This window comes from Eulemur rufifrons, chromosome 2 (assembly GCF_041146395.1).
Source record: "Eulemur rufifrons isolate Redbay chromosome 2, OSU_ERuf_1, whole genome shotgun sequence".
NCBI classification, from domain to species: domain Eukaryota; kingdom Metazoa; phylum Chordata; class Mammalia; order Primates; family Lemuridae; genus Eulemur; species Eulemur rufifrons.
In genome coordinates, this window is record NC_090984.1 from 101,447,401 (window position 1) to 101,508,348 (window position 60,948).

The following is a 60,948-nucleotide window of genomic DNA, read 5'->3' on the forward strand; positions in this document are numbered from 1 at the left end:
AGCCTTCATACTGTGGCCTGCCTTTTTAGTCATCTCGTAACAAGGGCACGCATCCAGGACTGTTTCTTGCTTTTCAGGTCTTAACAGAGCAGCAGGCCTTAACCTATTGATTTTGGAGCCTCTTAGTGGCTGGGTTGCGTCTGTTTCAGGAACTTAAACTTTATGGTTCAGTGGTGTGTTAAACATAACACTGAATACCTTGCTGGGATACAGATGTGTGCTCAGAAATGGCTACCACACCTCTTCCTAGGCTGTGCCAATAAAAGCTACTTGAAGGTTCCTGAGTTGGTTTATTTATTGTCCTGCTCTGATTGAACTGCTTGAAACAGCAGCAGCAGAGCCCTTTTCATGTTTTCACAGAGGGCTGTAATTAGAGAGAGAAGTCTAAAACATAGAAGTACAAGTGAAAGTATTTACAGTTTCCTTTATACTTCACTGGGAACGGCCCCAAACAACTTGTTAGTCTGAGAGAGTGGTTCCAGAACCTCTGCGAGCATCAGAATCACCTGAGAGCTTAAAAAAATACAAAATCATGGGCTTCATTTCAGACTTACTGCATCTGATCTCTGGGGTAGCACTTGGGAATCTATTTAAAGCTGCCTGGAAAAAGATCCTCTCATGTGCCGTCTATAGGACCACAAATTGGTACAACCTATTATATTAGAAGGTTTGGAACCTGCAACTTCTAGAATTATTTGTACAAGCACACAAAGATTTATACAACAATGTTCAATGTAGCAGTTGTAATGTCACTGCCTAAGTGTCCAGCAATAGGAGAAAGGTTAAATAAGTATGACATTTACACTGTGGAACAACATGCAGACAAGGCAACAGAAGTTTTGGGTAGCTTGAGGGCAGTGTCTGGATTGAAGATTTTGGCTGGTTCACCCTGCATTTAATATGAATTATTTCCCAATATTTAAAAATCTATACATTAAAAAAAAATCAGATTTCTTGCTTTTCTTAAAAACCCAGATTTGGCAATTCTGGGCCCACATTCCCAAGTGGCAGTAGTTGGCTGTAGTTGGGTAGTATCTGATTCCATCAGATGGAAAAAGTCCAGTTTTCTGCAGTTCCTACCAGATCTATTTAACATGTTTAATCTCCCTAAGCCCTGTAGGCATTTGAATTGTGACCCTTGTTAAAGGAATGGGATAGATTTGTAAAGAGGTCCATTTTATATTCTGTTGGTTAAAAACAGGCTGGGAAAAAAGCTGTAGAGCAATATGTGTGATATGACTCTTATTTCATTAAATGTACATGCACGGGGGGTGGGGGGAGAGTTTAGGGGTATAACACCAAACAGGGGCAAGCAGGAGACATCTAGTTTTGCTACATTTATATATTGTTTCTTTTCTTAATACATATTACTTCAGTAATTTATAGTTTTTACCTAAAAAGTGTGCCCAGCTGGGCCAGCCGATCTGCCATGTTCAGGAACTAGTGGTCCAACGCACAGGAACCCCGGGCATCTGTCACAGGGCTGGCCTCCTCCCTCTTGCAGCAGTGTCTGTGGGGCAGAGGGGGCGCGAGGGGTCTGCACGTGTAACACAAGCACCTGAGCAGTTTAACAGGTGATTTGATAACCACTCTGGTAAACACTGGTCAGAGGCAGGTTTTAAGGGAAAGGCCTCTACTCTTTGCTACCTATTTTAGATCATTTTGCCTTAGGCCTCTTGTCTTCCTGAGGGAAAAAACAAGACTGAAGAGAGTCAGAATTTTAGACTGCCCTAAAAGCTGTATGACTCAGAAGAGCCTGACTCACGCAGGCCTCAGTCTGTCGAGTATTTCTGAAAGCTTCTAAAGACCCCATGCTTTCTCAGTGAAGTGGCTTGTAGCTACCAATTACGAGCAATTGTCTCCTCTGAAGGCACCAATTCTAACAGCAATTCGCTTGGGTACAATTGTGTGGTTTCGAGGAAGAGCAACAGCGAAGCAAGGAACTTAGATCTGTTCTTGGTTCCAAAAATGCTTTATGATACTTGTCCTTTGTGCATCTTAGTCTCTGCGTCTAAAATTAGCACCAGCACCTTCCCAGGCATAACTGTGATAGCTGAAGGTTAGAAGGGTAGAAGCTCCGTCTCTGGTCTACTCTTACCATGCCTAGAACAGAACTGCAGGAATGCATATTCTTCAGAATCTTTAGGACCTCAACTAAGAAAAACCCACAAAAGCTCATCTTCCTATTTCCCTCTCTCTTTTTCCCTATTTGAAGAGGGCTGAATATTGGGAAGAGAACGTGAACTAAACAGGGCGAGACTGAGTTCCCTGCCGACTCACTACCTATCAGCCTGTCTGTGCCCCCCTCCCACATGCAGCTTGGAGAAGAATGAGGATTCCAGGGATGTGAAAGTCTTCCTAAATATGCTAAATAAACCCAGTTAGATAATGCAGTTTGTAAGGACACTTTTTCCCACGGTTTCTATCTTCCAGTTTGGGCAAAGGGCAGGAAAGGCATAGTTCTTGGAACTCAAATCAGGAACAGGAATGCCTAATTTAGCCTCAGAAGAGAAGTCTTTGAAAAATACTCCTACCAAGAAAAACGGAAGTGTAAAGTGATGCCTCAAAGAAATCAATGCGGGTACCCATAGGATCCTGTTTCACAGATGTGCTTCAAAACTATTCTGCAAAGCAATCTGTTGCATCTGTCTTTGGGTCAACAAAGGCTGCTAGTCTACCAGTTCCATCGTGGAGCTACGTGACTAATACTATATGTGTGGAACTCAGTACATCAGAACTGCTTTGCTGTTAACGATAGTACCAGATGGTGGTGTGATTATTATAAAGGCCCCATACTACCCACCTATCCTCACAAAAACTCCCTCTGCAGACGTGCACCTAGTTGACACAAAAGAGTTATTTTGAAATGTGGTTTGGAAGTGTTTTATGTCTGGCCTTACTTTGCTCTGAATTATTCTTTCATTCACCAAACAACTGTTCCAGGATATGGCGCAACGGCAAGGCAATTATTATTAATAAAGAGCTATAGTGTAAGCTTCCGATCTCTTTGCGTCACCCACACAATGGAGGGCAGCCATTGAGTCTAACTGCTCCTGAGCCAGTGATTGTTTGATGTTTGTATTAAATACTATGCTGGAGAGAAGGATCCCTCCAATAGTGTTTTTCGGGCATGTTACATTTAGAATGAAGACCTGCCTAGAGAAGAAAGAAGCTATTTAGTGGTGAAAAAACAAAAATGTGACGAGATTCTTAAAATTCATAATTTGTTTTTTTGGTTTTTTTTTTTTTTTTTTGAGACGGAGTCTCACTCTGTTGCCCGGGCTAGAGTGCCATGGCGTCAGCCTAGCTCACAGCAACCTCAAACTCCTGGGCTCAAGCAATCCTACTGCCTCAGCCTCCCGAGTAGCTGGGACTACAGGCATGCACCACCATGCTCGGCTAATTTTTTCTATATATATATATTTTTTTAGCTGTCCATGTAATTTCTTTCTATTTTTAGTAGAGATGGGGTCTCGCTCTTGCTCAGGCTGGTCTCGAACTCCTGACCTCGAGCGATCCTCCTTCCTCGGCCTCCCAGAGTGCTAGGATTACAGGCGTGAAGCAAGAAAACTTGGATACCACTCTCAGGTTTATCACTTACTAGCTGTGTGATCTTAGACAAATCACTTAATATTTTTCAGCCTTAGTTTCTCCTTTGTAAAAATGGGGAAAAAATACCATCATATCTTATGGGTTGTCAAGAAATTCAAATAAGATAGGGTATGTGAAAAATTATTTTGTGAACCTTAAAATACCATATAGGTATTAATGATTCGTATCGTGTATTAGAAAATTAAATGTAAATTAAAAGACATTAAAATATCTTTGTTCTTCCAGACCCTGAGTGAAAAACAAAACAGAGCAAAATAAAACCCTAACAGGTGATAAAAGTAATCTATTAGATAATTTTGGCTAATAGGTTGTTTTTATGCTGATGCATGCTACGGAGCTTATAAATTATTAAAATAGGATAATTATCTCTTACATTGCTTAAGTCAGTCTAGGCAGGAAGACCAGTTACATAATTCATGGAGAACTTTTTCTAATCCCCTCCACTCTCTAGAAAACAGCAGTTTGGGATTATATAGAGCCAGACCTTCTGAAATCGTACCCCATCATCCTAATAAGAGTTATTGAAACACTTTTTTAAATCCCACAAATTGGTCTGACCTAAAAAGATTTCTAAAACTCCCAGGACAGTGGACCTCCATGCAGCTCTGGAGCGTGGAGGCGGGGGCCCGAGGCCATGCCGCCCACTGGGCCTGTAGGCAGCGCCCGAGAACACTCCCCTTCCTAAGGTCATGTCTCCCAGTCTATGAAACCCCACCTGTATGTATTTAGTAGAATAAAGGCCTTTTTTTTTTTTTTTTTTTTGAGACAGAGTCTCACTCTGTTGCCCAGGCTAGAGTGAGTGCCGTGGCGTCAGCCTAGCTCAGAGCAACCTCAAACTCCTGAGCTCAAGCGATCCTCCTGTCTCAGCCTCCCGAGTAGCTGGGACTACAGGCATGAGCCACCATGCCCGGCTAATTTTTTCTATATATATTTTTAGCTGTCCATATAATTTCTTTCTATTTTTAGTAGAGATGGGGTCTCGCTCTTGCTCAGGCTGGTCTCGAACTCCTGAGCTCAAACGATCCGCCCACCTCGGCCTCCCAGAGTGCTAGGATTACAGGCGTGAGCCACCACGCCCGGCCAATAAAGGCCATTTTTAGATAGTAGTGCCTGTTCTTCAGGGTTCCAATTCTGGAACTATACAGGATCCCCTCGAAAATGAGTGAAGGCTTCCCTGAGCCTCCTCTGGGGCACACGATAATGAACGCAATGCTTTCACCGCCAGGGCCGCTGGCAATGAACTTTTCTTCCATGAGCACAAATTTGTTTCCGGTATTAAAACATGAGGAAAATAATTCCATTGATATAAAGGCCATTTGGAACAGGCTGGCCAGGAAATAAAAAAGTGGAAATTCTCATTGCATCATCTTACCAACTGTATAGCACCCCAGTCACAGCAAACATTACCAGCTGGGTTTTGCTGGGTTTTTTTTCCTTCTGTACGACTTAAGTCTACTTAGTCCTATTAATGACAAATCAAGTCATCTGAAAAGGTGGGGGAAGTACAGACTGAAAGAAAGTAGCATAACAAGCATTTGCAGAAAGGTCTGCCCTAGTCTCAAGTGAAATTATAAGGCCATTAGATTGGCATAATGTAATAAAACCAAGATACCATTTGAAAGGGACCAAAAGAACCCTTGTCTCCTGAAAGAAAATAAAATGTGTAGAACATATCTGGTTAGGTTGAAAGAATAATGCTGAGCTTTGGTATGACAATTGCTTTCACATTAAGAGATACTTTATAATGTACAAAAAAAATCATATTTTAAAGAACACGCTCATAGTACTTTTATCATTTCACTGGTTTGGGATATGAACAGCAGTCTCTGAGTGTTTAAAGAGGCAATAAAACAAAACAAAAAACCAGGAACAGGGCTTTAAATTTTCTCCATTCTATCCTTGTCTTTGTTTCTCTTTATCAATAGTTTTTATCCGTAAAATAATTTAACTACAGCCTGATGGAAGACCTCAGGGAATATTTTCCTTGAGAGCAGAGAAACTCTTTAAGCCTGAGACTTAGCAAGTGAAGGAGCAGCAGAGGGAAGTGAGGACGACACAGGGAAAGGAGGGAGCAGTGGAGAAGCCCTAGGGGCAGTCTGGGAACGCAGACTAGCCCAAATTACATATATGCAAAGTTGGAAAACACTGCACAAAAAGAAAAGCCACAGTCCTCAAATACAAACCAACCAACCACTCAGACAATTAATAATTTAATTTTATCGCTAAATATGTTGCAAAAGGTAGATACTATACGGCAGCCTCCTGTGTCCACGGATGCAAAGGAATGAACAGTCTTTAAGCTTAAGTTCCATCTGCTACTCGACTATAGTGGGATCATCTATCTGCTCAAGAAAGACTGACAGGAAGGGCCCTGCCGACTTGAAGCTGCTGAGTGTACTGGGCTGATTCAGTCAAGGCCGTACTAGTACCTGCTGCTCCTCCTCGCTGCTCTGGGGCATACAGTTAGCATCCCTTTCGTTCCTCACGGTGGCTCACAGGGAGGCAGGGACTGCTGCAGGCTCTGCCTTGTATCACATCCTGCTTTTCCAAAGAGATGCCAAGCTTGGACCATCTTGCGAAGTTTAGCAAGATTGGGTTTAATCTATGGGAAGAAAAAGAACAACTTCAATTAGCAATATGAAAAGCCAGGTAGCATACAAATCTTTCCAAAGTATAGCTATTTAGATCTGTTTAGATTTCTAATTTCTAGATTCAGAAAAGATTATAGATTTTTTTCAGAATCAGTGGGACTGAGAACTTTCTGTGTAGGTTCCCAACTCTTCAGTAATGGGGACAAGTTTTCTCATTTTTTTGTTTGTCATGTGAAACAAAAAGTTTTTAATGGAGTAAAATGAACTAAATGAGTCATAAAACATTAGTACCTGAAAACTCCATGACAGAAGAGACTTTCTATCCCTTAGCAGGAAAGGTGAGCAAAAGCATGGACTTTGGAAAGGAGCAACTTGGACATTCCTATTACACTCTTCATGTTCTCTCTCATTTAAGATTGTAACATGGCCCAGGCGCGGTGGCTCACGTCTGTAATCCTCTGGGAGGCCAAGGCAGGAGGATCACTTGAGCTCAGGTGTTCAAGACCAGCCTGAGCAAGAGTGAGACCCCCATCTCTACTGAAAATAGAAAAATTAGTCAGGCGACGTGGCTCAAGCCTGTAAGTCCCAGCTACTCGGGAGGCTGACGTAGGAGGATCGCTTGAGTCCAGGAGTTTGAGGTTGCTGTGAGCTAGGCTGATGCCACTGCACTCTACTCAGGGTGACAGAGTGAGACTGTCTTAGGAAAAAAAAAAAAAAAAGGAACCCCCCTCCTTACTTCTCCCCCTGCAAAAAAAAAAAAAAAAGATTATAACATGGACAGAAAATGCTCTTAATTTAAACCACTCTGTGCTGTTATTGCATTATCCCCTCATTGTCTGTGGGCTGTTGAGTAATGAGGGCCAGAGCATGATGTGCAGATCTCCTAAGTTTGGTTCCCTGCCTGGTGACCCTAAAACCACAACTCAAGAGATCCTTGGAGATGGCTAGCTCCGGTCACAGGTCACCATTTCCAGCAGTGCTGTCAAGAAACCAGGTGTTTGAGCTATGCTTTGACAACAGTGAATCTGCTGTGCTTCTACCAACTTTTAGTAGCCCCAGGAATAACCACGTCTCACCACACCTAGAGCTAGCAGGCAACAGACGTTTAGGATACATAAGTCTGTACATGTGTTAAGCTTAAAAATACAAAGCCATTATGTGGATAATCTGATGGTTCAGTCTAAGCTCTGTTTTGAATTTGAGCTGAAGATGAAATGGGCGAGGCTTTATATGAAACTTCCAGTGTGTATTTTTCAAAATTCATACTTTGGAAAGGATTAAGACACATTACATTTGGATAGTAGAAGCTGGAAAAGAAAGAGAAGATAAACTTTGTCCCCCTTTGCTCCTGTTAGTCACTAATGTACCTGTTTTTCCTGCTCCAAGTGGTCTATATCCGCTAACGGCAGCATGGAAGGTCTCCCGTGAGCACACTGGAACGGCAGCTGGCACCAGGACAGAGCTTCAATGAGGCGACAGCTCTCCTCCAGGCTCAGGCCATCATTAAACTTAATGGCCCCTCAACAAAAGAGAGAAACAAGAAGGTTATGGTGTATATGGTGGAAAACCGATGCTGACCCTGGTTCAGAGCCAAATATCTGGAAAAAGGAACATGTTTCTTAGGCTTCTCTAACGTGGCTTTAATACTGCTGGAAATTGGTGCTTATGGCCATGGATGAAACTAAGGCTTCAGGACTGACTTTTTGTCTCTCAGCTTTTCCTTATGGAGTGTTTGCCTTTCTAATGCCTGTAGGAGGCATTACTTAGCTTGTTAGGGTCTTGCTTTCAGGGTTTTTCTCAAAGAGACAAGAGGAATGTTTTTACCTATTCCTTATGGGTTTGTGAAGTTGAGGTTATCTTTTGTCCATGGATTGTCCAATAGCAATCTCTGATTGTTTCCTTACAATGTCCATATGATTTGCTTCCTTTTTTCTAGTTCCCATAATGATCTTCATAATCTAAATTCTGACATTGTTAGAACCTGCCTCTATGCATATATTAATTCACCCAGTCAACAAATATTTATTAAGTATAGACTTTGTGTTAGAGGCTTTGCCAGGCAGTGAATGAGACAGATGCTCTCTCCCCCATGGTGCCTGTGGTCTAATAGGTGAGACAAACAAGAAACAAATAATTATACAATAATTTAAATTATAAATATAAATAATATAAAATATAAGACATGACTATATAATAGAAATACAAAACCCATTTTAGGAGATCAAGGAAGGCTTTCCTGGCAAAATGATATTTAAGCTGAGACCTTAGGTTAAGAAAGGCACAGCTATTAATAATTAAAGAAGCAGAAAGGAATTTCAGGCAGAGGAAAAGGCAGGTGCAAAGGCCCTGAGGCTGGCAGAAGTGTAGCACACAGGAAGAACAAGACCAAAGAGGTGGGCTGGAATGGAAAGAGTGAGGCAGAGTGTGATGTGAGATGACACTGGCCAGGCAGGCAGGGGCCAAATTGTGAGGACTCTTGCGGGCCTAAAAGTAATGGGTCATCATTGACACATTTTGGTAGAAGAACGACATGCTCAGAGGGATGTTTCAAAAAGATTGCTCTGGGCGCTGAGGGAGCACAGCTTGAAGGGGAGCCAGAATGAACATGGGGAACCAAGTGCCCCCAAGCGCTCGACCACGGCAAGAACAAGGGAGGTGGCAGTGGAGTCAGACGGATGCAGACGGACTTAAGATACGTTTTGAAGGTAGGAAGATGAAATTTGGTGATGGGGCAGGTATGAGGGGTAAAGACAGCATAAAGTGGCAAAGGGCTTAGGGTATCTGCAGGAGACAGACTAAGGATGGACGGTGGTACTTAAGCTAGAAAAGACAGGAAGTGAAGTGAGGAGAAGGCTGATGTGAGGGATAAAACGGGGGGCGGGGCTCAGTGCGTTGGAGACCCCATTGTGGTCAAATGATAGCTGCAAGGGATTCTGTAGCTGTCATGATCCCTAGAGCCAGTTCCTCTAATACCATTTTCTATATTGTATCATATTACCTTAATCAAGAACCCTTGATGACTCTTTCTCACTAGCCTAATTTCTTGATGCTCTTTGCTGCTTCTCATGTAACTGATTTGTTTCTACCTCTGCATCTCTGCATAGGCTATTTCTTCTCCCTGTAGTGAACTCCCCCTTCCATGCTATGAATCCATGTCCCTCGGCTCATTCCAAACTCACTCAAAATGCATCTCCTCTGGGAGTTACCCCTCCATTCATATCAGTCAGTCGCGTTATAGTCTAATTTATATGTTGGTATTTTGCTTTGTATTAATAAAAGTATTTTTTTAGGCTTCATTTTTCTGTGTATTCAGTTTCTTGATCTAAATTGTACCCTCCAAGAGGCGAGCAGTAAATGTGTCTTCTGCCCTTTCACAATCACCGTACCCCTGCCGGTGCTTGGCACGCAGACACACTCAATAGCCACTGTGTCGAGGGTCTTACCATGGCAGGCTTGGGACGCCAGCACTTTTTGGACAGTCAGTGGTAACGTCCCTTGGATGCCTCCTGTGGTCTGGAGTAGCTAATGCATAAACACATTATTAACAGGAAAAAGAAATGGGACAATGAAATCTTTTATGTGAGGTACTTCTGTGTAAAACCCCAAAATAAGAGAAAAGTTTACCTCCACTTGTTCTCGAATAAATTCCTACAAAGCAAAAAGGAAGACAGGCATTAATCTATGGTAAGTTGTGTTTTCCCTTTGACAGTTTACAAAATATCCCAATTTTCATTAAAATATGCCTCCTGGAGGAGGAAGTTCCAGCAATACAGCACTTGCGTACAAATTTATCTATTGTAAGGCACTTTGAATAAGAAATACCAAGACATGGCCGGCGCGGTGGCTCACGCCTGTAATCCTAGCACTCTGGGAGGCCGAGGCGGGTGGATCGCTCGAGGTCAGGAGTTCGAGACCAGCCTGAGCAAGAGCAAGACCCCGTCTCTACTAAAAATAGAAAGACATTATATGGACAACTAAAAATCTATATAGAAAAAATTAGCTGGGCATAGTCCCAGCTACTCGGGAGGCTGAGGCAGTAGGATCGCTTAAGCCGAGGAGTCTGAGGTTGCTGTGAGCTAGGCTGACGCCACGGCACTCACTCTAGCCTGGGCAACAAAGTGAGACTCTGTCTCAACAAAAAAAAAAAAAAAAAAAAAAAAAAAAAGAAATACCAACACAACGGAAAAGAATTCTTATGAAATATTGAATATATTTAGCTCCTGAGACTTCCATCAGAGATAGCTCATGCTCTAATGAGGTTATATAACCGGTGAGAGTAGCCCTGATGATTCAACGGGTTCAAAACATCAGGAAGGGCTCTGGTCTGTTTGTATGTAAAATCTTAGCCAGAACAAGTATGATATTACATACAAACTGAGAATAAATACACAACAATCATCAACACAACTGTGCGCTCAGTATAACACTTGCTTAAATATTATAAACATAAGTAGTCACTTCAGTTCCCACAGGCTTTTTTGGGACAATTCTTTTCAGCTCAAAAAGCTTATTTTCCGAGGCATTTTGTGAGTAGTTTCTCCTCCCTTGCATGTCTCTGTCCCTGGGGTAATCTTTTCAATAGTTATATTCCTGTAGATATTAATATTTATAAAAGAACTTTAAATAAATTTAAAGCAGACACTATTTTATGCTACCAATTTGTTTAATCTCTGGAGGTAAAAAACTGTTTTGAGATACAGCACAATTTAATGATTTCTTTTAAGAAAACACAGGATATCTTTATTCCTGGAAATGGCTATGTATAAATCAGCTTCCCAAGAATACAACACAGAAGATTTTCTTTTTAAACCAGAGTCAGAAAATTCTCTCCCCTCCCTCATATACACTCTAGTCTGCTATGCTTATAAATGAGCAGTTACCACCACCAAGAGCTAAGTAGTAGATACTATATTGTATATATTTTAAAAGCCACATATTTTCCTAAACAAAAAGATGTCTCATAATACCCAACCCACTAACAAAGCTTAATGTGGCTGGAGATCAAACCTAACTCTTCTGGTATTCTCTCTTGTGCTTGTTTATCTGGGATGATAAAACCTCAGTTTGTAAGCCTGGTAAGTGGGAGATGGTCTCGTTCTGAGGTCATTTCATATTTCGATGGTTCAATTAAGGCTGAATAATTTAAATAATATTAAAAAGGCTCATGCATCAGGCCAGAAGACAGAACTTTAGAGAAGGATGTATTAATAATCTTTCAACTGCTAGGTTCACGTGGCTACCTCCTCAAAACACCAAAACTGTTCCAACTTCTTCCAGAATCAAACAAAATCTCTCCTGATCAGCCTGGCTTAATGTAATCAAGATTTTCTGAAACCATAAGCTTTGTTTCAACTTGAAGTAAACTCCTTAACAGTAGTCTTTGAAGTTCCTTCAGGAAAAGTTTTTCTTATAATTTTCTGGTTAAATATTTAGGGATTGAGTTACAATAAAAGACCCTAACAGATCCTATCATTTGGATTGAGGACAATTTGGAGCAGGGGTCTTTGAGAAAATCAGTCTGTGCGGAAGAAAGAGTTCTGCTGGAAACAGAGCAAAGGCTGTCAGACCCAAAGGCGGTTCTGGAAAATGCCAAACCAAGGTGAGCCAAGAGCTGGCACTGCCGGCTGCCTCTCCGTCTCGAATGTCTTCTCACCCTTGGCCTACAAACATGCTTAGGTCTCTTCCATCTTAAAACAAACAAAAATCCTTCCTCACCCCATGTCCCGCCTGCACTTCCCGACCACCCCTAACCTTTAGCTATCGCCCTCTCTCTGTTCCCCATGCAACCGCCTTCCAGAACGTCTGCTCAGCTTCACCCTCTCCCTCTTCGCAGCCTGCTGTCCGCCCCACCCCATCCCCAGGAAGTGATTCCACAGGATAACCAACGTCCTCATGACAGCCAAATCCAACTTTTCAGGCTCTACTTCACGGCCACTGTCGACTAGTCTGTTCCCTTCTTGCTTAAAACTTCCCTTGGTTTTGGCCACATGACTTTGTCCTGATTTCCCTCCTCCCTCTCTGTGCAAATATTTTCAATCATCCTTACAGTTTCCTCTCAGCAGCAGCTTTCCAGACCTTTGCCAAAACATACGCACCCCGAAGGCTGGTGTTCCACGGGTTCCACCCTCCGCTCTCTTTCTTTTCTTTCTTCCTTTTATTTATTTATTTTTTTGGCAGGTGACTTGTTCCACGTGCCTTAGTGGATTCCAACGTCCACGGCCACCGTCCTGTGCGCTCTTTCATTTTCACTCTTCGTTTTCTCCCTGGACAATCTCACTTCCTCTAGGCCCTGCTCCAGCTTCTGATATTATCAAAATATATATACTCTTAACTCTCAGATAGATCCCTACAGCCCAGATTTCTTTTCCAAGTGCAAGATCTGTAAGTTGCCTATCCACTGGACATCCCCACCTGCAGGCACATTCAATGTGCTTATTTATTTATTTATTTATTTAATTTTTGTTGAGACAGAGTCTCACTCTGTTGCCCTGAGTAGAGTACCATGGCATCAGCCTGGCTCACAGCAACCTCAAACTCCTGGGCTCAAGCAATCCTCCTGCTTCAGCCTCCCAAGTAGCTGGGAAGAGGTGCGCACCACAACACCCAGCTAATTTTTCTATTTTTAGTAGGGACAGGGTCTCACTCTTGCTCAGGCTGGTCTCGAACTCCTGAGCTCAAGTGATCCCCCTGCCTTGGTCTCCCAGAGTGCTGGGATTACAGGCGTAAACCACTGCACCCAGCCCTGTATTCATCTATAGTTTCCCAAACATGGGATCTGCTTCAAGTCTCTGATATCTGTTCCTCTGTCGAGAATGCCCTTCTTCCCTCTTCTGTACTTGGCAGATTCCCATCATTCTATAAGACTTTTCTTAAGAAAACAGTTTTTCTGCGAATTTCCTTGACCTTCACCTCTCCAGGCATAGTATTTCCATTATACTTGTGAACATATCTCTACTAGCCAAATCTCACTGCACTACAATTATTTAAAGGTCCTTCTTCCTTACCTTGAGCTAATTATTCTTTAAATTTCTAGCCCCTAGAAACAAAGCAGGTAAACACCACGAATGCTTGTTGAAGCAAAGATGAATATAGAGAATCTCAAGACAAAATATGAGGTTACCATCACTCAGCAACATACTCAACATCTAACCTACGTCTTACCTCCACAATGCTCTTGGTCACAGTAGATCTTCCTCTTCGAAGTTCATTGGCTTCTCTTTCTACAAAACAGAGTGGTACTTTTCCCACAAGGACCAGAGAATCACTAGTGTGTGGAAATATAAATTCAAGGCCCAGATCTTCCAGATTTTTGTGGTAACACCTAAAGAGATAACCTCAAATGTAAAAGTCACACTTCAGTACTAGTTCCAAATACTACTTCATAGTTTCTCAAAAGCTACCACAGGCTTTAGAAATTTGTATTGTTTTTCTCACACTTACATGTGTTTGTTTGGGATTTTCTTATCAAGTTTTCTTTTTTAATTACGTAACCTTTTCTTTTCCATTGACAGAATCAATTTGTGTCTAAGTCTTGTGTCTAAGTTTTTGTCCTTCACTGGGGAACTGCCAACTTCGCCTTGCTGGCACTTAAAGGAGTCTGGCACAAAGAAAAGGTCTGAGAGTGTTTTGAATCAGCATTAAAGCAGGGAGGTAATTAACAGCCCCAGGAACTGAGAAGTCCTGATTAACGGGATGTAAATAAACGGATCTGCCTCTAATATAAATTATGCCCCAGGGAAAGATATTTATTGGTAGTAGCATATTGCCAAACCTGAAATAAACTGAGAGACAATTCTCTATTGCATTTTCAATAATTTGCGCTCCCCAGAAGTGGGAAAGCGTCCAATCTTGTGACTGACTCACTATATGATTTGCCCCTTCCTTGCACCCCGGTGTTTTACTGTCCCCCCTATCTGATTATGGTAACGCAAACTAAGAATCTAGAATGCACCGAGACAAAGCAGAATGGAAGCAATTACTGCAGTAACTTTGCTTTCAGAATCAGCAGAGCACAAACACAGACTGTTCCAAGAAATAAAAAGGGTGTTCTAAGCCAACTGCTGGAAGAAATTATCAGGGAAACTCTATGCTATACTCAACAGCAGCGATAGAGTGGAAAGAACAGCATTTGGAGTCAGAAGCCCTGCCTTTGAGTGCCTGCTCCACCACTTAATACACGTCATGACATGTCGGGTGACCGCTCTTGGTCTCATTTTTCCTCATCTGAAAATGGAACAACAGATATGCTTATACCTCACAGAGTTATTGTGACAATTTTTGCCATCGTCATCCCATCTTCATGGTGGTACTGACCGTAAGAGTCTCCTTTGTTCCTCTGTCACTGTTATCTCCAGTGGAGGAATCAGAGTGGAAGACAGTAATTTTTTCCGAGCAGAGCCTTGTGGCTGTTGCTTCTCATAGGAATCTGTTGGAAGGAGGATGAGTGGGTTAAGAACAGGAAGAGAAGTCTTCTAGATTCAGATAAACACGAAGCATGGCAAGGCACAGCCATGATTTAACTATTCCAGTGCACAGTAGTGTGCTCGCTGTTCAGTTTTAGACTTTGGATTTCCACTTTTAATGTAAATATCTAGCCTGCTTACCAATTTTAGTAGTATTTCCAAAATAAGAAATATAAGAATTAAATCTTACATTCAAATAAACACTTCAATGTTCCTATAGTCAATAAGTGTGGTTTCAAGGACAGAGGTGGATACTGTGGATGACTGGGGGCATACAAGGGCTCACAACACCACCCTTTGGCTCCAGAAGGCTCCCCGTTCCTTCAGAAGGGCTTCCCAGTCTCTGAAGAGAATCAGTATTATTTCTGTAGCAAGTAAGTTTTTCTAACACTGTCTTTACTGTGTCTTTCCCAACTCTTAGGCCTTCCTTTTATAAGGGAAAGTGAAAATGGTAGTAATGTCATTGGCATTCTAATCCATGAAATACCTCCCTAGGTCCTCGTCTGACATTTGAGGTTTTTCATTACTTGACCACAGGAGTACAGGTTTTCCTGGTATTTTATCACTTGGTGAGCACACTGCCTCTTGATGAGAAAAATGGGTAGCAAAAATGAAAAAGCTTCCTAACACAAAGAAATGATAAACGCTTGCGGTGATGGATACCCCAGTTACTCCGATTTGGTCAGTACACATTGTATGCCAGTATCGAAATATCACATGCATCCCATAAATATATACAACTATTATGTACCCATAATTTAAAATAATTTTCTTAAATTAAAAAGCATATATTGATTTTAGAAAGATATATAAAAAAATTAGTGGTATTGGTTGCCCCTGGGGAGAGAAACTAGGTGGGATGAGGGACAAAGGGTATAAAGGAAACTCTACTGTATTATTCCCTTTTGTACCTTTCAGAATGGGATCTATTTGATTATACTGCTTGTTCAAAGGCAAATTAAATTTTAAGCTCAAAGCAGTACTCTGGGCCTTCTGAGCTGTTGGTGGCCTGGCGAGGTGTGATGAAGGCCCACCCAGATCACATGGGCATCCGGAGAGGTTTGTGCTGGATGTCAGAATAAAGCAGCCCGTCCTCAGGCATCTCTGGATTGATAGTAAATACACAGAAAACATGCCTTTGCCCATGGAAATAAGACCCCCATGTTTGAATGAGTAAAGTGAACTACTACATTCTTTCTAACAGAAGCCAAATCGGAAGACTTCAGCTTAATTTTTTAAACATACAGTACAATTCGTGCTTCCTCACAACAGCCACAGCTAGAAAAACCCTTTCAGCTACACTAAGCTGCTGTGGAGTCCAGAATCTTTTCTGCTGGCAAACTGGTCCTTACCAATAATGAGCTGCTCCAAGCGGACACGCTCGTGCGCGGCGTGTTGATCCACCAAGACCAGCAGGTTTCCACCTACAGAAGCAAGAAGTACTGGAGTTTCAAATGCTCAGATCAAGATTAAAACAGTTGTGCTGCGTTGAGGGGAAAAAAGCTTAATTCATTTAACTAGCTAACAACATGAGCACAAGAGAAAACATACTGAGTAGTATATTGTACCTTTTATTTCCTAAAAAAATTAAAATAATGAGGAAACGATATGGAGTTTATCCCTGATGAAAAACTCTTCAGTTCATCACTAGTTCATTTATAAAACAAAGTCAGGCCAGGCATGGTGGCTCACGTCTGTAATCTCAGCACTTTGGGAAGCCCAGGCAGGAAGACTGCTTGAGCCCAAGAGTTCAAAATCAGCCTGGGCAACACAGCGAGACCTCGTCTCTACAATAAATAAATTTAAAAAATTAGCTGGGCAAGGTAGTGTGTACCGGTAGCCCTAGTTACTCAAGAGGCTGAGGCAGGAGGATCACTTGAGCCCAGGAGTTCAGAGTTACAGTGAGCTATGATCATGCCACCTGCACTCCAGCCTGGGGGACAGAGTGAGACTTGGTCTCTTAAAAAATTAAAAAAACAAAAAAAAAGTGAAAACTACTCTTATTTCCCCAACTGTACAAAAACAGGCCACAGCTGGATTTGCCCACAGGCTGTAGTTTGTCCTGCCTAAGCCTGGGGCTTCTCAAATGTCAGGGGCATCCACGACACCCTAGGCTCTTTTGGCTCTTATTAATATGCAGAATCTAATTGAGGAGGTAGGGGTAGGACACAAGCTTCTGCAATTCTAACAGACTCCCAGGTGATGCTGTGTACAGGCCACACTTCTGAGCGGCAAGGCGCTGGACTCTCAAGTACAAGTGACGAGGCAGAATGTTCTGACCCAAAAAGCCAAACCTACAGGAAAATCCCTTTCTCATGGACAGGAGGACTGATCCTCGATGACATGAGTACCCCTTTTTAGCTTGTAATTTTATTACTTTTGACAGAAGGCTTGAATTTTATTGCTGTTGATTATATTGAAATAAAAGTTCCCCTCCTGAATTTCATCAAAATAGGTAATGCCTGTTTTTCCTATTTCTACTAAAAGATTAAAAAATTGTTTCTATGACACCATCAAATACATGGCATGTGAGCTTAAGACTTAAAGAAAGAAAAGGAAATAAATTTTCTGACAGCATGTTCAACCCCAGGAACAGCCCCCAAAATGTTGGATTTTAAACTCCTTTGAGGATACGAGTTGTAGGTGGTTGTGTTGAACACTGAACATCCTGGATTGGGCAAAACAATGGAATAAATAGAAAACAGTGAGGGAGTAACCTTGAATCTGAAACTAGACCCTGTATGAATTACCAAGAGTCAGGGACCCCGTGAAACCAAGCCTGTACCTGATGGGAGGAATAGTTTCTATTGTCTATATAGTGTTCATGACATTTTCCATTCCTTAAATGAAGCAGAATATGTGAAGGTCATTTACTCATGGCAGAAGCTGTTTTCGATATGCGAACACAAGAGAATAGAAGCTTCATGAGGGCAGGGATTTTGTCTGTTATGTTCCCAGCATATGTAACAGCACCTGGCACATAACAGGCACTCAATAAATACAGAACAAATGAATGAATCCTTATTCTTTAGTTTGCAAACAACTCTATTTTATTATAGGCAAAAAACACGCAACATAAAATGTCAATATATGGTATTAATTTCAGAATAATTTAAAACAATAATATATTTGCCCATGAAAAATATGCCAATACCAAAATTAAGGTAAGTCAATTATAGGAATAGTTTGCATTTGGTATTTACGAGTGACAGTAAAAACACTTGCATTTTGATTTAGAAAAATGTATTTATCTAAGAGTACTTTTTGATGGCATCTAACTAATCCAATGATAATATAAAAATCTCAAGAGAAATTTAAATAGATCCCGTTTGCCTCTATGAACATCTGCAGATTTTGTTGCTACATCCATCTTGAGTCCCATTAATAGAGATTTGGGGATCTCAAAAACAACAAAGAAGTCCATGTAATCAAAACTTTTAAAAATTCTATTAATTTTCTACAAATTGTAAAACTGCAGGAACTTGACCTTCACTAATTCCATATTCACGATAACTCTGACAGGACTTTAGGTTAATTTACCTTGATCCACCAACCTGGAGCCAAACCTCTACTGGTGCCCAGGACTCCCAGCCACTCAGGCCTTTTCAGGAACCTTATACTATCAAGCATTCCTTGTAAATGTGCTAGAGATTCTCCCATTTGAAAAAAAAAAAAAAAAAAGTCTTTTCTCCCCCTCTACCTCCCTCAGTCCCTCTCTTGCATGTTACAGACAGATTTCTGAGTCTCTCCCTGCAGTTGCCATTGGCGCCATCTACCTCTTGCCCCATCTCTTCTCTGAAACAGCTCTCATTTGCTGAAGTTCCTCATCTCCATCGACACAAAACCAAACAGTTCTCATCTTACTTCACGTCTCAGCAGCATTTGGCATGAAGTCTTGGCTTTACAACATAACATTCTTTTTTTTCCTTCCTATTTCTCTAGCTGTTCCTTCACAATCTCTTTTGCTCGTTCCCCCTTTTCTACCCAGCTGTTCAATGTTGAAATTATTCTAGATTCAGGACCTCTTCTCACTCTTCACTCTTTTTCTAGGTGATAAAATTTATATTCAGGACTTCAGTGACCAACTAACTATGTGCTGGCAACTCAAATTTATATCTCTGTGTCAGAACAATTCTCTAGTCCACACCTGTAATATCTGACCACCTTTGTGACATCTCTTCTTGAACATTTCAAAGAGAATATAGACTGAACTCACGATTTTCACCCTCCCTGCCTGCTCTACCCAGCTAGGAGGCCAGAAAACTAGGAGTCATCTCTGACATACCTTCCCCATACCCAGTCCATCACCAAGCCCTGGGGACTTTATCTCCTAAGTATTCCAATGTATTCACTTCTCTCTAGTTCATCCTGGTCCCAGCTAACCATCATTTCTTAGATATTGAAATACCTTCCTAACAGTCTCTCTGCAGTTACTGGAATTCCACTCTTATTCCTAATCCATTCTCCACACTGCAACCCGAACAATCTTTTCAAATGCAAATGAGATAATGACATGTCCATCTCCAAAACAACATCAGAAAACAAAAAATGCCAATTGTTTCCCACTGGTGTTAACTGGCATTTTAAGATCTAGCTCCTACCTCATGTTGTAGCCTCGTCTCCAGTTGTCCTTGCCCTGCTCCTGCTCACTGAGAAGAGGAAATCACAAACTGCGTATGTTATTCCCTCCCTTCTATACTTAGTTAACTCATATTCATACTTCAGACCTCATTTTGCCAAAAAACACTTCCCTGAACTCCCTGACGAAATCAAATCTCCCAATACAGGTCCCTGCAGCATCTTGCATCTCTCCACCATAACATGAGCTAGCGTTAAAATTTTATATTTTGTATAATTACCTGTTTTTCCTGTATATATATCTTTTCCCAGCATGCTGTCCCTAGGGCCTGGTACCATCCCAGGCATACAGCAGGCACTCAATCAATATCTCTTGAATGAGTTAATGTTATTTACAAACTATTACTGTTTCATTAAAGCATAGCACCAAGAGATTCTATGTAACTCTTTTTTTTTTTTTTTTTTTTGAGACAGAGTCTTGCTCTGTTGCCTGGGCTAGAGTGCCGTGGCATCAGCCTAGCTCACAGCAACCTCAAACTCCTGGGCTCAAGCAATCCTTCTGCCTCAGCCTCCCGAGTAGCTGGGACTACAGGCATGCACCACCATGCCTGGCTAATTTTTTCTATATAGATTTTTAGTTGGCCACATAATTTCTTTCTATTTTTAGTAGAGACGGGGGTCTCGCTCTTGCTCAGGCTGGTCTCGAACTCCTGACCTCGAGCAATCCACCCGCCTCGGCCTCTCAGAGTGCTAGGATTACAGGCGTGAGCCACCGCGCCCGGCCTATGTAACTCTTGATAAACCTAGCAGAGTTCATTATATAAACTTTCTATTATTATAAAGGGAAACAAAACATTATTAAAAAGTCACACATTATAAAATATTTTAAAGAGTAGAAGATGAAATTCTCCCTTTGCCCACTCCCATTTTCACTCCCAAGGTAACTACTTAGTCATCTTGTGTGTGTATCTTATGTATGTGTGTATATACATAAAACTAAATGTACTTTAAAAACTGTTGTTTTCTAATATTCTTAATTTAGATTGGCTTTATCTAATCTGTCCAAATCATTGAAACTGTATTTTATCCCAAAAATAACCTTATAAGAAGCTTATCAGAAGACCTGCTGGTTAGTAATTGAGGCTAAAGTTCATTCCTACCTGCCTTGCCACTCTCTTCAGTCTTCGTGCTCATTAAGCAGGCAATAAACTTGTTGTCAACTTGCTGGAGAACCTGCCATACGTTCAAATAAGAGGTACAGCACTTAATAAAAACTAACAAATGCTTATCTGCACAGAAAGAGACAAACTGTACTCTATTTAGAGTTGTTTGCATTAGCACACTCCTATTGAAGACTGAGCTGAGGTGCTGAGGAACCCCAGGAGCCATCAGAAAGGGAGAAAGAATGGGCACGCAGAGAGGTGCTAACAATGCTTTAGAGCAGAGCCCAGATGCTCCGAACTGAGTGACTCTTGATAACAGGTAATATGAGCAGAGACTGCTAAAAACAGGGCTGAAATAAATTTAAAAAAATCCTGCAAAAGCAAGGAAAACCATTTTGGAGGAGCTAGTCCATTAAGGCAGTAAAGGCCACTGCTGGCTTTAGACCTTGGTAGTTCCTCTTCTACCCAGGTACTCGAGGCTCCCCCAACACTCCCTCGTCTATACCACTGCCCCAGGGTCTATTTCTGGATCAAATGCTTACTTGCTCTGGTACCAGGTCAATGCCAGGTTAGGCATTTACCTAGATCTGTCTAACCTCCTAATTTGTTTCCATAGTGAAAACAAGGAGACTGAGACAGCCAAAGTGGAGAACAGAGGACAAAGTAGAAAAGCAGATGAGACAAGAGGTCCCTTTTGTTAATGGAACTCCTCAGTCTGGGCTTTCCTAAGCATCTGTAGCCTCACACAAGAGAGGGCCATTTTAAAAAGGGTATTGTTGCACATTTAAGGACAATATCACTAAAGCACTTTGTTGATTTACAAATTATTGTCAAACATAAAGTCAATATAAAATCCTCGGCAGGAATACCTTACCGGTCCTCTAAACTGTGAGCCCGAATCCATAATTCATTCCCTCCAAACCTGCTCACATTACTAAGGACCTTTCTTTGTTTGTAATTATAATCCCTTGGTTTTTCTTCTGATGATAAAAGTTCTAGTAAGATTTAAAACACACACATGCCTTGATCAAGTTGGTCTATATCATTAAATAAATCCAATTTCAGACGAGTTAGTATAGCTTAGGCCATATATAAATATATATATATATATATGTATGTATGTTTATGAGATTTCAAAGTCAATCTTTTACCTGCATGGAATGAATCATTTCTTTGGTGAAACGATAGGGAAACAAAATGTTGTGAATTTTAACCGCTAAGCTCTCAGCCTGGCCACTGCTTACATCAACAGCAACCTAGAAAGACCCAGCAAAAACATCATTTAAATTTTAATTTTTTATGTCTGCAGAAATGTTTTACAAAAGACCTCAAAGTACTTTAAAAACATCCATTTTCATATAACCTACTAGAGGTGATGCGTTGAATTCAGAGAACTTACAGAAATTCAAAAGGCTCTATCAATAACGAGTCCTAAACAATAATATTTATTTATAATCAAAATTAATGCCAAAAGCCAATATGGTTTCAGAACAACCATTTCTCTATGCTCCATGATCAAATCCTAAAAGACATTGAAACTGAAGAATCAGTACTCAAATGCTCACCTTTTATACACCCTCTTTACAACATACACGGTACATTCTGTGACAATACATGAGGAGAGAACATACTCCCAGGTCCAATGACTAACTGTTCCTCCAGTAGGAGATTCACCACTTTATCTAATGATAATAGTTTCATTATCACCACCCTGAATACTTTGCCAAAGCTGCAAGTCAGGGTTTCAAAGAGCGGTAAACGCATTCACTATTCATGCATTGATTATACATGTTTAATCCAAAATGCCTGAGCTTCCAATATGTTAGGAATTTGATTCCTCCTCTCCATATTAAACATTAATTTCCAAATAAATTATTCAGAAATATGCCCAGTTTCCATTCATAATTACAAGTTAGTATAGTCATTCATGCCCATATCTAGCTTAAATGAAATTCAAATTTTATTTTTATTTTTACTTATTCATTTTTTAAGAGACAGGGTTTCACTATGTTGCCCAAGCTGGAGTGCAGTGGCAATTCACAGGCACAATCTTAGCACACTGTGGCCTCAAACTCCCGGGCTCAAGTGACACTCGAGTAGCTGGGACTACAGGCACGTGCCACTGGGCCTGGCTTGAAATTCCAATTTTAAAATAACAGGCAAAGAAAAATTGCTGTAGACTTACCTCTGGATAACGAGCAAATACTGGATTGTCCCATTCTGAGAATAAAGACTGAAGCGATTCGCTACCAACAGCATCATCCACAGTATCTAAAACAAAAGAAGACAGGTAAAGTTGGCATCAAAAGTCCTGGGGAAAAAGGGGAATGTCATCTCCTGCTTGGTGAGCTGCAGCCTCAAGATCAAAGATCAGATGCTTGTTCCTATATTCTAGAAATGTTCAGTGTTTGCTGTATCTCTACATTGTTTCGATCTGTTATCTCTTAAACTATCTTCTGGTATTATAGCTTTTCTTCAAACTGTTTACAAGAGATATTTCAGAATACAAATCCAATCCAGAAGAAACTATGGCTCAAATTAGTAGCCTCACTGCCTTTAGGTAAAATATACCTTATCTATTCTTTTGTTTTGTTTTGTTTTGTTTGAGACAGAGTCTCACCTGTTGCCCGGGCTAGAGTGCCGTGGCGTCAGCCTAGATCACAGCAACCTCAAACTCCTGGGTTTGAGCAATCCTCCTGCCTCAGACTCCCGAGTAATTGGGACTACAGGCATGTGCCACCATGCCCGGCTAATTTTTTCTATATATATATTTTTAGCTGTCCATATAATTTCTTTCTATTTTTAGTAGAGACGGGGTCTTGCTCTTGCTCAGGCTGGTCTCGAACTCCTAAGCTCAAACAATATGCCTGCCTCGGCCTCCCAGAGTGCTAGGATTACAGGCGTGAGCCACCGCACCGGCCTACCTTATCTATTCTTGAAAACAAATGAAAAATAATAAATGTTTAATTTTTTTTAAAGAGTTCTGCTTAGATAAAACTACTACAATATGGAGTGCAACTCCAATCTTTTTAAAACTAAGAAACATTTCCCCAATCACAAGACACCACAGACTATGCATAATCTCCAAGTATTGACCTCAAGTCTGGAAAAGTAATTTCTGATCTAAATGCATGCACTGAATTACTTAGTTCTGCTGTTAAATAGGGCCGTGGGGAACTCCTCGTTCCAGTAAGGCACAGCTGGCACTGATCAAGCTTAATGCAGCCCTGCTTTGCTTTTTGAGGTAGGTGGCACAGTGTATACTAGGTGCCCTGGGGTGTACTGGGTGGCCCGGCAATCCCTGTTGCCCCTACCTCTGTCATTCTGTCTCATCACAGTCCTCTCTGGCCGTGCTCTTGGAAGGAAAGGAAGAACAAGGTTGCTTCTAAAAGGATGACACCTGTACTGAAACCCTAAATACAAAAAAGAAAAACCTAGGAATTTAAAATCAAAACACAAATAAACTATTCTGTACAAACTGAATCAAGACATAAGGAAGACTACTAAACACTAGATTGAGAATCAGAAGTTCTTTAATGAAATTATTCTGTTAACTTAGGAATCTACGCTAATGCTTAGTCCCATAGCCATCCATACCAGACAGAATGATATCTAGACGAGGTCACAGTGATTCTCAATGGGGGGCAATTCTGCATGAGGGGACATTTGGCAATGCCTTGAGATATTTTTCATTGTCACAACTTGGGTGACGAGTGTTACTGGCATCTAGCAGATAAAGGCCAGATGCTGCTAAACATCGACGATGCACAGGACAAACCCTACAGCAAAGAATTATTCAGAGAAACCCTATATTAGACATCTAGTGGTACTGAATTGTCACCATAACTTGATGCACACGTCACAAATCCCTAATTTATGTCTCTATTATAACACTTACCTTATTACAGTTATGTTTAGATAGCTGTCTTCCCTAACAGACTGAGAACTCCTGAAAGCAAAGTCAGCTAATCTGCAATGTGACCGCACCTAGCACGGTGCGGACGATCAACAGATGCTGAATGAATAAATGAATAGGTGCACGAATGAAAGATTCTCAACTCAAACTGCAAAGTCGGTAAGATCTGGCTCGAATTCTACCCCTCTCTGAAGGACGATCACATTTGTGTTTTAGAAAGTGCTGAATTTGACAGCTTTTGAACAGGAGCAAAACATAATGAAACTGTTATTTCAAAAAGACAAATCTGTTGGACAAAAACTTAAGAGAGATTAACTAAAAATGATAAAAATTAAGGTATAAGATGAAATAAGGTTTTTAACTACTAATAGAAAACACTGAGTTAAAGACATTTTAAAGAAAAAATTACCAGGGCTTGGAGACTTGATACTACTTAAAATGACCTTTATAATCCTCTCCTCTGTACAATAACACTTATCTCTGAACAATTCATCTCATGTACCTTTTTAATGTATGGTTCAAAACTGCCCTAATGTCCTGCTCTACATCAGCCGTTTCTTTTATTTTTGGAGACAGAGTCTCGCTCTGTTGCCCGGGCTAGAGAGTGCTGTGGCGTCAGCCTAGCTCACAGCAACCTCAAACTCCTGGGCTCAAGCAATCCTCCTGCCTCAGCCTCCCGAGCAGCTGGGACTACAGGCATGTGCCACCATGCCCAGCTAATTTTTTCTTTTTTTAGTTGTTTGGCTAATTTCTTTATATTTTTAGTGGAGACAGGGTCTCACTCTTACTCAGGCTGGTCTCAAACTCCTGACCTTGAGTGATCCTCTGGCTTCGGCCTCCCAGAGTGCTAGGATTACAGGCGTGAGCCACCGCGCCCGGCCTACATCAGCCATTTCTAGAAAGGTAACATCCCATGTGAACGTGGGGTGTGGAGGAACCATCTTTTCATGGAACTTGCTTCTACACCAAAAATATTTTTCATTAGGAAACTATGACTTAGCATGACCCTCAAAAATTCACTACAAGATATGCTAGTCCTGAAAGTTAAGTAGGTTAAAGTGTTTTAAGCAGCTAGATGTATTTAACAGGAGCAGATGTCAATGGTGAGCATGGCAGCTAAGATTCCCCCTTTGTTTTAGCAACAACCATCTCACAGTATAATGTAATCCAGTTACTTTTTGCCACCATAGCAGAAGCAGTTGCACTGCAGGAAGATGAGGTGCCAGTGCCTTAGATTTACCTCTGATAAGCAATCAGTATAAGTCAGCACGTCAAACTACATGGATTAAAAGCACATAAAGTTGCTTTAAAAGCAACTTGATAGTCTCAGGACTAATATTGAAAGAAAAGGGTCGTCTCCTCCTATTTAATACTTCGAAAGTTACTACAGTGATTATATTTTTCACAAGGAAAAAAATGAAAAAACTTTGAAAAGTAAAGGTCTTATTTAACCTTAAAGAAATCAGAACTTCCTGCTAGAGATATTCCTCTAAGGAGAAATTATGAGTTGACTTACAATTATATTTATACACTTCACATTCTTTTGCAGCATTCAAGACTTTGAACATGGGTGCAGATTTCATGTTTATCCTCGTAGTGCAAAGCCAGGATTTATAGCCAGATAGAAATCAGCTTTACCATCTCCCAACATCTGGCTCTCAACACACTGCCAAAACAATGTCACTTTTCATGTTGATTGAGCCCTGAGAATCCAGAGTCCTAGCCCAGGCTCTAATGTGGCCTTGTGGTATAATCTAAAAGCCATTATTATTGTCTTCCTGAATAACAGCTACTTATACCATAAACAGATCAAATGGATTACCGTATGCTTTAAAATAAAGTACATTTGAAAAGTATAGTTATGAAAGTGTATACTTAACTTATATTTTGAAAAATTTATGGTCAAGTCTTACTTTCTGGAAAAAAAATTCATAAATACAGTATTGTACTGAGCCATAGAGCTCACTGGGAAACCTAGGATGATTACAGAATCATTCTGGCTTTTACCCGGGGAGCACAGAGAGAAACTTCCAGGATAATACCACACTGGCACTGCAGGTGCCTTTATTTTATTTTATTTTATTTTATTTTTTGAGACAGAGTCTCACTGTGTCACCCCAGGTAGACTGCAGTGAAGGGTATAGCTCCCTGCAACTGAAAACTCCTGGGCTCAAGTGATCCTCCTGCCTCGGCCTCCCGAGTAACTGGGACTACAGGCACACCACGACACCCAGCTAACTTTTCTATTTTTAGTAGAGATAGGGGTCTCACTCTTGCTCAAGGTCGTCTTAAACTCCTGAGCTCAAGCAATCCTCCTGTCTCGGCCTCCCAGAGTGCTAGGATTACAGGCGTGAGCCACTGTGCCCAGCCTGCAGGTGCCTTTAAAGATAAATTTCTGGGGGCTGTGATGGCGCATGCCTGCAATCCCAGCACTTTGGGTGGCTAAGGCGGGAGGATCACTTGAGCCCAGGAGTTTAAGACCAGCCTGGGCAATGTAACGAGACCCCATCTCGATAAAAAATAAGAAAAATTAGCTGGGCCTGGTGGCACATGCTTGTAGTCCCAGCTACTCAGGAGGGTGAGGCAGGATTGCTTGAGCCCAAGAGTTCGAAGCTGCAGTGAGCTATGATCGTACCACAACACTCCAACCTGGGCGAAAAAGCAAGTCTCTAAATAAACAAAAGACAAATTTCTAGGAAAGCTGTGGATTTCGGAGTTAGGGGAAAGTAGGATAGGAAAAGTACTGTGGCTCTCCCCAGCTATTAATAGCACTATTTTCATTAAAATTTGACTGTCTCACCCTCTTTCTTCTTACACATACATACACCCCCTAGACACATATACATACACTAAGATAGCCTATATCAATTTTTCATTGTATTTTTACATTTAAATGAGTTGGACCTAGAGAATCTTCACATATCATAAAACACAACGTGTGTTTTATAACTGGTTTTCAAAATGTTCTATCTGTTGAGATCACTTCTTTGAACAGTGTGTATCTTACTCCTTGCCCATTATCCCATCTTCAAAAGAATTTCATGGCAGCGAGCACTGCATACTTACCATTCTCAAGTACGACATCCACAGCTACAGTTGTCAGGTCTTTAGTACAAGTGGTCTCAACATCCTCAGTAGGAGCAATGAATGTGCTAAGCCCAGTCCTTTTGTTGATGTAAACCATTCTTCCCAGGGCTGCATCAAAATGCTGCTGCCAATCCAAAGAACACATGTTGGACTCTTCATTTTCAGAACAAGCTCTTGCTTTAGATTCCTTGTTGGGAAAACAAATTCCATTTTGGTCGCCCGTGGAATCTTCTACCTGACTCATTAACATAATACTGGGAGAGTCAGGACTTCCTGTCTGTTGTTCTGAAGCTCTGAAAAGAACATCTGAATCTTTACTGATAACTTTAGAATGATTATAGGGTAATACCAAAGGAGTTTCTGGAATCACAGAGTTCTCTGTTGCATTGTTGTTAGAATATGTTTCACTATCTGTATTAAAGGAATTATCCTGTGTGACAGAATCTGACATTGGGATGATACCACTCTCTGTTTTTTTATGCTCATTTTTAAATAACTTACAAAAATCTAGGGTTAATTCGCTGCACAAACCTTTCCTACTGGAATCTGAATTTGGAAGTTCATTAAAATGACTCGTCACCTCCACTGTTTGAGTTTCTTTTTCAGAACCCTTCAGTCTGGATAATTTAGAGGCCAGTGATTTAGGTAACTTCTCAAGATCCAAAAGTTTTCTATCAAAGTGAGATAACTCCTGTAGAGTTATAGGACTTCCTCTCAAACAAGGCATCTGTTGTTCCAAACAATCTTCATCCTTGGAAAACGGCAACTTCTTTGAGTAAAGCATGTGACTTACTGGTTGACAACTACTATTGGAATCATTATGCTCCACAGTAATGATTTTATAATTATCAGAGTTGTCCGAGTGGCTTTTATCTTTCAGTGGAACATCAGGTTCAGCTTCAGGACTGAGATTGGTAGTGACTTCAGTATTACTTTTCTCCACTTCTATGTCCAGAGGATTTTTAATCGTTCCATATTGCCTCTTAAACTTCTCTAAAGATCCTAGTTGTGAACTCAAGCTTAGCTTCTTACGCACTATGGGTTTGGAGGAACCAATCAATTTATCTGTTCTCTTACTACCATTTGACAGATGTCTATGCCAAGGGAAAGCAGATGATGTATCAGGTAATAAGCAACCTGTATGTGATTTTTTACTACCTTCCTGAAAAACAGTAATATTTTTAGAAGTTGTTATAGTTTCATTCTCAAGCCCATAACTTACATTTGTCCTGCAAAATTTTTTGTTGGGCAGTTGAGCAGATTCTTTACTTAAGGTGCTGGCTAAATCTATGATGTCTGGAGTTTCAACTGAATGACGTGTTCTATTTCCAAATGCTTCTTGGGCACTTGTGGGACCAGGTCGAACATAATTTTTAAATGAGTGCTCTGTTTCAGTTGATTTAGTTTGCTCATTTTGTACCACATGAGTTATAAAGCCAGTGGAACATAATTTAACTTGTCCATAACTAAAAACGTTTATTCTTTCACAATCACTAGGTTCTTTTTTTCTTTTCTCTTTCTCTATCTGAGCACTATGTACTCTCAGTGATGTTGTCTCAAAAGGCAGAGGTTGGCATCCCATTTCAGTGGTATCTTTAAATCTCTCTAGTGGATTCTGAATTCTATTATTTTTGAAGATGTTGGCAGCCATGCCATTAACAGTAGTACTTACTTTCTGTATTTCTCGATCCATTCCACTCTCCTCAAAGTGATGTGGTGTCTGAAAAGCGCTTGGAAACATTTCTGCACTGGTCCCACATGGATTTTCTAAAGAGTTATGTTCTAAGCAAGATTTTATATGTTTCTCATTTCCTCCTGGTTCTGTTGCTTCAATTGTCTCTTGTTCCAACATCCTTGAGTCTGAGCAAGAGCTATCTTTGTTTTGTGTAGATGACTCTGTGCTTTTACTATGGCCTTGGCCATCTGATTCATAAGTGTACAAAAATGAATTGTTTGTATCTTTTCTGATAGCTTCTGAATCCCTAGAATTCTGTGTGTTTATGCTTTCTATAGTAGCTTTTCTTCTCACAGCTTTTGATTGCAAATTGAACATCTCATAGGAATCCAAAATGTTATTACATGCTTCCTGGAAACTGCCCTGGTCACGCTTCTCATCAGAAGACACATGCTTCTGAAGAGTAGCACCAAATAAACTAAAATCATTATGTTCACTAAATTCCTTAATGTCCTCACCTGATAATTCTACAAATAATTTTTCTCGCTTTAAAAACATTTTCACTCCTTCCTGAATGCAAATCAAGAGTGTATCCCAGTTTTGAAACTCAATCAGAGTTTTTGCTGGCTCCAGGCACACATCATACTCACAGAATTGGCACTGCACATTGATTACATATATCCCATAGAGTTCTGGGGTAGAACGATGCCGAGGACTTGAATTCATTTGCCTACTGGCAGGGCCATTCTTTGGCTTGCATATACTACTTTCTCTCCTTAATAAAAAGTCAATGAGTTTATGCAACTTTGTCTTTAAAACTAGTCTTTTGTTCACAAATAAAAACTGCATATTCTTATTATAATGTGCTTCGGAGCTGATATAGCCACTAAGCTCAAACTCCTTATATTTAAAATTTATTTCTCTTAACTTTTGGGACTTCCCCAATCCATAAATCTGACAAAATCGGGAACAGACGTCTTTGGTTTTAGGGAGCTGAAGAACCATGGAACCAGAAACATCATTTCTCAAAGAGAAAGAAATGGAAGGGTGCATGAGTGAGAGCGCTTCTACCCTTTGCCTGACCTTCTCGAACTCCAGTCTAGGATCCATGCATTTCCTTCTTACAGGTAACTGGTAAAACAAGTTATATACTGTTACTGTTGTCCCAGCACTTGGTCTACTCAAATCAGCTTCACAAGCTTTCAGGGCTTTTCCATTCTGAAACAATTTCACAAAGGTTTTCATTGTCCTGTTTTTCTTGGATGAAATTTCCACAGCACTGGCCATGTCAGCTATGCTTGCCAAGGCCTCCCCTCGGAAACCATAAAACCTGGGATTCTCCAAGTCCTGTACTGAGCTGCATTTACTAGTGAAATAACGATTTCCCACCTTGTCCACGTCATCACTCCCCATGCCAAATCCATTGTCTATCACTTGAACTTGGAAGGTTTCCATGTTCACCCTGACAGCCACACATTTTGCTTCAGCATCAATACTGTTGAGGGCAAGTTCCTCAACACATTGGCCTAAGGAGTTTATAGCCAAACCAGAACGCAATTTGGCTTGTACTTCAACTGACAAGCACTTGATCATGGCAGGTGAAAAGCTGCTGAGAATGCCAGGCTCTGGTTTCCTTCTCTGACTGGAAATAATTGCCTATGGGAGTAAAGAAAAAACACACACATATGCAATCAAAGCTTCGGAGTTACACAGCATTACCCATTTCTCTCAAGCATTATGAAGAAATATCGTTTGAGGTAAATGAAATCTCTTTTATTAAACCGAATTGTGAAACGAAACAAAACAAAATTATACCTCTGATCTCTAGGCAGATCACACAGCTCATGCTTGGTGCAATGGATTTAACATCCAAAGGACACATTCATAATTTCATAATTTTCACTGCCGCTTTCTAAATCCCACATGCCCTAAAGTGAAATCATAATTACACTTGAAGTTGACCCGCAAAAGAGAGAACTCGAAATTCTAACCGCTTCACCAAAAACAGATGCCTAAATTAAATTCAGCTAAGAAACATTAGCTAGAAATTATTCATGACAAAAATGTCCAAGCTAGTTTCATAACATTTACATGTTACACAATAGCCATGACTTTTAGAAAAATACTTATAATGAAGTGTTAAGACATTGTAATAAGGAAGGTGAGGCAACAGGAGGAAATTAAAAAAGTCAAACTGTATCAAAGAGAGATGGGCATTAAGAGATTATTATTATTGTTACTATTGGTTAAATGTAGTTGCCTCAGGGGAGACAGGCTGGGAGCGGGAAAGGATAAAGCAGGAAAATTCCTTTTCATAGAAATCTTTCTTTGCCATTTGATTTTTCAATCTTGTTCATGTAATACTCAGACAAGTTTTTAGAAGGTCCTTATTCATACTCTCTTGTTCTTTTCAGACGGGCACAAACTACCTTGGCAATGCTAATGATGGTATGGGGCTGTCTGAAATTCATTTTAAGTTTTCTTGCAGGTAAAAACAATTAAGATTCTAGGGCCACTAAAGTTCTCCCTCTCTTCTCTGTCAGTGAGAGACGCACGGGCTGGCCCTCTCGCTGGCGGTGGGGCTGGTTTTTCCAAACCCGGGAAAATCAGGGCTATTAACTGCAGACCTTGTGTTGATTTCTAAGGTAATGAACTTCGCAGCCCGCAGCAAAGGAGGGGTAAACATTTAATAAGCAATCCGATTAATGTAAACCCACAGCAACGATTTCCTGATTAGTCCCAGGCCTTTCAGGACCACAACGCCTGGGACAACCAGGACGAACCGCCCGGGCCCAGGACCAGGAAGGCCTGGGGTGCAGAGGTGGCCGAGCTCCCCGGGGCAGCGCGCAGGCCCGCCAGGCTCAGGCTCCACCCCGGCCCCTCCCGCGACTCCATTCCGACACACCGGCCCGCCAGGTCCAAGGCCGCGGGGGTTCCCGGGGCCCTGGCGCATCTGGCTCCGATAAGCTGCCCGCAGCTGTCACCAGGGCCCTTCTGGTGTCAGAAGAGCTCTCGGAATCATCCTTTTGTCGCGTGCTTCCCCCCAAGTCACCTCGAATCACGCTTCATCGACTCTCGGATACCAACCGCCTCCGACGCTGCACGCGCGCACCTGGGCACTAGAGCCTCGTGCGCGCACGAAAGGCTCCTGCACGCGCGAGCCCACGAGCATGCGCTTCTGAGGGGACTCGCCGAGAGCGCGCGTGCCTCCGCGACACCCCAGTACGCATGCGCACCAGGCAGCTCCCAGCCGGGGCACTCTGGCATCCCAGGGTCTATTCACATGGGTGGGTATCTGCAGTTCTCAAACCTTGTCCCCTTTTGGCATGGTGTGAAAGACTGCTTCTAGTAACTTTTGTTTTTATGTCCTTTCCTGTGTTTGCCCTTTCCTCTTTTCTCATTTTTTTTCCCCCTTTGCTGGAACTGCCATTTAATTCAATATATATTTTATGTATTTGTTTATTGTCTTCTCTCATTAGAATGTAAGCTATATGAAGGTAAGGAGTTTGTCAGTTTTGCTTACTGCTGTATCCCTGTGGCCAAGAGGAGTGCCTGGCCTATGGTAGGCACTCAGTGAATGAACAAATCCAGTGCCTTCCATCTTAGAATTATAGCATTTCAGAGCTGCAAAAGGCTGAAAAACTATCTAGTTCCACTTTCTTAATTTACAGATGAGGACACCAGGATTCTCTTAACTTTTTTGATATCTTCCCAATGCCACCACAGCTTCTTTTATAACTATAGGAGAGCAGAACTCTGAGAACATAGTGAGAATAAGTGTTTTGCGATCTGTTAACCAATCCTCACCTTTTGCTTTCTGTCTCATTTTCATTGACAATTTATTTTTTTAGAAAATTGAAATTTATGACAAATTTGTCAGACCCATTAAGCATCTGACATATATTAAGACTTGTTTAATGACCAACCAAACCCAATCAATCTTCTAAGGCTGATGAAGCATAATCCTGATTATTGCTTATATAATATATATTATATTAGTTTGCTAGGGCTACCATAACAAAATCCCACAGACTGAGTAGCTTAAACAGAAGTTTATTTCCTTTCAGTTCTGGAGACTAGAAGTTGAGATCCAGGTGTCGGCAGGGATGATTTCTTCTGAGGCCTCTCTCCTTGGCTTGTAGATGGCTGTCTTCACAGGGTCTTTCATCTGTGTACACACATCTGTGTCCAACTTTTCTCTTTTTTTCCCCAGGGGAAATAAAACAGTTTGCTTTATTTTGAAATAGTAACTTCCTTATATTGGAGAACTGGCCAAAATTCAACACTGATACAAATATAAATTTCTTTCGAGGTCAAAATGTATGTCAGGTAAATTTTCTGAATTTCTTTAAAGATAGAATTTTGAATCATATGAAACAATCAATTAGACACAATGAACATCAACATGTATAAAATAAGCCACAGTTCAAATTTAAGCTGAATAACCAAACCATGTAATTATCTCAAATAATTTTTGTTAATATGTAGGAGAATAATGCACATATTTTCAATAACTTACAAGTGAATGTCTATCTACTCTTCCCATCTCTTAATCCTCCAAGGAAGTATAACTTTTTTTTTACTAGGTTTACATAAAAAATCCAAATATTTACTCATGGTAGGATATTCTGGCATTAATTACACTGAGTTTATCAGAAATAGAAAATCATGAAGATTTGCCAAACATTTAAAAATATGAACAATTACAGCAAGTTTTTTTTTTTTTTGAGACACTGTCTTGCCCTGTTGCCCGGGCTAGAGTGCTGTGGCAACAGCCTAGCTCACAGCAACCTCCAACTCCTGGGTTCAAGTGATCCTCCTGCCTTAGCCTCCTGAGTAGGTGGGACTACAGGCGTGTGCCACCACACCTGGCTAATTTTTTTATTTTTAGTAGAGATGGCCTTGCAGAGCCTGGTCTGGAAATCCTGAGGCTGGTCTGGAAATCCTGACCTCAAGTGATCCTCCCACCTCAGCCTCCCAGAGTGCTAGGATTACGGGCCTGAGCCACCGAACCTGGCCCAGCAAGTTCTTATTAATAAAAGACCTAGATGAGAAAGGCAGTCCTCCACTTTCTAATAACACCTATGGTTTATACTGCATAATTCAATGGAACAGTATTCTCACCAATGATAAACAATTTATAGGAAATTCATTCACCTATTCAACGTTTCATTATAAAGTTAATATTCTGACCAATATTAAAAATTTAAAAATTCTATTATGCTGACATTTTCAAAAGTATTAAGTTAGCAATAAGTCATCTTTATGATGCCATTTATTAAACTGAAAGGAAAGAAGATGGTACATTCTGGGTTTTACTTAAAAAAGGGATTTAATTCAATAATTGATTCGTTGCTACTTGAAAACAATACCTTCTTTCTCAGCACTGGATGGCAATGAGGTGAAAGCAGCTTTCCTGGTCTTCAACTTGCCTTTAATGGAAAGCATTACGGAATTTCAGCAGTGAACATCATGTGGTTCCTACTCAAAGCCCAGTTCCAAGAAAATGTGGGAGAGAATCTAAGAGATAAGTTCTGTTCAAGGCATGAAGATTCCAATCTCAAATATTTCACTCCAGCAACTTATGTTATACCAGCTGTTCCATTGTTGAATACTAAATGATCATTGAAAACAAATGAAGACAACAAAATCCTCATTGCCATCATTCATTACTAATTTTTACATAAACTGTTTTATATCCAAACATATGCATATAAAACATTTGTACAGATAAATTAGCGTTAAGAATTAAAAATGTGCAGGCTGTACATGCCTGTAGCTCACACCTGTAATCCTCGCACTCTGGGAGGCTGAGTTGGGAGGATCGTGCTCGAGGTCAGGAGTTTGAGACCAGCCTGAGCAAGAGCAAGACCCTGTCTCTCCTAAAAAAAAAAAAAAATTAACAGGGCATGGTGGCACACTCCTGTAGTCCAGCTCTTTGGGAGGCTGAGGCAGGAGGATCACTTGAGCCCAGGAGTTTCAGGTTGCAGTGAGCTAGGCTGATGCCACGGCACTCTAGCCTGGGCATCAGAGGGAGACTCTGTCTCAAAAAAATTAAAAAAGAATTAAAAATGTGCAGTAACATCCACAAATGTCCTTTCTATGTTCTGAAATCTATGCAATTGTTTTCAAGACTGGAAACCTGAACACCCTGGCTACACATTAAAAACGTGTCAGAATACACACGTTGTGGAACTGACCATCTCATATAAGCAAAACCAGACTTACAGTGCTTTCATTATTGCTTAATCCTCTAATTAGCCTCAAAAGAAGACCACTGAATACTAAAGTCAAGTATTTACTAAATAGTGTTGATTTCTACTAGCCAAACAGCCCTCACAAACCAACAGCAGAACCAGGATAGTCTTTCTCAGCTCATTGTCTGTTAGGAGTTTGATACATTTTCAATTAAAGCCTTCATTTTTCCTGTAGACGTCAACATGTGTGGCCCAAACAACAGTGGCTCTGCTGATTCAGACTTTGGAACTCCTTTATCAGCTTCATCTAGGCCACAAATTTGCTCTTCTTATAAGGACACCAGTCAGATTGGATTAGGGCCCACCCTAACAGCCTCATTTAACCTTACTCACCTCTTTAAAGGCCCTATATCCAAATACAGTCACTTTCCGAGGTATTGGGGATTAGGACTTCAACATATGGATTTTGGGAGGAATCAGTTCAGCCCATACGTAACATTCCTTTATGTGAATTCTTACCCAGAGGAAAGGAATGACAGCAGTAGTTCCAGAAAACTAAAAGTAATTAGTACAAAATATCATTTGAATCAAATTGAATTTGTGGTATTTGTTCTTATTAGGCATGCAATCTCCTCAAGAAAAATTCATAGAAACCATTTAAAGAAATGATTTGAAGTAACTTCTTTTAGACCTCTTTAAATTACCTCAAAATCCTCATCCTACAGATGTTTGAATCTGAATGAATCTGAATCTGAATGAATCCCTCTTATTTTGCCCAAAAAGAAGTTCATTGAAGATTTTAAAAAGTACCCTAAGCAGGTTTTCATGTGTTTTTATTGATTAGAATTGTATACAGTTGTAATCCTTCTATTATACATGTAATATACAGTAACAATAAAATATCTGATACTAAAATAAGTTACTGACAAATGCTAATATTGAACACAATAATTCTATTAACAAAAACCGAAATCACTGAGTTTATCTTAAAAAATTTAGATTCAGGCTATTATTTCACAATTTGGAAGTCCGAGTAATCCAACTTTGAGATGACTTTTTCATTGTTGAAGTTTGCTTTGTCAATGTGTGATTTGGGACTTCCACTTGTCTCCAGCCATTCCTGCATATGACGCACCTTGGAGACGGGACCTTGCAATTGCCCTTGCACTGTGCCCCGGTCAGTATTCTGGACCCAGCCTACCAATCCCAGCTTTTTACCCTCAGCCTAAAAAGGAGAAAAAAAAGAGAGAGATATCCAGTGAGATTGAACAAAGTGAGGCTAAAATCTGTTGCTACAATCTTTGCCTAGAATCAAGCCACTGGAACTAATTTGATATTGTCCAGAACAGTCAAAAAAGAAAGACAGCAAGAAGGATCTTATTGCTGATCTTAGCATGAAGCATTGGCCACTCGAATCCATTTCCATCTTCTACTCTATGAAACCCAGGCATTACAATTTTTCACTCTGTAGTCAATTTGGTTAAGTACCAAAGATATAAGTCCAAAACAGATGCTTTCAAAATGATCCCCTAAGGCTGATTGTTTTAGGATACTGGGCTGTATCTTGTTCATTTTCTCTTTTCCTAATCAAGCATCTGTTGGGTTTGTTAAATAGAAAAAGCATGAAGTTATCTGATCCTTCCCTTTGTCTTTAACCAGGACCACACCTAAATGTCCTGATGAATTAGTGTCCATTACATCTTTAAAAATCATTAGAGAATATTTTGCAATTTCCTGGGCAACTCATCTCATTGTTCTCACTGTAGAAAAACTGTCTAATCCAACATCTTTATGTTGCATCCAAAGCCCACTTTCTGTCACCCTCCTACAGAAGGAAAGCAGTTGGTGATCAGCCTATGAACACCAAACTTTCATGAGACTACATAACTATTAGGTTTTCACTTGACTTTCTTCTCTTTTGTCTAAGCAATCACAATGCCTTAACACATTGACTGCCACACTAGAAAAATATTTTTTTCCTTGGGGCCACAGTGTTTTCTTACAAAAATACAATAAAAACTTCGAAAACAAAACGATCCTTTCTAATTTAATGAAAAATTTGTTATTTTTGTTTTCTGTGTGTGACTTATATGCTCTCAAGGTGAAGAGATATGTGAGTTATATATGCTTCATGAGGTCCAGGGCACAAAACTCGATTGAGTCAAATATAACTCACGTGGCAGTTAATGTGTTAAAGTTGAATAAGCATATGAAGAGCATTTAATCATTGTAGTGGCTATCTTTTCTCATCCTTTTCAATGTTCTTTCTTTTAAGTCATTAAACTGTGGCAAGACTGAATTTAGGAAAAGTAGCAATGTTTTAGAGGGAATTTTATTTTTTTATAAATATATAATTAGGATATTATAAAAGTCATTGATTATTATTTCTATCTAAATAGAAAGTGTTGGATTACAAAAGAAAATGGGAGTTAACATGATTGCATGTCAAAATGCCAGAGTAGTAACTTAGTAAATGTGGGAAATTGCTGGAATTAGCCAAAGAAAACATTATGCACAGCAAAAAAATGTTTGATGAAGAACCGAAGTATCCATCAGATCACTTATGTTCAAAGCAAAGACATGTTTGCATAACGAACAAGAGACTCCAGTCAAATAAATAAGTTTAAGGGATACAGAGGAAATTAAGGAATGAAGAAAAATAGGAAATACCTACAGCATGCACTGCTAAGTGCCAAAGAAGATAGCATAAAAGAAGAATGCTGAGAATGGATTTAGAGGAAGACTTCATGCCAACTGACTTTATGCTTAGATTAACTTAGGGAGTTGGTTATCTCTAGTTCTTAGAGTTACCTTATATGGTAAATAGATATAAGAATGTGCAGTTTTGAGCAGAAAGTTATAATGGTCAAATAAATCTTTAACTTAGAATGTTATTTATCTGAACTCCTGAGAGTGAACAAAAACTCCCAAATTTGACCAGTGTTGAGAATGGGAATTTTCTATAGGTTTCATTTGTATTCTCGATTCTGTTCTTATTTTTTAAATGATGACACAATGTTGCTGATTCATGTTCAGTTTTGAATATCTATTTAAACAAGTAAACAGTGTTTTTTCCTAAGAAAATTCCAAAAAGCTAATTCCACCTCATAAACAGTCATCTATTTTTTTTTTTTTTTAATCACATGCTCACACACACTCACTCATTCTCACATCTGATATTTTAAGGAATGTAAGACCAACTCTAGTTGCAATCTAAAAAGAAAGTCCCCTCGAATCAATAACCTAGAATTCTACCTTAGGACACTAGAAAAAGAAGAGCAAACTAAACTCAAAACAAGCAGAAAGAAGGAAATAATAAAGATTAGAGGTGAGAAGTTAACAGAGAATAGAAAAACAGAGAGAAATCAATAAAACCAAAAGTTGATTCTTTGAAAAGATCAACTAAATTGGCAACCTTTAGCTAGACTGATCAAGAAAAAAAGACAGAAGCCTCAAATTATTGAAATCAGAAATGAAAGAAGGGACATTACTACCAAACCTTACAAAAATAAAAAGAATTATAATCCTTTTGGTATAATTATATACCAACAAATTAGATAACTTAGATGAAAAGGACAGATTACTAGAAAGACGAACTACCTAAACTGAATCAAGAAAAAAATAGAAAATCTGAATAGACCTATAACAAGTAGAGAGATTGAATTAGTAATCAAAAGCACTTCCCACAAAGAAATGCCCAGGACTAGATGCCTTCACAGATAAATTCCACCAAATGTTTAAAAAGAATCTCTCACCAATCCTTCATAAAGTCTTCCAAAACACAGAAGAGGAAACACTTCCCAACTCATTCTATTAAGCCAGCATTATCCTCATACCAAAACCAAAGACATCACAAGAAAAAAAAAAACAAAAAAAAAACTATAGATCAATATCCCTTATGAACATAAATGCAAAAATCCTCAACAGAATACCAGCAAACCAAAGCTAGCAACATACAAAAAGGATTATAGGCCGGGCGCGGTGGCTCACGCCTATAATCCTAGCACTCTGGGAGGCCGAGGGGGGGGTGGATTGCTCAGGGTCAGGAGTTCGAGACCAGCCTGAGCAAGAGCAAGACCCCGTCTCTACTAAAAATAGAAAGAAATTATCTGGCCAACTAAAATATATATAGAAAAAATTAGCCGGGCATGGCGGCACATGCTTGTAGTCCCTGGGAGGCTGAGGCAGTAGGATCGCTTAAGCCCAGGAGTTTGAGGTTGCTGTGAGCTAGGCTGACGCCACGGCACTCACTCTAGCCCGGGCAACAAAGCAAGACTCTGTCTCCAAAAAAAAAAAAGAAAAGAAAAAGAATTATAAACCATGACAAACTGAGATTTATCCCGGGAATGCAAGGTTGGTTCTATATACAAAAAGTAATCAACTTAATCTACCATATTAATAAACAAAACAAAAACTACACAATCAGCTCAGTAGATGGCAAAAAAAGCATTCAACAAAATCCAATACCCTTTTATAATAAAAACACTCAACAAACTAAGAAAAGAAATTTCCTCAACCTGATAAAGGGCATTTGTGAAAAACCCACAGCTAACATCGTATCTAATGGTGAAAGACTAAAAACTTTCCCCCTAAGATCAGGAACAAGACAAGAATGTCTGCTCTTACTGCTCTATTCAATACTATATTTGAGCTTCTAGCCAGGGCACAGAAAAATAAAGAACAGGCATTCAGATTGGAAAGGAAGAAGTAAAACTACCTGTACTTGCAGATGACATATCAATATACAGAAAATCCTAAAGTACACACACCCACACACACACACTATACAGAAAATCCTAAAGTACACACACACACACGAACTAATAAAAACAATTTCACAAGGTTGCAGGATATAAGACTGGTATACAAAAATCAACTGTATTTCTATACATTAGCAATGAACAATTGAAAATGAAATTAAGGAAACAATTCTATTTATAGTAGCATCACAAATAATAAAATGCTTAGGAATAAATTTAACAAAAGAAGTGCAAGCCATGTAGGAAAACTATAAAACATTGTTGAAAAAAATTAAAGAAGATCTCATAAATGGAAGGATATCCTGTCTTAATATTAAGATGCCAATACTCCCCAAACTGATCTACAGATTCAAAGCAATTTCTATTGAAATCCTAGCTGCCATTTTTACAGAAATTGACAAACTCATCCTAAAATTCACAGGGAAACATAATGGACCCTGACTGGCTAAAAACAATCTTGAAAAGGAAGAACAAAATCGAAGGATTCACACTTCCCAATTTCAAAACTTACTATAAGGCTACAGTAATTGAGATACTGTGGTATTGGCCAAAGGACAGTGTCTTAATTTACTTTGTGTTGCTATAAAGGAACACCTGAGGTTGGGTAATTAATTTATTATGTAAATAAAAGAGGTTTTTTTGGCTCATGGTTCTGCAGACTATACAAGAAGCATGGCACCAGCATCTGCATTGGGTGAGGGCCTTGGGCTGCTCCCACACACAATGAAAGGCAAAGTAGAAATGAAATTTGTAGAGATCACATGATGAGAGAGGAAGCAGGGTGAGGGGAGGTGCTAAGCTCTTTTTAACAACCAGCTCTTCAGGGAACTAATAGAGTGAGAACTCACTCACCCCAACCCAGGGAAGGCATTAATCTATTCATGAGGGATCCTGCCCCATAACCTAAACACCTCCCATCAGGCCCCACTTCCAACACTGGGGATCAAATTTCAACATGGGATTTCGAGGGAACAAACATCCAAACTATAGCAGGTAGACATATAGATCAATGAAATAGAATTGAGAGTCCAAAAATAAACCCTTAACTTACATTTATGGTCAACTGATTTTTGACAAGGGTACCATGACAAATCAATGTGGGGAAATAATAGTCTTTTCAATAAAGTATGCTGGGACAACTGGATATCCACATGCAAAAGAATAAAGTCAGGACTGGGTGTGGTGGCTCATGCCTGTAATCCTAGCACTTTGGGAGGCTGAGGTGGGAGGATCGCTTGAGCCCAGGAGTTCAAGACCAGCCTGAGCAATATAGTGAGGCCCATCTCTACCAAAAATAAGAAAATTAGATGGGCATGGTGGCATGCACTTGTAGTCCTAGTTACTCCAGAGGCGAAAGCAAGAGGATGGCTTGAGCCCAGGATTTGAAGTTATAGTGAGCTATGATGACACTACTGTACTCTAGTCTGGGCAACAGAGTGAGATCCGGTCTCAAAACCTCATACCACATTAAAATTAACTCAAACTGAATCAAAAACCTAAATCTAAAAGCTTAAACTAGGAAACTCTTAGTTCATGACCTTGGATTGGGCAAAGGTTTCTTAGACATAACATTAAAAGCACAAGCAATAAAAGAACAGATAAATTTGACTTCATCAAAATTAAAATCTTTTGTACTTCATAGGACACTATGAAGAAAGTGAAAAGACAACCCACAGATTAGGAGAAATATCTGCAAATAATACATCTGCTAAGGGACTAGTATCCAGAATATATAAAAAAAAATTCTTATAACTCAACAATAGAAGGTAAATAACTCAACTAAAAAATGGGCAAAGGATTTGAATGAACATTTCTCCAAAAGAGACATATAATATCCTATTTCATGTGCCAATAAGCACATGAAAAGATGCTCAACATCATTAGTCATTAGAAGGCAAATCAAAACCACACGGAGAATATTATTCATCTTAAAAAGAAAGGAAATTCCAAGACATGATGTAACATGGAAGAACCTTGAGGACATTGTATTAAGTGAAATAAGCCAATCACAAAAGGGCAAATACTGTATAGTTACACTTATATGAGGTACCTAGAGTAGTTGAATTCATAGAGATAGAAAGCAGAATCATGATTGTTCGCTGGTGAGGTGAGGAGAGAATGGGGAGTTTGTATTTAATGGGTACAGAGTTTCAGTTTTGCAGGATGAAAAGAGTTCTGTGGATGAATGGTGGTGATGGTAGCACAACATGGTGACTATATTTGAGATTACTGAATTGTACATTTAAAAATGGTTAAAATGATAATTTCTACATAATGTGTATTTTACCACAATTTTAGAAACAAGTGTTATATAGTTTCCAGCTATTTTGGTATTTTCCAATTATCTGTTATCGATATGTAGTTTAATTCCACTGTGGTTGGAGAACATTTCTTGTATGACTTGAATCTTTTTAAATTCATTGATACCTGAAAACAAAACAAGCACCAACAAAAAACCACAATGAGATACTACTTCACACCCATAGGATGGCTGTCATAAAAAAAGGCAGTAACAACCAAAAAACTAATTCTCGTACATTGCTGGTGAGAATGTAAAATGGTAGAGTTGCCTTGGAAAAGTCTGGCAGTTCCTCAAAAACTTAAACACAGAGTTACCATATGACCCAGGAGTCTACTCCTACATATATATATCCAAGGGAATTGAAAACACTGTCTACAACAAAAATATGCGCATAAATGTTCATGGCATCATTACTGATAAATAGGCAAAAATTGGAAACAACCCACATGTCCATAAATTGATGAATGGATAAATAAAATGTGGTATATCCATCCAATGTAATATTATTCAGTCATAAAAGGAATAAAGTACTGATATATTATACAATATGGATAAACTTTGAAAACGCTATGTTAAGTGAAAAGAACCAAACATAAAAAAGGTCATATTTGTATGATTCCATTTATATTATATGTCTGGAATAGACAAATCCATAGAGACAGAAAGTAGGTTAGTGGTTGCCAAGGCTGGGAGGATGAAGAGTGAGTGCTAATAGGTAGGGGATTTCTTTTGGAGTGATGAAAATGTTCTGGAATTAGTGCACAACTTTGTGAATACACTAAAAATCACTGAATTATATATTTTAAAAGCAGGAATTTTATGTATCAAAACAAAACAATTGTAAAGACAAACATATATTTAAACAATTATAAATAATAAAGAGTAAGCTACAGTCTAATTAAGGAAAAAAGATGGCATTTTCTTTGCAGTTTTCCAAATCATTATTTTTCTGCATTTTTAATTTTCTCTGTAAATTGGAGAAAGATGTGCTATATATACCACCATCTTATCTTTTCAACAACTGTGATTAATCTTTGAAACTGTCACCTCAATTTACTAAATCATAGGAACCTGCCCTGCATAATTGGTAACAAAGCTGATTGTAATATAGCTCTTGCTATGACTTTCAGAAATTCTTTTTTCAACAGGTACTTCCCATGAGTATGAAACAGGAAGAAATAATTTGCAAATAAGTAGAAAAAGAGGCATTGGCAATTAAAATTCATATTTTAAACATTCAGACTTGAATCTTAAGTACTACAGTCCCAGGAATGGAATACTTAAAAGGTTCTAAAGTCCTAACTCATTATCTGTAGGGTTGGAGACATATTGGCAAGGCAATAGCCTGACACCCCCCTACAGAAGGCAGAAGGGAAATTGAGATTGCATTTGTGTGTGGGTGTTGAGGGAAGATTAGTGACACTAAAGCAGAGGTAGAGGCTGCCAACAGTTTGTTCATCTCCTCAAATACTCCTTATTACTCTAGTAGGAAAACCAGACTCCATGTTCAGCATTACCATTACCTATTCTGGAATGGATAAAATGTTTTTAATTAGAAAAACTTCAGCTGGAAAAGGTAAATGTTCTTTGAAAGGCAAAAAGGAATTAAGTGGAGAATTGGAGGAAGGTTGGGGAAATGAAAGAGGTCTGAAGAAAATGCAGCAGCTACAGAAGCATTTACATAAATTCCATAAATGTCATCAGTTTATCTAAATATCATCTCTTTGATCAATGTTAGCTTTCCTACAACAAATGTGACTTGGTTTGATGGTGCCACAACACGGAGAATCGGGGAAGCCCTCTATTCACCTTGGAAGAGAGAAGCTTATTAATATGTGCATCTAGATGCTTAGGCACTACTGTTCGAAAAACACCAATAGCAGCAGGAAGATCCTTCATTTATATCATGATTTACCGACTGCACAGCATTTTCATATTCATTGCTCTACAAACAACCTCTCTGCCATGCATCTACCAAATAGCCAGCTTCTTCTACTTTACATTTGCCAGGCACATGTCTCTTGTTCCCATGCTCATAACCTAGGTATGTCCCCCAAAGCCTGTAGGCCACATACCTGAGTATGCTTGCGGAAAAACACCCCTTGCACCTTTCCAAAAATTTCATAATCCACTGATATCAAGGTGTTGCCTTCTGCCATGCTCAAACCTGCCAGAAACCAGGAAAGCAGAAAAGTGAAGGATTATTCCAGGCCCCCCAATCCTGAAATCAGAAAGGACCACCACACCCACAGGTCTTCAACCTTGGCCATTGCGACCTCTCCTCGACGGTGAAGTTAGATGTGAATGAGTGGATAAGGCAAGGCGTATGTGGGAAGTCACAGCGAGACGCCTGGGCGGGGGAGCTGGGGTCGCAACTGCCCACAAAGGCCTCTTTCGGGGAAATGACCGTCTACCAATTCCCTCCTTACACCCATGCCCAGTCCCGCCCCCTCCCCACACTTTTTCTCTTCCCAAGCGGCCACCAGAATCCCGTTACTAACATTTCAGGGCTAAAAAAACTGACGGGCACACCCCGGGGTCCTCTCCCGGCTCACCCTCCTCGTCTTCCCCACAGGCCGCCGGGAGCACTCGGGACCACCAAGCCAACCGGGACCACTAAGCCAACGGCTCCCCCAGCCGCGCAAACCGCCGCGCCCGGAAGTTTAGAGCGCGGCTCCTCCTTCGCTGTTCCTCTTGCCTATCATCTCTAGCGGACCAATCAGAGACGGCGTCTCATCCCCGAGCCCACTCAGAGGGTGGGATTTCTGGACGCGGTCGTCGCGTTGCCCAGTGAGCTCCGGGTCGAGGGATCTGTCCAGGGTCTTGGCGTGGCCTTCACAGACCCAGCCCTCGCCCCTCCTCAGTCACTAAGGCACCCGCTTCTCATTTTCTCTTGGGGAGAAAGGTACAGACGAAGAAGCACTTGGGATACATTCAGTCATTGAATGAGTACTGACAGCCCAGTGTCTGCCAGGCACTGTTCTAGGTGACTGGCATACATTAAGAACAAAACAGGATCCCTGCCCTGGAGGAGCTTTAATTCTGGAGGTGGGAGACAAACAATAAACATCATAAATCAATACATTGACTAAGACACATACAACCTTTCTGTCCTGATTTTCTTTCAGTTCTCCTGAAATTTTGGGTCAGAGGAGATACAGGAGGTCCCAGTAGAGGTTATTTCTCCTCCTGGGCTTCTGGCAGCTGCCCACCAGTCTACCATGCTAAGAAAATGCCAAATAATGCTTGAACAAATAACTAAACAAATAAAGCAAAGTACAAGCAAAATAACTCATGGCTTCCAGAATCACAATTGAATCAATCTATGCCAGATGACTAAATTGCATGACTTTATTTTGGGAAAAGAGAATTGTCAAGGAGGATGGTTAAAATTATAGTTGATCTGTAGACATCTGAATCCAGCTACCCTTATGATTGAAAATGTGTATGAAGGAAAACTGTGTTTATTATTCCTCTGTGGATTGCTTGTATACATTACACTATTGTATAACATGACTCCCTACGTGAATATGCCAGGTTGTCAGACTTGGCAAGGCAATATGGGTTTGCAATGGTAACCATGGAAATTCATCATTCCACTAGTTCCCCACTATAGAGTAAGGACCCATATTCTAGAGAATCATAAAACCTTAGTGCTGGGGAATAGGGGGTTGGTGGTGAATGAGCTAGATTGTTTTGTGCTTGGCAATATTTGAAAATAACAGGGTACCTGGCTGATGTTATTTCTTTCCCTAAAATTCATTTTTTTTAAAAAACAGTTTCTCAGCCAGGCGCAGTGGCTCACACCTGTAATCCTAGCACTCTGGGAGGCCAAGGCGGGAGGATCGCTCGAGATCAGGAGTTCGAGACCAGCCTGAGCAAGAGCAAGACCCCATCTCTACTAAAAAATAGAAAGAAATTATCTGGACAACTAAAAATATATAGAAAAAATTAGCCGGGCAGGGTGGCGCATGCCTGTAGTCCCAGCTACTTGGGAGGCTGAGACAGAAGGATTGCTTAAGCCCAGGAGTTTGAGGTTGCTGTGAGCTAGGCTGATGCCATGGCACTCTACCCTGGGCAACAGAGCGAGACTCTGTCTCCACAAAAAAAAAAAAAAAAAAAAAAAACAGTTTCTCTGTAGAATTCAAAACCTACTGAGCACCTAATATGTATAAGACACTGTAGGATATGCAAAGATGAATAACATATAATCGTTGCCCTCAAAGAGTTTTTAATATGCATGCAAATTATGTCAATAAAGTGGACAGTGTGGTAATTTAATTTCATGAAATTCCATTGAGAGCTCATCATAAATCAACCTGTGCTGTAACAAGGACAAAATATTATGAAGGAGAAAAGAGATTAATTCTGACTGGGAAGGTTGGGAAAGGGTTTTTGGAGGAAACAGCATTTAATTCAAGGTTACACAACCACAACCAGTAAGTGATGAGCTGGAATTTAGTTCCATGCAGTCAGTCCAAAATTCGCTCCCATAAATGCTCGCAATTCCTGGAGCTTGGGGTAAGGTAGTTACCACAAGGTGAGGAAGTACAGGTGGTCTGCTGTGGGTAGACCAGGGGTTCTCAACCCTAGCTGCACATTAGGACTTTTGTGGAAGTATTATTTTTAATTTTTTATTCATTTACAAAAAGGCTGGAGTGAAGTGGCCTGATCACAGCTTGTTGTAACCTCGAGCTCCTAGGCTCAAGTGATCATCCCATCTCAGCCTCCCAAGTAGCTGGGACTATAGGCATATACCACCACACCTGACAAATTTTTAAACTTTTTTTTTTTTTTTTTTGGAGAGACGGAATCTCACTATACTGCCCAGGCTGGTTTTGAACTCCTGGCCTAAAGAGATCCTCCCACCTTGGCCTCCCAAAACACCGGGAATATAGGTGTGAACCACCACAACCGGCGTGGGGAAGCTTTTAAAAATAGTGATGCCCAAGCCTCACCCTGATATTGCTTTCCAGGAATTCCTAATGCATAGCCAGGGTTGAGACCCACTGGGCTAGACTCGGGTTTATCAAGGGCAGGCAGGGCTGGAAAGGTAGGCTGGACCTAATCTGGCAGGTAGAAATGCCATGCTACATTATGTATTTGAACTGTATTCTACAGGTAAAGAAGAAGCCACTGGGGAGGGAAATGATAGGATCATAAGTATTTAGTAATTAGCCTGCTTTAATCATTTTGCTGTGTATACATATGGCAAAACATCAATTTGTATGCTGTAAACATATATAATTTTTATTTGTCAATTATATCTTAATAAAGCTGGGGTGGGGGGATGTATTTAGGATGATTATTCCAGTAGCAGTAGGAAGGATGGGTTTGGGAAGCAGATGTTGAAAAAGCAAAACTAGAAGTTAGGAGGGTGGTGCCAAGCCAATGAGAAGTGAGGAAGAACTCACCTGGGGCAGTAGAAATGTACAGGAAGGATTACATATGAGAGACATTGCAGAAATAAGCTCCACAGAACCTGCGGTCAGAAGGAAGAGGTGACAAAGCGGGAGGAGTGGAAGATGACTGATGCTGTGAGCATGACAAGGAACACTGGGAAGAAGCAGATTGGGGAATGGGGAGAGGACTGTGAGTTTGTGTTCTGTCTTACTGAGTTCAAGGTTCCTGAGGAAGAACCATGTGAAGGTGCTAAATGGGCAGTCGGAAATTTGAGTTTGTATCTAAGGAGACAGACTAAAGCTAAGCTGGCTATCATTTTTTTTTTGAGACAAGAGTCTCACTCTGTTGCCAGGGCTAGAGTGTTGTGGCGTCAGCCTAGCTCACAGCAACCTTAAGCCTGGGCTTAAGCTTAAGCCTGGGCTCAAGCAATGCTACTGCCTCAGCCTCCTGAGTAGCTGGGACTACAGGCATGTGCCACCATGGCCAGCTAATTTTTTCTATATATTTTTAGCTGTCCAGTTAATTTCTTTCTATTTTTTTTTTTTTTTTTTAGTAGAGATGGGGGTCTTGCTCTTGCTCAGGCTGGTCTCGAACTCCTGGGCTCAAATGATCCTCCCGCCTCGGCCTCCTAGAGTGCTAGGATTACAGGTGTGAGCCATGCGCCCAGCCAGCTGGCTATCATTTAAACAGGTAAAGGCTGGGTGTGGTGGTTCACACCTGTAATCTTTGCACTCTGGGGTTGGGGCAGGAGGATCGCTTGAGGCCAAGAGTTCCAGACCAGCCTGGGCAACATAGCAAGACCCTGTTTCTAAAAAAAAAAAAAAAAAAAAAAATTAGTCAAGTATGGTGGCATGTTCCTATAGTCCAGCTATTCAGGAGGCTAAGACAGGAGGATTACTTGAACACAAGAGTTCGAGGCTGCAGGGAGCTATGATCACGCCACTGCATTCTAGCCTGGGCGACAGAGCAAGATTCTGTTTCTAAAAAAAATTAAACAATAAGAAAAATAAATAAATACAAACATAGGTGAAACCTGAAATTTCAGTATTTTGTTGAAGCCATTAAGAAAAAGAATGTCTGGAACTGCATATATATGAGAAATAAGAGTGCTCAGGAGAACATCTAAATTTACAGGGCAGATGGGGGAAAGATATAAATGCCAGAGACCTGGAAAAAGATGGAACAAGAACCTGAAGGAAGAAACTAAGAGGGCACAGGAGCAAGTGAGAAGAGAGTTCTAAGTGGTTGAATGATCAATAATGTCAAATGAGGCTGGGTATGGTGGCTCACGCCTGTAATCCTAGCACTCTGGGAGGCCAACATGGGTGGATTGTTTGAGCTCAGGAATTTGAGACCAGCCTGAGCAAGAGCGAGACCCCTGTCTCTACAAAAAAAAAAAAAAAAAAAAAAAGAAATTATCTGGACAACTAAAAATATATATATAAAAAAAAAATTAGCTGGGCATGGTGGCGCATGCTTGTAGTCCCAGCTACTCAAGAGGCTGAGGCAGGAGGATTGCTTGAGCCCAGGAGTTTGAGGTTGCTGTGAGCTAGCCTGACGCCACGGCACTCTAGCCTGGGCAACAGAGTGAGACACAGTCTAAAAAAAAAAAAAAAAAAAAATGTCAAATGAGTAGGCTGAAGAAATGAAGCTTTGGTCTTTGGTCATTGGAAGGTCACTGGTAGCCTTGCAATTAAATAAAGTGGAGGGAGTAGAAGCCAGACCACAGTAGACTGGACAATGAGGGGGAGATGAGGAAGAGGGAGCAGCAAGTGCAGAAAATTCTATTGTGAAGACTTGTGGATGAGATATCAGCTCATCCCAGTTAAAATGGCTTTTATCAAAAAGGCAGTAACAAATGCTGGTGAGGATGTGGAGAAAGGGGAACCCTTGTACACTGTTGGTGGGAATGTAAATTAGTGCAACCACTATGGAGAACAGTGTGGAGGTTCCTCAAAAAAAAAAACTAAAAATATAACTACCATATGACCCAGCAACTCCACTGCTGGGTATAAATCCCAAGGAGGGGAATTCAGTATATCAAAAAGATATCTGGGCCGGGCGCGGTGGCTCACGCCTGTAATCCTAGCACTCTGGGAGGCCGAGGTGGGCGGATCGTTTGAGCTCAGGAGTTCGAGACCAGCCTGAGCAAGAGCGAGACCCCACCTCTACCAAAAAAAAATAGAAAGAAATTATATGGACAGCTAAAAATATATATAGAAAAAATTAGCCGGGCATGGTGGCGCATGCCTTTAGTCCCAGCTACTCGGGAGGCTGAGACAGTAGGATCGCTTGAGCCCAGGAGTTTGAGGTTGCTGTGAGCTAGGCTGACGCCACGGCACTCACTCTAGCCTGGGCAACAGAGTGAGACTCTGTCTCAAAAAAAAAAAAAAAAAAAAAAAAACAAAAAGATATCTGCACTCCCATGTTTATCGCAGCACTATTCACAATAGCTAAGATATGGAATCAACCTAAGTGTCCATCAATGGATGAATGGATAAAGAAATTGTGGTACATATACACAATGGAATATTATATAGCCACAAAAGAATGAAATTCCATTTGCAACAACATGGATAGAACTGGAGAACATTATGTTAAGTGACATAAGCGAAGCACAGAAAGACAAATCTCACATGTTCTCACTCATATGTGGGAGCTAAATATTAAAAACAATTTATCTCATGGAGACAGAGAGTAGAACAACAGTTACCAGAGCCTGCGAAGGGTAGTGGGGGGCAGGGATAAAATGGGGATGGTTAATGGGTACAAAAATATAGATAGAATGAACAATATTTGTAAGTACAACAAAGTGGCTATGATCAACAATAAGTTAGGGTATACTTTAAAATAACTAAAAGAATGGAATTGGAATGTTCCTAAAACAAAGAAATGTTAAATGCCAGAGGTGATGGATACCCCAATTATCCTGATTTCATTAATACACATTGTATGCCTGTATCAAAACATCACATGTACCCTGTAAAGGTACAACAGTTTGTATAAAGATATACAACTGTTATGTACCTATAATTATTAAAAATTTTAAAAACCTGAAAAAAAAGAAGCCTTGTGGAGAAGGGGAGAAACAAATGGTGAATGGTACCAACATAAGGTGTCAGGTCAAGGGAAATGAGGTATGTTTTGCAGGGGAAAGTTAAGCGTATTTTAAAACCAAAGAGGAGTTTATGGAGAGGCACAACTTGAAGTCAACAAGATGCAGGGGTAAAGTGATGGAGTCAGTTCCAGGAGGGTACCAGAAGGGACTAATTCAAGAGAACTTATGGAAAGAAAGAAGACCTTCCTCATAGAGCAGAGGGAAAGAAGTCAAGAGGGAGGGAGGCTGGGAAATTCTGCCCAACTGGAGCAAAGCTGTGAGAGGCAGGCCAGACGCTGAGATAACTGGGACCCTGAGTAGAGTGGGAAATATCTGGAACTGTATATATGGAGAAGGCAGTAGTCAATGAGGGATGAAAACAAGGGATTAAAAAAAAAAAAAAAAGGACTGCCTGGAGGGCCCACCAAGGAATTTCTTTGAACACGTAAAATCTGTAACATGACATGTTGTGGTATTAAAACTGATTACTGCTGTCTACATTATTTTCCATGTGTATGAATCCTTTGAGTAGTTACAGGAAAAAAGTGTACTGGCTGTTCCAAACAGCTTACACAAATGAACTGAAGCGTGAAGAAGACAAATAAACTGTCTTCTGATGGTAACAAGTTGTAGAGCATCATTTAGTGTTGAAACCAGGTTGTGCTGATTATGTTTGATCTGGTCGTTAATTTATCATTACATTTGGCTGAGTCATTCCTGGGGCCTAAGTAGAGACAACCAGAGTTACCACGTGAGCGTAAAACATTATGATATCAAAATAATTAGACTGGCCACAGAAACTATCCTGGAAAGACACTGAGTAGGAAAAAAATAAACCTGACAGAGTATTGGCGGGGAAAAGCACGGGGAGAGCACGTAGCCATACCTGGGGCCCGTCCGTACAGAGCAGCGAGCGTGCTAAGAAAGGCTATCAGCAGGCCCACGCCCGCCAAGCCGGCGGAGGCCGGAATCTTGCTGCAGGACGACCCTGGGGCGCATCTATGGGCTCCGCCCTTCGTCAGACAAGCGCACGCCCCAGGGTCTGTGAGCATCGTTCTCAGAAAAGTTCAAGTTCTTCTTTGATGCAGCCCCAGAAAAGCCTCTCCTGCCCCTCCCGCCCCTCCCTCGCTCCCCAAGGGCAGGGCTGGGCGGAGCTGCAGACTTGGCCCGACACCGGGTCAAGTGACACTCAGACGGGCCGCACCCCCCGCCCCGGCCGCTCCGCATCGTGTATGGACTGCGCCTGCGTGCGCCTTCCTGGGCGGAGTTAGCGGCGAGAGGCGGGGCTCAGTGCGCGCGGTCATCGGGTCTCTGGGCAACGAGAATAACAGAGGGCAGCTGAGGGCGCGTGCGCGGCGATCGGTTGAGTGGGGTCGGGTCTGGAGAACTAGGTCCTGTGGTTTCTCTTGAGCAGGAGTGGTCCCCGATAGTCTCAGGTACGCGGAAGGGTGGGAAGACAAGAGGTCAACACCTCGACCTCCCGAGGGCTCGAGGGGCAGGAGAGCGAGTGCTTGTCCCCCAGAAAGGAGTCCCCAGTGGGGGCACCCGGGCTGGCCTCTGGGCCAGAACCTGACTTCCGGGTTCCGGATTTAAAACTAGTCGTGGCCAGGTCAGATGGCCCCCCCACCTCTCGCGTTACAGACTTTGCGCCCCTGCGCCACGCCACGGGGACTCCTTGGATGAGTGTTTGATAGCCAGGCACCTGCTCTGGGTCCTGATTGGTCTCTGTGCTCTTTGGGGTCAAGCACAGTTCCAGCAGAAGGGAAGCCCGAGAGCTCTTTGTGCCAGTCACTACCTCTGGGCCGCAGCTTTCCCACCTGTAAAATGGTGGGGCTGGACTCACAGGGAACCCTTCAGTTTACAGTTTACAGAAACTGGGGCCAACAAGGGGAAGTTGCTTGTCCTGTGTCACAGGCCTAAAAACTGACTTTCAATCCAATACTCTTTCCACCTACTAAAGAGTATACTATGTATGGCAGAGCCTGGTACTGGTGGAAAGCTAGGTGGCAGGAACACCTTTATCACCTTCATTTTTCTATCCTCAGGGCCTGAGACAATATCTGGCACATAATAATCACTCACCAAATGCTTACTGAACAAAAAGCTCTGGGCCGGGTGTGATGGCTCACGCCTGTAATCCTAGCATTCTGGGAGGCCGAGGCGGGAGGATCATTTGAGCTCCGAGTTTGAGACCAGCCTGAGCAAGAGCAAGACTGCCATCTCTGCTTAAGAAAAAATAGAAAGAAATTAACTGGACAGCTAAAAATATATAGAAAAAATTAGCCGGGCATGGTGGCACATGCCTGTAGTCCCAGTGATTTGGGAGGCTGAGGCAGGAGGATTGCTTGAGCCCAGGAGCCTGAGGTTGCTGTGAGCTAGGCTGACGCCACGGCACTCTAGCCAGGGCAAAAGAGTGAGACTCTGTCTCAAAAAAAAAAAAAAAAAAAAGCAGCTCTGGCACATCGAGCACCATTGTCCATAGAAAGGTTTAAGGGAAATGTGGGCAGGGCAAATGTAGAAACAGTTTACTTTAGCAGCCGAGGGTGAACCTCAGGCAAACTCTTCATGTGTATCTGGTTTAAATCTCCCCTAGGCTTCAGTCTAGGCCCTGAATGGCTGGCCTCCAGTTGGCGCCACATCTGTCAGTGAGTGTTATGCTCCCACATGATAAAGCAGAAGCTCCAGGGCTCCACTCAGCAAAGCAAGGCCCTTACGAACAAGGTGACTCTTCCCAGCAGTCATCAGTGGGGCACCTGAGGAACAATTTCCAGCAGAAGCTTTTGAGCAACAAAGAGCCAATGCTGGATAATGTCTACGCTCACTCAAAGTGGAACGCCTGCACTAAAGCCCGGAGCTACTCCCATCCCCACTATGCAGGACTCAGCCACCAAGATTCAGGAAATGATCCCCAGGGCCAAGGGAAGGGTTTGTTTCACTCATCAGTCGCTCAATCCCGGTATCCCAAAGCAAATAACCAGGACTTTATTCCCTTTACAAAGAAACGAGTTGGGGTGGACCGGGCCTACCCACTGAAACCTGTGGTCCACTGGAAGTCTGGCAGTATAGGTGAGGCTGGCACCGATGGGGACCAGAATGTCAACCCAAGATCCCCAGAGCCAAGAGAGTTTTCATACAGCAACTTTGGTTTGAGGAACCGGACAAATTCATCTGTGGCTGATACTGTTCTTGCTGCCATGAAGGGGGAGAAGGTCATGGCAAACTTGGACAGGACCAAGTGGATGCAGATCCAAAGACTAAAAGCTGCAGGGGACAACTTAGAGGAGGAAATCCGAAGAAAGGAGATTCTCCTGAGGGAAAAGCTGAAGAGGACAGAGGAGGAACTGAGAAGGATACAGAAGGAAAAGGAACAGGCTGAGGAAAATGAAAACAGAGAGCTACAGAGAATGATACTCCTCAGGGGGAGAGTTAAAGGTAGTAACAGCAACACCATGTACAAACCTATCTTCTCCCCAGAATTTGGGTCTAAGGAGGTGCTCAGTAGAGACAAGAGAGAGGATGAAACTTGGAGACGGTCTCAAGAAAATTCTAGCCCTTTCCAGTTCTATGATTACGGAATCCAGAGTCTCAAAAGGGAAAAGCTGGCGACAAGCTATAACAAAATCCAAGATGGAGTCTCAGAGCCATCAACGGAGAAGTTTTCTCAGCCTTCAGAAGCACCAGGCAGTACTGTGCAGGGATATACCAGAAATTCTAGCCTGTCCAGGGCACCAGACTCCTCAGGGTCCAGTGGCTCTGCTGAAGAGCCTGAACTGGGCAAGTGCAGCCACTGTGGACGCAAGTTTCTCTTGCTCAGGCTGGAGAGACACTCCAACATCTGCAGCAGGATGCAGGGTTCTAAGAGGAAAGTGTTTGATTCTTCCAGGGCCCGGGCTAAAGGCACAGAACTAGAGCAGTACTTGAACTGGAAGGGGCCAGCTTCAGTCAAGGTAACAAAAGCCTTATTGGATTTGACTTTGTGTGGGGAATCACTGGAAGGGTCTGTTATGTTCACACCAGTTTTCTTTAGGGAAAATTCATGTGTCATGTAGGAAGAAAGTGAAAATTACATTTCTTGATTACTACTGTGTGCCACTCACTGTGATGGGAGCTTTTCATGTGATCCTCACCACTCTGAGGATTTCATTCTCTCTCATCAGATAGGTTAAGTAACTCACCTGAGGTCACAAACAACTTGAAGCAGCAGGGTCACCATATAAATCTTGGTTGGAATGACTCCAAAATCTAAATTTAAAATACATGTCCTTTTGATTAGAAAAGTAATACACGTTTACTGTGGAAAATTTTAAAGACACAATCTAAAGAAAAAAATTATGCAGCATTTCATCATCTGGAGTAAACTCCTTGCTCTTTGCAACATACTCTGCCACCTCCCAAGTTAGGATCTGTTATCACTCCTTTAACTGTCTCTGCCCTTTCAAGATTAGCTCAGTTTTGATATCCTTCTTAGTAAATATTAATACACGCAACACAACTAAGTTTGGAATTCTTTTTCTCCCCAATTAGAGTGTAAACACCTTGAAAGTAAAGGACTTTGTTTTTTGGCTATCTGTCAAAACATTCTTCCCTTTAGAAAAACATGGTTGTAAAAAGTAAGGATTTCAAGACACTTACGTGATAAGTTTACTTCATAGGCACATTTGGACAGATCTGGAGAAGACTGTCTCATAAATAGTCTGCCAAGGTTATGCCACTTGGTTTATAAAAGGAGTGTTTCTCAAAGTGTGGCATGCTGACAAACACTTTATTTTAGTATTTTTGGAGTGTATTAGAAAAATATAACAACATATTAAGCCCTTGATTTCCAGGGATCATGAATTTAAAGAAAAATGTTAAACGATTAATAGTAAAGGGGATAAAGTGAAAGTGATATGCAAATGATCACAGTTTGGGAAAGCCAAACTTTAAAATCATAGACCATATGATCTCAAAGGCCCCCAGCTAGCTCTAATATTGTAGAAAAGTAAGAGAGTGGCATTCTGTTTTCATTTCTTTCCAACCCTTTCTCTGCTGTGCTGGCACCTCTTGTCCATCAGGACTTTATGTGTGTCTTTGCTGGGGCCTTAAAAACTCGCATTTATGTGATGGCTGTTAGAAGTTGTTTACAATTAGAGTTCTTTCTTTCAGTACAATTTGGGAGATCACCACAAGAACGTTTCTTCTGTGTTGAGAGACAATCTCCCTGAAATCTAGTTTCCAAAAAGAAGTTAACATTTTGCTCTTGCAGATAATGATATGATGGCCAGTTACTGTTCTTTCCTGTTCTCTTTCTGGTCTACCCAATAATCCACTGGGGAGTCACTCTGTCCCACTATAGTGATTTATTTTTGGCCAGAACCTAAGAGAATCATGTGTTTCTTAAATTCCTAAGTTCAGTAGCTGTGAAGCAAAAGAATTGGGCTCCTGAGATCAGATGCCCCAGCTTTGTGGAAACTAGTTTGGGGGAATGTGTGGCATTGAGGACAAGGCAGAAGGGACCTGGATTGAGATGCGCCGCCCTCCAGGATTCTCAACTCTTTTCCACAGCTCTGAGCCTTTGAAAACTGAGTGGTTGTATCTTCCTGTCATTCCTCTGGTGTACTCACAAGAATAGGTGATCTTTCTGGTATCTTTTAATCTTTACATAACTTCCAGCAGACTTAGACCTCTTGTCTCTTTACCGGACTTTCAAGGATAGGAACACATCTGTGTGCTTTGTGCTTAGTGTTACTTGAATAAAATTTCAATATGCTGAAGAATTAAAGTATAGGTAGGTATCGTACACTTGAGGAACTTTCCCCTAATTGAATTCTTTTAAAGGTTCCTGGAGACCACCTCTAACACTGACTCTTGCCCCCTTGTCTGTTTCAGGAAGAGTCTCTGCTGATGGATCCTTCCTTTTCCTTTGATAATATCTCTTCCTATTATTCCTCATCAGTGATGTCAGATTACCAAGGCCTATTTTTCTTCTTTTAAAAATTTGTTTTAACGACACCAATTGGATATCAGACTGAGGTGGGGGGTGGGGGAGGGGTGGGGGTATGCCTACACAATGAGTGCATTGCGCACCGTTTGGGGAGTGGTAACGCTTGAAGGTGCTGACTCGAGAAGGGGAGGGTGGGGAAGGGAGGGATATATACCTACATGATGGGTGCAACGCGCACTACCTGGGGAACAGACACGCCTGGAGCTCTGACTTGGGGGGAAAGGCGGTACAGGAGCAACATATGTAACCTGCAATTCTGTATCCCCCATAACAAGATGAAATTAAAAAAAAAAAAATTTGTTTTACTTTAAATAGCATTTGCATGCATTTGAGAAAAGCATGTTGTACCCAAGTGACCTGTAATGCAGGTCAGCAGGATCCTGCCTTATCCCTCTCCATCCCTGAATCCAGTCCCCAGAGGCAGCCTTCAGTTGTTAGATGATTCTTCTGGCATGCATTCCCATATTTCCAAATAATATGCTTATTTTCTTGATTTATCAATTTGCCATGTTATCTGGTGACTTCGGTGAAAATCTCTTCCATAGCCTCTCTCCCCTACTTTTTTCCTTCCCTTATCTTTCCACTGTAGTTGAATCAAAATTTTAGGTTAAATCAGGAGTCAGCTTTTACATTATAATAATGACCATGTAAATTTTGTTCAGTCATGAGTAAATACATTCTGCCCCTGCCTGCACGTACCTGGAGTTAATCATTGACTTATGTTTTCATTTCCTTCATTTTCCACATACCTGTCTCTAATTTTCTTCCCCTAAATGATCCATCTGATGTCAGACACCTGCTAATGTTTTTGTAAATGCTCAGACACCTGTCATAATCTATCAGTTTGATTTTTTAATTCTGGAAACTTCCCTTCCATCACTCTTTTCCCTCCTGCTCCAGGCCAGACTGGTTATTCTCTGGGCCTGATGCAGACCCGTTGTCCTGGGACTTCTCTTTGCTTCTCTTCTGTGTTGGGTCCTCTGTTTCCAGCATCTTGTGTTTCCTTTTTCTTGCATTACTCCTTGCTTTGCTGAAGCTTACTAAGAAAGGTGCACAGCAGGTACATTTTTTGTCTTGGAACGAATGAAAATGTCTATATAAGAGCCTCCTATTTGGTGATTGTAGGTGGAAGATAATTTTGATAGACCTTTTAAGGCATTTTTCTCTAGCTTTTAGCATCCAGTGTTATTGCTGAGAAATCTAATGTCATTTTTATTCCTGTTCATAATATGAAACCTGTTTTTTTTCTTTTCCTAAAAGCTTACAGAATTCTCTATTCTAAAATTCTGAAATTTTGTAGTGATTGTGCTGGATATTTGGTAAGCCATTTTGGTCTCAAGACATGTGAACTTTAATTCTAGGAATGTTAGTTGTATTATTTCTTTAAAATTTTCTCCTCATGTTTTCTGTTCTTTTTGGAACTCCTACTGGTCACATGTTGGACTTGGATTGACTTTCTAATTTTTTAATCTTTTCTACTTTCCATCTTGATCTTTTTTTCCCATTCTGAGAAATTTCCTTGACATTATTTTGCAACATTTCTATTTAATTTTAATTTATAATCATCCTGGTTCCCTGGTTGTTTCTTTTTCATAATATACTTTTCTTGTTTTATGGACACAATCTCTTCTAACACTCATTTTGTTGATATTATGTTTTTTTTTTAATTTCAGGAAATTATGGGAGTACAAACATTTTGGTTACTTGTTATGACTTTGCCATATCCCAACGATGATTTGAGATGTTATGGTTTTTTTGTATTAAAAAATGTTTTCTTCTGCTACCTGCCTTGTTGCTGCTTCCTGAGTTTTTGTTTGTGGATTTTTTTGGATCTTTTCCTTGTTAGTGCTTTCATCGGATATCTTGTGGCTCTTGTCTGTCCATTCATAGTTAAGTTTAAATGGGGCTTGTTGACTAAGGGACTTCATATTAAGGCTATAAAATAGCCTTTTAATTCGGGTCTCCCAAGGTCAGTGTCTGAAGGCTTTTCTCTGGACTGCTCGGTGCATCTAGGAACCTTCTCTTTCCTTGGAGGATGTCAATGTGCTTGGTACTCTGGGAGCTAAGGAGGCTAACAGTTCTATAATTTGGTATGTACACTGGGATTTAATCCCATTTTCAGCCCCAAGATTAACCCAGTTCTCTCCCAGTTCTGGAGTTCTTGAGTCTGAAACCTGTCTGGTTCAATTTCTCCAGACAATAAACTCCTATTCTCCTGTGAGGGTGCCGGGGGTGTTGGACACTTGGATGTGAAGGTGTTAGAGGAGCTGTGGGGTCTAGCTTGTTTTCAGCCCTGAAACTACCCGCTTTTCACTGCCTGGCTTATTTTCTTGATTTATCAATTTCCCACATTACCTGGTGACTTCCTTTTATGGAAGCTGTGGGTGAAAATCTCTTTCATACCCCCCTTCAGCTTTTCTAAGCACTGAGCCTCTCAGGGTTCCAATGGGAAAATGGCTTGCCTTGCAGTAGTGTCCCCCTTTGCAGGCCAGTCACTTATCACTGTTGCTCCTTTCCTGTTCTTTGACCTTGCAGATTAACACCCTCTTTATTTCTTTACTGTCATTCTAATGGAGACTTCAGAAGGAGATGAGATAAATGCCAAGTTGAATGATCAATCTCCCTTTTATATTATAGGCTGAACCTCCTCAGAAGAGCAACTGGAGGCAGAAGCATGAATCTTTTATCCGTACCCTCCGCCAGGCTCGAGAGGTCCAGCAGGTAATTGCCAAAGGTGGAAACCCCTCAGACTTGCCTCCCATCCTGCCTGCAGAAAATCCAGACTATCTTCAGTGCCCTCACTGTAGCCGCCACTTTGCTCCCAAGGTGGCTGAGCGACACATTCCCAAGTGTAAGACCATCAAGAACCGTCCTCCACCTCCAAGGAAGCATTACAGTTGAGCACAGGACAACAGTGGAAACCTGCTCAGATAGTTCAAGCTCTGCTGCTTCTCTTCAGCCGTAAATGAGAGTAGAATTTGATGCAAAGCAGAAAAAAACAAAATTTTAACATCCCTCAGATTTGCCTGCAAGCTAAAATCAGTGAGGAGAAAGCCACTGCTAAGCAGCAGGAGGCAGAAGCCCCAGCTTCCCACTAAATTACAACCTCCAGCTGGTATGCCTTATGTTACTGCCCTCAGAATTGATGGGTGAAGACACTGAAGAGTACTGAGCAGGCTACATTAAAGCTCTTTTCTCTCAAGCCCGACTTGTGGTTTTTGCTAGTGAAGTGCTTGCATTTGGTTGTGCCTTCAGGCCACTGCATGTATGTTCGTGGTTCCTGTTAACTCTTCTGACTCTTGCATGAAGTTGGAGTTCTTAGGATGAGTTGGTGTCAGAGGAACATGGTCACCCAGATGGTAATTCTTATAAAAGATAATAAGATTTTGCTGTAAGGCATTATTAATGGAAATCTACCCCTGGCCTCCCTGATGCATGGTCCGGGCCAAAAGCCAAAAATAGTAGGTAAGGTTTAGGCACCAGTGCCTCCTAAACCTTCCCTATGGTGTGCTGTGTAATAAAGGAAACATCTTTATGTACTTTACAGGGCAGGGAAGGGGGAAAGCACATTATACTTGTTTCTCTACTTGTTTTCTAATGGGTTTCACATGTTAAAGAAAGAAACATCAGTTTCAGCTGTTACTAGCAGTCTGCTTTCAAATCAAGTTGGTTTAATGATTTTTGAAATCAGGCAGCAAAATCTACCATCAAAGCAAGCTGGGACATTACAAGTGTCACATGTTCCTGCCAATTATAGCATAGCCGATTTCTATTTGAGAAAGTAAACTTTGAAGGGAAAGGGACTGAATCTTTTATATTTTCTCTGTGTAGAATAGAGCTCAGCACAAATTAGGCCCTCAATTAATGGGTTTTGGAGATTTAAAGTTAAATAAAAAGATGAGTGAGCCTTAGACTTGTGAAATGAGAAAACTAGTAAGTTAATGTCTGAGAGTTCCCATCAGTTCAGATAGGAAAGAAGCTAGCATAACAGATCTGAAATCCTACTAGGATTACTGTCCTGAGAGCACCACTCATATTATTAGTTTAAAATCCTGGACAAAAACCACTCACTTGAGCTGGGCAAAGGAGACTGGGCAGACAACAAAACCATATTTTACTGAA

General features: G+C 41.0%; 4 protein-coding genes across 6 annotated transcripts in view; 2 read left to right on the forward strand and 2 right to left on the reverse strand.

Annotated features, from left to right (window-relative positions):
• The window catches only part of EIF2B2 (eukaryotic translation initiation factor 2B subunit beta), a 6,160-nt gene extending 5,890 nt beyond the window's left edge, over window positions 1-270 (forward strand). The window contains exon 8 of the mRNA XM_069465126.1: window positions 1-270. This exon is cut by the window's left edge and continues 279 nt beyond it. The gene's annotated coding sequence lies outside the window, so the exon portion shown is untranslated.
• Window positions 271-6,092: 5,822 nt separating this feature from the next.
• On the reverse strand, window positions 6,093-27,720 carry MLH3 (mutL homolog 3). The gene is made up of 11 exons (XM_069465127.1): window positions 27,389-27,720; window positions 22,592-22,677; window positions 21,558-21,662; window positions 20,404-20,476; window positions 16,018-16,089; window positions 14,517-14,628; window positions 13,365-13,524; window positions 9,828-9,851; window positions 9,647-9,725; window positions 7,571-7,722; window positions 6,093-6,214 (listed from the first exon to the last, which is right to left on the reverse strand). Exons 1-11 carry the CDS (start codon window positions 27,657-27,659, stop codon window positions 6,095-6,097), a joined length of 1,254 nt encoding a protein of 417 aa, XP_069321228.1. The 5' UTR covers window positions 27,660-27,720; the 3' UTR covers window positions 6,093-6,094.
• An 8,378-nt stretch (window positions 27,721-36,098) lies between these two features.
• ACYP1 (acylphosphatase 1) lies at window positions 36,099-52,017 on the reverse strand. Of its 3 annotated transcripts, none has more exons than XM_069465128.1 (3): window positions 51,730-52,017; window positions 44,419-44,510; window positions 36,099-36,506 (listed from the first exon to the last, which is right to left on the reverse strand). In XM_069465128.1, exons 1-3 carry the CDS (start codon window positions 51,893-51,895, stop codon window positions 36,291-36,293), a joined length of 474 nt encoding a protein of 157 aa, XP_069321229.1. In that variant the 5' UTR covers window positions 51,896-52,017; the 3' UTR covers window positions 36,099-36,290. The 3 variants fall into 3 exon arrangements, with proteins under 3 accessions (XP_069321229.1, XP_069321230.1, XP_069321231.1); XM_069465129.1 differs by lacking the exon at window positions 51,730-52,017 and adding an exon at window positions 44,899-44,973; XM_069465130.1 differs by lacking the exon at window positions 51,730-52,017 and adding an exon at window positions 44,845-44,886.
• A 1,438-nt stretch (window positions 52,018-53,455) lies between these two features.
• On the forward strand, window positions 53,456-59,727 carry ZC2HC1C (zinc finger C2HC-type containing 1C). The gene is made up of 2 exons (XM_069465131.1): window positions 53,456-54,790; window positions 59,464-59,727. Exons 1-2 carry the CDS (start codon window positions 53,456-53,458, stop codon window positions 59,725-59,727), a joined length of 1,599 nt encoding a protein of 532 aa, XP_069321232.1.
• The last annotated feature ends 1,221 nt before the right edge of the window (window positions 59,728-60,948 follow it).

Excerpts from the sequence above, each read along its gene's own strand:
- MLH3 (XM_069465127.1), bottom strand. The coding sequence starts at position 27,659 with ATGTTAATGAGTCAGGTAGAAGATTCCACGGGCGACCAAAATGGAATT. Across the intron at positions 14,629-16,017 it reads CTTGGAGCAGCTCATTATTG|ATTCCTATGAGAAGCAACAG; the intron begins GTAAGGACCAGT and ends TCCTTCCAACAG. Across the intron at positions 6,215-7,570 it reads ACTTGGAGCAGGAAAAACAG|ATTAAACCCAATCTTGCTAA; the intron begins GTACATTAGTGA and ends TTCTTCCCATAG.
- ACYP1 (XM_069465128.1), bottom strand. The coding sequence starts at position 51,895 with ATGCTCACAGACCCTGGGGCGTGCGCTTGTCTGACGAAGGGCGGAGCC. Across the intron at positions 44,511-51,729 it reads TCTGTACGGACGGGCCCCAG|GTTTGAGCATGGCAGAAGGC; the intron begins GTATGGCTACGT and ends GGTTTCTGGCAG. Across the intron at positions 36,507-44,418 it reads TTTTCCGCAAGCATACTCAG|GCTGAGGGTAAAAAGCTGGG; the intron begins GTATGTGGCCTA and ends TCTCCTTTTTAG.
- ZC2HC1C (XM_069465131.1), top strand. The coding sequence starts at position 53,456 with ATGGCTGGCCTCCAGTTGGCGCCACATCTGTCAGTGAGTGTTATGCTC. Across the intron at positions 54,791-59,463 it reads AGGGGCCAGCTTCAGTCAAG|GCTGAACCTCCTCAGAAGAG; the intron begins GTAACAAAAGCC and ends TTTATATTATAG.